The 72,089-nt window shown below is 45.9% G+C and overlaps 2 protein-coding genes across 2 annotated transcripts in view; both read left to right on the forward strand.

Moving 5' to 3' along the window:
• The first annotated feature begins 2,322 nt into the window (after positions 1–2,322).
• On the forward strand, positions 2,323–42,407 carry TBPL2 (TATA-box binding protein like 2). The gene is made up of 7 exons (XM_068252133.1): positions 2,323–2,529; positions 25,164–25,549; positions 26,847–26,934; positions 27,016–27,107; positions 38,107–38,274; positions 39,303–39,397; positions 42,267–42,407. The coding sequence occupies exons 1-7, from the start codon at positions 2,479–2,481 to the stop codon at positions 42,344–42,346; spliced, it is 960 nt and encodes a 319-aa protein (XP_068108234.1). The 5' UTR covers positions 2,323–2,478; the 3' UTR covers positions 42,347–42,407.
• Positions 42,408–54,469: 12,062 nt separating this feature from the next.
• Positions 54,470–72,089, forward strand: part of ATG14 (autophagy related 14) — a 35,102-nt gene continuing 17,482 nt past the window's right edge. The window contains 3 exon segments of the mRNA XM_068254959.1: positions 54,470–54,723; positions 68,349–68,411; positions 70,400–70,442. Of these exon segments, the coding sequence (XP_068111060.1) occupies positions 54,470–54,723; positions 68,349–68,411; positions 70,400–70,442 (360 nt within the window).

Consider the following 72,089-nt stretch of genomic DNA (forward strand, 5'->3'; position numbering starts at 1 on the left):
ATCGGATTTTTATTGAAAAAAGGGGATAATCGTTCATTTTTCTTGATTGAAAAAAAAAAAAAAGATTATTTTCGACTTTCATTTGATTCAATTGTTTTGGTCGAATAAACGGGAAAATTGAATGTTTTTTATTGTACTGTGTATGGGAACCATAAGATGCAGCATGCTATGCGTTCCATCGTGTGCATTTACAGTGGCAGTGAAGCATACTTTCAATGTACTGTATGCCTCACTGTAGTTAGAAGCCTCTGGATCAGGGGTAGGGAACCTATGGCTCGGGAGCCAGATGTGGCTCTTTTGATGGCTGCATCTGGCTCACAGACAAATCAGTAGGGGTTGATGCACTAAGCTACACTGATCAAGCAGCGCAGCTTAGTGTGGCAGTACAAGTAAAATTTTCGAAGTAGGTACGCTACTGCTGTAGCATGCACTACTAACTTACTCGCCCCCCCCAAAAAAAAAATCCAAAACGAACAGCTGCTCCAATGGTCTCACTCTGGATCCTGTCAGGTCCAGTGACTTTGTAGGATGAGATCCCTGCACTTTGACAGGGCAGCCTATTGGGCCAAAGTGCCGGGATCTCGTCCTACAATGTGAATCAACCCCTAAGTCAGTTAGCTAATTGTACAAGCTGTTAGTCTGTATTTCTCCTCTCCGGCTCTCAGGGAAATTGCTGATGTTGCTGAAACCCAAGAGAAGCTGAAGATGTGTGACACTTCCGCTGCCCAGAGGATCAATTGTATACACATCACCATGGCAACAGGAACATGAGCCCACTGATGCGCATGCGCACTGTCCCAGTTTGAAACATATTGTCCCAGCTAAAAAGGTTCCTGACCCCTGCTCTGAATGGTCCAAGGTAGTGCATGTACTCAATTTTTTTCCTTGTGGCCAAAACACAATTCTGAATTGCACAGGGGAACAGAAAACGCAGTAGCCCCATAGCCAATCTTTATGCGATTTTTCACATTGCGCTAAAAAACGCACACAATGGCCTCCATTCCATTCACAATAAAATGTACAGTAGAGATTTGTAACGAAAACATACCGATACCGGTAATTACCTTGCGTAAAATTTTGTTTTCTTTCGAAAAATTCCAGCAAATACACTCAAAGGTAGAATAGATGTAATTGGATGTGTCGTGAAAAAATGTGCCAGGTACTTGCAGACGATAAAAATCGGTACTTAGGGCCTTTTTCCAATTGCTGCAATCCACTTCAAAAGGTGCATAGCAGCTGTTTTTCTGATCGCTAGAGCACCACGGTGTGCGCCGTTTTTTACCGCAACGCGTTGGACCTTAAAATTTTACAACTGCTTGCTGCTGCCTGGTAACTGCTCACTGTTGCCTGGTGACTGCTTGCTGAGCACACAGTTCAACTGCCTGTGGAAAAGAGGCCTAACGCTCACTTGAGCGTTTTGCCGGCGATTTCGGCAAAACGCTCAAACACTAGTGCTTTTGAAAGCGCTAATGTAATAAAACTCTATGGGCCTGTTATTACTTCGGCGATTTGCAGTAATCGCGGCAAATCACCAAAAAAACGTGAAATGCAAACGCAGGGCCTGCACCAGTTTTAGGCGATTTCCCGGCGATCGCGTTTCAGTGCTATAGAAGCACTAAATGCGATCGCTGAGAAATCGCTGCACTGTCCAGTGTTTTTTCCACGTAAAATCGCGGAAAAATCATTCCTGCAAAAGGCCACCTGCGTTTTGCACTTCTAAGTGTGAATAGGCCCTTAGGGCCAGTGCACACCACAAACCGACAGCAGATCTGCAAAACGCTACAGGTGTTTGAAGCAGATTTTCAGAGCGATTCTAGGCATGGTAGAGAGATTTTCTAAACATGCCTAGCGGTTTCTGGAGTGTTTTTGAGTAGCAGATTTCATATATTGTTACAGTAAAGCTGTCACTGCACAGCTTCTGTAACAAAAACGTTTGGAAAAACCGCTCCGATCTAGCGTTTTTCAGAGTGGTTTTCCATTTTCCTATACTTTAACATTGAGGCAGAAATGCCTCAAAAAACTGAAAAATACTGCAGCCCCGAATTTGCGTTTGTAGAAAAAACAAACCGCTGTGGTGTGCACCAGCCCATTGAAATACATTACCCAAGCGGTTTTCAAACCTTTAGCATTTTTAAAAACGCTCCAGAACCGCTCTGGTGTGCACCAGCCCTTATTCCCCTGCTGCGAAGCAGGAAAACCTCCTAAAGTTGAATTCCAGTTCATCTCTGCCTCTGACTGCTGTGCACACAGTTCCCATAGAGACCTCCCTCAGCTGTGTCCATTAGCCAGAATCTGCAGCACAAGTGTTGCCTAATGACTACACCTGAGCTGTGGCTGAACCTTATGAGGCTGCCCTGTGCCTGCCTGCTGGAGCTGTGCAGACCATTAAGTCATGGGTCTAGGCTTTGAAGTGAGGAACTCTGGGAGTTTTATTCAGTGTGAGAGAGCACTTGCTTGGGTTAGAAGAAGTCTCTCAAAATGGATGAAGAATCATCTCTGGAGCGGTACTTAGATCAATGTGAAGCGCAGGTAATAGATTTGCAGTATATTGTATTGGCTTCCATTGGCCAAGCCTCAGTAAAGCAGAAAACATCAAATGTTACTGAACATTTAGTGAAATGTCAATATTAAGGCAGCCACACACTATGCAATCTGACTGTACAATCAATCACCAATCTTACCACTTTCATGTAGTATAAGAGACTACCTGAAAAAGGAATATCTAAGTCACAGTAAATCTATTGGTGTTAGTGCATGGCTATTAGTAAGACCGTACACAAACTTTACAGTCAGATTGCAGAGTGTGTGGCTACCACTAGAAAGCGCAAAATGCTATTGCAATCGCTAGCGATTTGTGATAGCATTTGCAAAAACTTGGTAGTGATTTCCCTGCTCTTATACAATTTATTATAATGGAAACGCTCCCAAAATGCTGCCTGTCCTGTGATTGCGATTTGCTTAATCATAATCGCTCTAGTGGATTCTGTCCCATCCATTTACATTAGCAGAGCGTTTAGGGAAATCGCTAGAGTTTGAAAGCGCTCCCTAAACGCTCTAGTGGGTTCCTGGCCTGAGGCTGTCACTGCATGTACTGTACAAGTGAAATTACTGACTTGTGAGGTAAATACCTAAATAAATGTCAATTCACAAACCTTAGAGCATGCAGTAAAACAAGTGAGATGTTCAGTATTTATCTCCAGCGTGGAGCTGTCAGTCAGGCCTAGTGCACACCGAGCGGTTTTTGAGGCGATCCGCCAGCCGCATCCGCCTGTAAAAACGCTTGGCTAATGTATTGCAATGGGCTGGTGCACACCGGCGGTTTGAGGTTTTTGCTGAGCCGCAAACGTGCCTCCTACTGCACGTTTGCGGTTTTCTGAAGCGTTTCGTCCTCAATGTAAAGTATAGGAAAAACGCAAACCGCTCTGAAAAACGTTACTTCAGATTGGTTTGCCAGGCGTTTTTTGTTACAGAAGCTGTTCAGTAACAGCTTTTACTGTAACAATATGTGTAATCTGCTACACAAAAACGCTCCCAAAACCGCTAGGTATGTTTAGAAAACCTCTCTAAACATGCCTAGAATCACTCTGAAATCAGCTCCCAAAACTGCTAGCGTATTGCGGATCTGCTAGCGGTTTTGGTGTGCACTGGGCATCACTAACAAAAGGCCATGTGGAAGGTTATAGAAGGGGAGAAAACAGAGCAGAGATAAGTGAACTTATTTAGGAATTTAATAATACAATTTTCCCAATGTTATGTAGTAATTAAAAGTTATTCATATACTAATTTTTGAGCTGATTCAAATGTTATGCTTATGTTATGCAGCTTGGACTTGCACTTGCCAGTATAATAAAAAAAAAAAAAAAAAAAAAAAAAAATCTGTATCAACGCTTTCATCCATTTTCCCTGCACTGCAATAATCCATCAAATACCGACAGTGGTGTAGCTGAAGAGCTTGGGGACCCCACTGTGTGTTTTATATGGGACCCCAAGCATTGATATAATAAAACTCCAAAACCTACCAAGGGCAGATTCAGTGTCGGAAGTGTAATCGGAGTAAAGAAACAGTCAGGGCTCATTCACACTAAGGGCGTTATTGCCCTTTTTTCAAGTGCAGGCGATTGTCAAAATTGCCCTAAAAACGCTTGTGCAATGATTCCCTATGAGAATGTTAACAGCTGAGCTTTTTTTTTTTTTTTTTTTTTTTTTCTGTAAATTGCTGAACTTTTACCACAACTTAATTAATTCAGAAATGTAGCCTGGTACACACTTACAATTATAATTGGCTAATCATGGACCCCTTTTTTTTTTTTCTCTCTCTCTCTCCTTCCCCCTCCTCCATGTAGTATGGGGGCTTCCTCCATGTAGTATGGGGGCCAACCGATATTGAATACTATGAGCGGATTGTGTAGGTAATCCTTATACTACGTGGAGGTGGTAAAATTGGTCAGTGATTGGCCAATCATAATTGAAAATGTGTACCAGGTTGCAGGCTGGCCATACACTGGTCGATACAGTCAACAGACCTCCAGATTATGATGGGGAGAGATCTGCCGGCTCAAATTCCTGCACACAAATTTTCTGTTGATTTCAGCTCCTAGTCCGATCGTTTGGGAATAGTTTGCATCATCGATATCTAGCAGATTTGAGCAAATAACAAAATTGGCTGGATATCGATAAAAAAAAAAATTAGTGTATGGCCTGATTAAAGTGTACCTGAGATGATTTGAAGAATTTATACTTACCTGGGGCTTCCTCCAGCCCTATGGACTCAGTGGGCTCCCTTGCTGTCCTCCTGGGTGGCTCCATTCATCTTCCCCTGGTACAAAGCCGCGCATGCGGAGTACAGCCCAACTGGTGTGACTGCAGCCTTTGTATCGGGGAAACCTAAAAGAAGGAACACCGAAAAGCCCAATATAACGTAGTAAGTACTGGCAATCAATGTACTTGCAGTACACTAATCGGGGTCACCTCATAGGCAACCACTGTAAGGCCCCATTCACACTTAAAAGCGCAAAACCGGTTTGCGGGACTGATTCCCCCCCCCCCCCCCCCAATTTCACGCGGAAAAATCACTGGACACTGCAGCGATTTTTCCACGATGGCGTTTAGCGCTTCTATAGCACTGAAACGCGATCGCCAGGAAATTGCCTGAAAATGGTGCAGGCTATGCATTTGGCGATTTGCGTTAATCGCCGGCGATTAACGCAAATCGCCCAAGTGAGAACGGGCCCATAGGGTTTTAGTACACTAGCGCTTTAAAAAGCGCTAGCGTTTCAGCGTTTAGCCGAAATCGCCGGCAAAACGCTTTAGTGTGAATGGGGCCTAAATGCAGGTGGGGAGATTAGACCTGTCCCCGCTCGGGATAAAGAAGTCTCTTTCCATATATCAGAAAAAGGGGGTAAAACCCCCCCACCAAGGGTGGCCTCAGACAATGTTCAACGCAAACAGAGGTGCCAAAAGAATAAAAATAGCTAGAATAGTTAAAAATAGGAGGTAATGGTGGACTTACCCCCTCCAAGTTGAAACAAAATGCTGTCGATTTTTTTTTTTTTTTTTTTTTTCTTTTTTTTTTTTTTTTTTTTTTTTTTTTTGAAAAATCAAAGAAATTTTATTTACAGACTCCAAAATTTCGTGCAACGCGCTTCACAGGCAATATAGACAGAGCATATAACAGATGCAGGTTAAATTAGACCAAGCGTATCTGTGTAAGTAGGTAAATAAAATTATTCTGGCCCCTCTGTTTGTGTTGAACTTTGTATCAGGAAAGACTTAAAGAGAAACCATAACCAAGAATTGACCTTTATCCCAATCAGTAGCTGATACCCCCTTTTACATGAGAAATCTATTCTTTTTCACAATAGGATCATCCGGAGGCTCTGTATGGCTGATCTTGTGATGAAACCCCTCCCACAGTGAGATGTCAGAACTATGGTCCTGACAGTTTCCTGTCTGTGAGCCTCTTTGCATTGTGGGAAATAACGGCTGCTTACAGCTGTTTCCAACTGCAAAGTATCTCCTTCCAGTGACATCACCTGCCAGCAGTAAAAAATGTCACCATGTGATAAATGTCAGATTGTACATCAGGGAGAGGAAAGATTTTACAATGGGCAAACACTGACTAAACCATTTATATATAATTATTGCAAAAATGAAGCACTTTTTTAATACATTATTTTCACTCTTTAAAGGGAACCAGAGAGGAACGGGCTGAAAAAAATAGAACAAGATTTTATACATACCTGGGGCTTCTTCCAGCCCCATAAGCCTGGATCGCTCCCACGCCGCCATCCTCCGCTTCCTGGTTCGGTGGTACTGGGTCCCGTCACTACGGCAGATGCAGGCAATTGTCCGCATCACAGGGGCTCCCTCCATACTCGTACGCATGAGGCTGCGCAGTAGGCAGCCTCATGCGTATGTGTATGGAGGGAGCCCCGTGTGATGCAGACATTTGGCCGCGTCTGCCGGCCACTCGCGGCAATGACGGGACCCGGTACCGGCGGATCCAGGCAGCAGAGGACGGCGGCGTGGGAGCGATCCGTGCGTATGGGGCTGGAGGAAGCCCCAGGTATGTGGTTCCCTTTAAGACGAACGGATCTGCCCGGAAGGAGGGAGCCCCAGGTAAGTATCAGTTTGATTTAAATCATCTCAGATTTCCTTTAAGGCTACGTTCAGCGGTGTGTTGCAGGGCAACTTTATGGGGAAGTTTTAACGCAGAAAGTCACACTGCAATAGTACGTTTATTCAACATTCAGGCCTAGTGCACACCAGAGCAGTTTGGCTGCATTTTGCGATCCACTTGCGGCTGCGGATACGATTGGGTAATGTATTTCAATGGGCTGGTGCACACCAAAGCGGGAGGCATTTTGCAGAAACGCATACTCCCGGGGTGAGGCATTTTTTGGATTGCGGAGGCGTTTCTGCCTCAATGTTAAGTATAGGAAAAACGCAATTACTCTGAAAAACGCCTGTTCAGAGCGGTTTTGCCGGCGTTTTTGTTACAGAAGCTGTTCAGTAACCGCTTTACTGTAACAATATATGAAATCTACTACACCAAAACCGCTACACAAAACCGCAAAATGCTGAAACGCTACAGAAAAAGAAGAAAAAGCGTTTCAAAATCTGCTAGCATTTTGCGGATCTACTAGCGGTTTTTGGTGTGCACCAGGCCTGAGAGTGCATGCAGTGCATTGACATAGTGTGTGCATCAACATACACAGTAAAGTATACATTTCATTGACTGGATGCAATCTAAAGGTGGCATAATGTCTGGTTGTTCCATTAAGTTTCTGTTTTTACAGGGAAAGCAACACCGCTTCTATTTTGAACTTAACCTAAAACCTGGTACACACATACAATTATCATTGGCATATTTTACCACTTCAATCAGGCCTGAATTTACATCACAGGAGCCTACAGGCACAGACGCCCTGGCACCCTAGACTCCTCCCTCCATGAACCGGCAAACACCCACCAAACTGCACCGCAAGTGTACTGGCTGGCCCAGCTGTCAATTCTCCCTTTATTAGGTAGCTACAGGCGTCTCTTAAGGCCACATACACACATCAGACCATAGTCCTTTGAAAATGAAAGATCACAGACCACTTTTACCCCCTTCCATGTAGTATGAGAGCCACACCTACACAGTCTATTCTATGGAGCTGAACTCCCCATCAGACAGAAATCTTTGCAAGATGCTGCACACAAAGATGCTGTACACATTCAAAAGATCAGTAACTGCAAAAGATCTGTTCCTGCAAAAGCTCCGTTCCTGCAAAATGCATTCATAGTCTGAGATCTGCATATCCTCATATACACACCTTGTTTAACTGACATTCATCTGCAGATCAGATCCACCAGGATGGATCTTCAGATCTGCAGATGATTGTCTGATCTGCAGATGAATGTCAGTTAAACAAGGTGTGTATGAGGATCTGCAGATATCATAGACTATGAATGCAATTTGCAGGAACGGATCTTTGGCAGGAACAGATCTTTTGCAGTTACTGATCTTTTGTGTCTGTACAGCATCTGTGTGTGCAGCATCTTGCAAAGATTTTTTTCTGATGGGGAGTTCAGCTCCATAGAAAAGACTGTGAAGGTATGGCTCTCATACTACATGGAAGGGGGTAAAATTGGTCTGTGATCTTTCATTTTCAAAAGACTACGGTCTGATGTGTGTGTATGTGGCCTTAGCATTAGGTAGCCAGAGGTAACCTCTCATTTACACCATTATCAGGACTCTGCATAGGGAAGGAGGGCGGAGCAGTGCTTTTCGGCGCTGCTAGATTTGGGCACAGCCAATGCCACAAAAGGAATCACAACTGAGAGGCGCTCGGTGAGTAACGTCGGCGCCGTCAGAAGACTGAGCCGAGGTTGCTTCAAAAACACAATTCAGCCTCCTGCAATCACTGGAAGCAGAATTATATCATTCCCCCACTATCCATGGCGGCCTGGAGGGGGAATAGTATTTAACACGGCCTGGACTTGTGCAGCAGGATCAGCCATATACCGGCTGTATCCTGCGCCCAAGTCTACCGGTGCTGATTTCAAATGTATGCAAGGAGGGAGGCACGAGGGATGTGAGCCGCCTTTCCATCATCAGGCGCCTGTAGGAACGTGCCTGCAGTGCCTTATGGTAAATCCGGCCCTGACTTCCATGTAGTATGAGGCTGCATTTCCACTTGTGCGGTGGGATTTGTTGCGGGAAAAATTCGCATGCGGATGCGAATTTCGCATGCGGGTCTATGCAAATTTTCATGCGAGTTCGCATGGATGACGATGTATGCGAATTTAACCATGGCAGTGCTGGTGTGTTTTTTTTTTTTTTTTTTTTTTTCCCCCCCCCATTGTTTCTATGCGAATTCGCATGCGAATTGGCATGAAAATCCGCATTCCCAAACTGCATGCAAATTTCCTATTAAATACATTGTATGCGAATTCTGATGGCTCTGCCATGCAAAGTTTTTCTGCACAGAAAAACGCAAAGGAATCCTGACAAGTGGAAATGGGCCCTAAGAGATTACCTACACAATCTGTCCTTAATTTTTAAAATGTGTTGGTCCTCATACCACATGGAATTGGTAAAATTGGCTGATTGACCAGTCAAAATTGCGTGTGTGTACTAGGCTTTATACTAGGTTCACAGTAGTCATTGCATTCCCTATCCAAAACCTAAAAGTTGTAGAGGGTGCTGTCATTGGGGAACTGTTGAAACACAAGCCAATCACGTTAGCGGAATTTCCCTATAAGGTTTCCTGTTGGTTCGCCTCAAGTACATCAGGGTCGAATTCGACTGGTCCCTTTTTTATGCTGCCTCTTTTTCCACCGGAAGTTGATAGGCAGTGAAATGCCTCTAAAACTCTCACAACTGCTTGCTGATGCCTGATTACTGGTCGCTGCTACCTGGCCACTGCTTGCTGAGCACACAGTTCAACTGCCCATGGAAGAGAGGCCTAAATCAAATTTTACCGTGGTAGGATTCGAATGGTCCATTTTTCCAAGCTGCATAGATTTGCATTGAAAATGTGCATAATCCTGCATCAGCTTGGCAGGATTTATATCTCTTGGTCAGCATAGAGGCCTCATTTTTGCTACAATATGTGTTAGCAGGCAAAGATGACATGCTGCGTGCGGTTTTTGCTTATTATCTTCATTGTGTTATGCGGTTTTTAGTGCGCTTTAGGCCGCTTTTCCACTGCGCATAGACAGGTATGTGACCACCGCTGCGCAAACTGCATCCGGGGGGGGCGGGGGCACACACGGTAGGCAGCTTCAGAGAGCCGGAGGGAGGGAGGAATGATGCAGCCCCCACTCCCCGCATTGCGCGGCTGGAGAATCGATTTTTTTATTTTTTTCAGTCACATCTGAGGCTGCCTAGCCCGGGACTTCAGGGGGTAGCAGCGGGATAGCGGGAGGGGCCCCCCAACCCGGACAGTTCCGCCGAAAACTGGACGGTTGGGGGGCATGTTAGAGGTTTTTGAAGCCGTTTTCAGAGCGATTCTAGGAATGTTTTCTAAACATGCCTAGCGTTTTTGGAGCGTTTTTGTGTCTCAGATTACAAATATTGTTACAGTAAAGCTGTGACTGAACAGCATCTGTAACAAATATGCCTGGAATACAGCTCTGATCTAGCGTTTTTCAGAGCAGTTTTCCACTTTCCTATACTTTAACATTGAGGCAGAAATGCCTCAAATCTAAAAAAAATGCCGCAGCCCCTGAGTTTGCGGTTTGTGGAAAAAACTAACCGCTCTGGTGTGCACCATCCCATTCACTAAACTAACCGCTCTGGTGTGCACCATCCCATTCACTAAACTAACCGCTCTGGTGTGCACCATCCCATTCACTAAACTAACCGCTCTGGTGTGCACCATCCCATTCACTAAACTAACCGCTCTGGTGTGCACCATCCCATTCACTAAACTAACCGCTCTGGTGTGCACCATCCCATTCACTAAACTAACCGCTCTGGTGTGCACCATCCCATTCACTAAACTAACCGCTCTGGTGTGCACCATCCCATTCACTAAACTAACCGCTCTGGTGTGCACCATCCCATTCACTAAACTAACCGCTCTGGTGTGCACCATCCCATTCACTAAACTAACCGCTCTGGTGTGCACCATCCCATTCACTAAACTAACCGCTCTGGTGTGCACCATCCCATTCACTAAACTAACCGCTCTGGTGTGCACCATCCCATTCACTAAATTAACCGCTCTGGTGTGCACCATCCCATTCACTAAACTAACCGCTCTGGTGTGCACCATCCCATTCACTAAACTAACCGCTCTGGTGTGCACCATCCCATTCACTAAACTAACCGCTCTGGTGTGCACCATCCCATTCACTAAACTAACCGCTCTGGTGTGCACCATCCCATTCACTAAACTAACCGCTCTGGTGTGCACCATCCCATTCACTAAACTAACCGCTCTGGTGTGCACCATCCCATTCACTAAACTAACCGCTCTGGTGTGCACCATCCCATTCACTAAACTAACCGCTCTGGTGTGCACCATCCCATTCACTAAACTAACCGCTCTGGTGTGCACCATCCCATTCACTAAACTAACCGCTCTGGTGTGCACCATCCCATTCACTAAACTAACCGCTCTGGTGTGCACCATCCCATTCACTAAACTAACCGCTCTGGTGTGCACCATCCCATTCACTAAACTAACCGCTCTGGTGTGCACCATCCCATTCACTAAACTAACCGCTCTGGTGTGCACCATCCCATTCACTAAACTAACCGCTCTGGTGTGCACCATCCCATTCACTAAACTAACCGCTCTGGTGTGCACCATCCCATTCACTAAACTAACCGCTCTGGTGTGCACCATCCCATTCACTAAACTAACCGCTCTGGTGTGCACCATCCCATTCACTAAACTAACCGCTCTGGTGTGCACCATCCCATTCACTAAACTAACCGCTCTGGTGTGCACCATCCCATTCACTAAACTAACCGCTCTGGTGTGCACCATCCCATTCACTAAACTAACCGCTCTGGTGTGCACCATCCCATTCACTAAACTAACCGCTCTGGTGTGCACCATCCCATTCACTAAACTAACCGCTCTGGTGTGCACCATCCCATTCACTATCATTAGCCACGCAGTTTTCCCCCTGAAAGCGTTTTTAAAAAACACTTCAGAACCGCTCTGGTGTGCACCAGCCTTTCGACTGTCCTTGGAAAAGAGGCCTAAATGTGAACGCTAAATGGATAACATTGAAAATACATTTAGGCCTCTTTTCCACAGACAGTTGTACTGTGTGCTCAGCGAGCAGCAGGACGCAGTTAACAGGCAGCAGAAAGCGGTTGTGAAAGTTTGAGTGGGTTTTCACTCACTATCAACTGCTCGTGGAAAAGGGCCCTTAGGCCTATTTTCCACGGACAGTTGATAAGCGGTGAAATGCCTCTCAAACCCTCGCTGCTGCCTGGTAACTATTTGCTGAGCACACAGCTCAACTGTCCGTGGAAAAGAGGCCTTAATGCGCACAGCTCTCTGCGCCAAGGTGACTTGGTGGTAACGCTGTAATAAAACTGCGTTGGGGGGAACCTGTGCACGTGCAAATTGCATAGCATATCTACAATTTCAAAAAGTGGTAAATAAAAAAAATCCTAGTGGGAATGGGCTGTAATGTGATTATTAACTCTGCACAATGCTGCTCTGCAACCGAGATCAATGCAATGGCCATGCAGTATAATGGACAGCACGGTGGCATAGTGGTTACAGCGCTCTTGCAGTAATGAGTCACCGGTTCAAATCCCAGCCAGGACACTATCTGCACGGAGTGTATATTCTCCCTGTGTCTGTGTGGGTTTCCTCCGGGCATGCAGGTTCAGGTTTCCCCCACATCCCCAAAACATACAGATAAGTAGTTAACTGGCTTCCCCCTAAATTAGCCCTAGATTATGATCCATACACCACACAATATGGACATGACTATGGTAGGGATCAGATTGTGAGCGCCTCTGAGGGACAGTTCAGTGACTTTACACTCTGTACAGCAGTGCGGAAGATGTTGGTCCTACATAAATACTAAGTAATAATTATGCATAGCGGCAGGCATTTGATGAGAACAAGTAACGTGATTGCAGGACTCTTAAAATGAACCTCCAGACTAAAAATCTACTCAGCAGCACTGAAAAGGCTTGGTGTGTCTAACAGTTTCACAGCATCAGAACTTTGTTTCTCTTATACAAGCCTCATTTTTAGCTGCACAGAAGAAAACTGCCCGGGCATTTTTCCCCTGATGCTGTGCAAAGCATGATGGGATTTCTGATGTTCTGCTGTTTTGGTGCAATTTTTTTTTCTTACATTTTTGAATTTGACATTTGAAGCCTAGCGTGTGCAGCTGGGAAGGGTGATCAAGACACAGGACAGTTGGAACTGTCTCCTGCTCCCTGTCACCTCCTTTCAACCAAAAAGTTGGCTGCCCTCATGACAAAGATGGCAGCCCCCATGAATCACAAACAATTGCCTGTTCTTTTAAAACAGGGTGGGTAAGAGATTATATTACCTATCTATTCTAATTAACATAACTAATTGATGACAGTTTAGGCTGAAGTTCTCCTTTAACCACTTTAACCCCGGCGGTACGAATTTCTCCGTCCCTTTTTTCCCTCCTAAAAAACCAGGGACGGAGAAATCCGTACCTTCTGCGCTCCCGCCGCTGTCCGCGCTACCGCCGCTCGTGCGCGCGCACCCGCCGCTCGTGCACGCCGCCGCCCGCTTGCCCGGAGATCAATGAACGGGAAAATCCATTCCCGTTCGTTGATCTAATCCCCCGCAATGATCTGCTGCTTCTTTCAGAAACAGCGCGATCATTGTGATTCTCCCAGCCTCCTACTGCTTCCTGTAAGCGTCCTTCCGGTCGCTTACAGGTCGCATGTAAACATACTCACTGTGGCCATCTTGTGTCCAAATAGTAAACTACACCCTAATGCATTTTACACATACAAATAAATTGTTTTACATAATAAATGAACTCATTACCTCCCACACTCCCCAAATTTTTTTTTTTTTTGTAATTTTTTTTTTTAAAAAAAAATATACAACAAAAAAAAAAACAAATAGTTACCTTAGGGACTGAACTTTTTAAATATTTATGTCAAGAGGGTATAACACTGTTACTTTATAAACTACGGGCTTGTAATTAGGGATGGACGCAAAACTGAAAAAAAATGCACCTTTATTTCCAAATAAAATATTGGGGCCAAACATTGTGGTAGGGACATAATTTAAACGGTTTTATAATCGGGAATAATGGGCAAATTTCATGGATTTTAATTACAGTAGCATGCATTATTTAAAAACTATAATGGCCGAAAACTGAAAATAATAATTTTTTTTCCCACATTTTTTCCTATTTTCCCCATTAAAACACATTTAGAATAAAATAATTCTTGGCATAATGTCCCACCTAAAGAAAGCCTAATTGGTGGCGGAAAAAACAAGATATAGTTCATTTCATTGCTATGAGTAATAATAAAGTTATAGACGAATGAATGGACGGAGCGCTGAAAGGTGAAAATTGCTCTGGTGGTCGGGGTAAAACCCCTCAGTGGTGAAGTGGTTAAGATGCGCACACACCTTTGACCATACCTCCCAACATTCTAATGCTTCATACACACTTGAGATAAAAGTCTTTGAAAAATGCAAGATCACAGACCAATTTTACCCCCTTCCATGTAGTATGAGAGCCACACCCACACAGTCTATTCTATGGAGCTGCACTCCCCATCAGATAAAATCTTTGCAAGATGCTGCACACAAAGATGCCCGTACACACTCAAAAGATCATTATCTGCAAAAGATCTGTTCCTGCAAAAAATCCATTCCTGCAAAATGCATTCATAGTCTATGAGATCTGCAGATCCTCATACACACCTGGTTTAACAGACAATCATCTGCAGATCAGATCCACCAGGATGGATTTTCAGATCTGCAGATTGCCAGATATGCATATGAAGTCTGTTAAACTAGGTGTGTATGAGGATCTGCAGATCTCATAGACTATGAATGCATTTTGCAGGAATGGATTTTTTGCAGGAACAGATCTTTTGCAGATAATGATCTTTTGAGTGTGTACGGGCATCTTTGTGTGCAGCATCTTGCAAAGATTTTATCTGATGGGGAGTGCAGCTCCATAGAATAGACTGTGTAGGTAGACAAGACAAATAAGACAAGACAAATAACATTTATATTGCGCTTTTCTCCTTGCGGACTCAAAGCGCCAGAGCAGAGCAGCAGCCACTAGGGCGCGCTCTATTGGCAGTAGCAGTGTAAGGGAGACTTGCAAGCGCAGGACAGCGGGACAGCCCCCCAAAATCGGGACCGTCCCGACAAAATTGGGGCAGTTGGGGCCCCTGCCTTTGACTGATGTCGCCCTTCGGTGATAAGAATCCGATCCCTTGGGTGACATCACTGGGCTATTGTCAGGATTCCCTGCCTCTGCAGTGATCAGCAAGCACTGAAGCTGATCCAATTTGCATATGCATGTGTCAGGACTCTGTTAGGCCTCTTTTCAATGGACTGTTGATCTGTGTGCTCAGCAGTTAATAAGCAGCAGTGAGCAGTTATTAGGCAGCAGCAAACCGTTTCCAGGCAGCAGAAAGCAGTTGTGCGAGTTTGAGGCGCATTTCACTGCCTATCAACAGTCCGTGGAGTATAGGCCTTACTGCAGCAATGAGCTGGCAGTGACATTGATACAATTTGCATATGCATGGGAGTGTTCCATCACCTGCAGGGTAATTGCTCCATTAGTGGAAGCATTTAGCATCCTGAGTAGGGATGGTCGGAAATGTCAATTTCAGATTCTGCAGAAATTCCAATTTCCGTCAATGCCGATTACCGATTTTCACGGATTTCGAGTAGTGGGTTTTTGGTCATTTTTTGCATTCTCTGATTGGCTAAATACTTCCAAGTTGACCCTGCATTCTCTGATTGGTCCAATGGTTCAGAGTTCTGTGATTGGGCAAAAATTACCGAGTTGTGGTAATGCAGTATTTCTACAGAAAACCGATTTCCGAGTTCCGATGGGAAATTTCAATTCCGTGAAATCCGAATGAGCATCCCTAATCCTGAGTTCCCAGCAGGCTTTGCTGTTGCATTGTATTGTCTAGCCTAGCTTTAGTGCAGCTGGACCTCCGCTTCCCTGTTCGCTGACTCTTGTCTGGTGTTCATGTCCTGAGTTCCTGTTCTGAATATGTGGATTCCAAGCCTGTGTTCCTGTTGATGTCCTGAGCTCTTGGAGTTCACGCCTGTATGCCTGTTCCTGCTCTGAGTATCTGGACTTCACGCCTGAATACCTGTTCATGTCCTGAGTATCTGGATTCCTTGCCTGTATGCATGTTCCTAGTTATACCTGTTCCTGGGTAACCTGCATATCTGCTCCTGGACTTGTATCCGTTTGCCAGTCACTGGGTAATATTCCTGCTTAGTGATCTTGAACTTGTGTTGCAACCTGTTCCTGCATTATGTTTTGGAAACCCTGCTTTGAACATTGCATGTACCTTTCACTGTAAATAAACATCACTTGCATCAAATCCTGGACGTCTGCATATATTTGGGAGTTACCAACTGCACAGAGCACGGCCGAGCCTGACCGCTATACATTTGTTTTATCTTCAGCCAAGCAGTCTTATAGCAGACCTGAATTATTTGTTGCAGCTGATACAAATCCTACAATACATCTGCAGTGTGTCTACTTCCTGATTCATGGAAGCAGACATATTGTAAAACATTCTGTGCTTTCAAAATGGTTTATCTGCCATAGGCAGTCAAGTGACACGGGAGAGATCAAATTACATCTTGTGATTATGCACAAATAAGGGAGAATTAGACAGACTAAACCCTCTATACAGGTGCATTTCTCTCGGTTTCTACCCTGTGCAAGAGTTCAGATCCACTTTAAAAATGCACCAACCCATTGCATAGCATGGACAGTGGATTGGAATGCCAAAGCATGCCGAACGTTCTATGCCATCAGGAAAGAACTGTACCATCTCAAACCACCAGTAAAGGTCTGGCTGAAAATACTTGACAGTGTCATCACCCCAATCCTACTGTATGGAAGTGAAGTATGGGGCCCCACCACCTACCCAGACCAATCAAAATGGGAATCCAGCCCAACAGAAATATTCCATCTTGAGTTCTGTAAACACCTTCTCCATGTCCATTGGAGTACCTCAAACAATGCCTGCCGAGCTGGGGAGATTCCCATTACTGCTTGAGATACAGAAGAGTGTTGTCCTTCTGGGCCCACCTACAGAGCAGCAGCCCTGACTCACGCCACTACAAAGCCATGCTGCGCAATGAAGACCAAGAAAAGCCGTGTGCACTGAAAGTAGTGGTCAGCTCTATACTCCCTCCAACCCCAGTCTCCCAGGTCATAACGAGTCCAGATAAAACACACCACAGCTAAGAGAAAAGAAGACTATGTGGAAAAAATGGAGGCGTGAAATAAGTCACAAAATCTAACCATATACCAGCAGGGGCGTCGCTAGCCCTATTTTGGGGGGGCACGTGCCCCAATCTGTCCTGGGGTGCCACGGATCTCTTCGCGCCGCCACCCCCTGTCAGCGGCTCCCTCCAGCCGCCGCCGCGTCACTCAGACCTCAGGATCAGGCAGCGAGCCGGAGACCAATCGTGCGGGCGCTAGGACCCAGCGCCCGCACTGATATGCGGAAGTTACATCACTTCCGCATATCGAGCGGGTGCGTCTGGCGCCCGCTGGTACAGGTCGGGTCGCCGCTGATCCTGAGGTCTGACTACACTGCCAGGTGAGGGGGAGCGGCGGCGGCTAGAGGGGGGGCCTCCCTGGCACTCACTCACTGCCTAAAGGGGCTCCCTGGCACTCACTCACTGCCTAAAGGGGCTCCCTGGCACTCACTCACTGCCTAAAGGGGCTCCATGGCACTCACTACCTAACTTAGGGGGCTACCATATTAAGGGGGCATTCTGCCTATTTATGTGAAATGCTGTCTATTTATGTGCCTCATGACTGCTGAATTTGTCTTAATGGGGGCCTCATGATTTGTTGGAGGCCTCATGATTGCTGAATTTGTCTTGTTGGGGGCCTCATGATTTGTTGGGGGCCTCATGATTGCTGAATTTGTCTTGTTGGGGGCCTCATGATTGCTGAATTTGTCTTGTCGGGGGTCACATGATTGCTAACTGCGAGACTATGGGAAAAGCTGAATCCTTATCATATGAGACAATAGCATTAAACCTACTTTTTTAGCTTTTTAAAACAGAAAATAAAACTGGGAGGTCCTTAAAAATTGAATACATTTTTCAGGAGTAGGATGGATGAAATTGTTTATCTTCACAGTTTATTTTCAACTTGGATTTTCCATAATGTTCATGTATGAGTTAAAACATTTGTACAGTATTTAGTTTAAATTGCTGTTGCCACTTTGCGATAAGTGACTTTTGGGTTGCAGTTTGGGCACTCGGCCTCCAAAAGGTTCGCCACCACTGTCATAATCTAATGTCCCACCATTGCTAGGTTCATGTATATTTGTCTCCACCCGTTACCACACCTATATTCTGGTCCATGGCCCACCTATTTTTCGGTGCAGCGCGATAAGCACGCCGCCTAACGTGATCCTCATATTTTTGGCACGCTAGCTGCAGTGTGCTGAATTCTGCTGCCTACAGTATGTACAGTATACGCTGTTCTCTAGTGCCTGCACTGTGTGCTGATTTACCTCCAGTGTGTACAGTGTAAGGTGTTACTCTGTGCCTTTACTGATTGTAAACCAGCTGTATTGTATGCTGATCCCTGCTACTTTCAGTATGTACAGTATTAGCTGTAAAGCCTGGTACACATATACAATTTTGATTAGCCAATTTTAGCTCTGTTCATAAAATTCATTCTGTTGGCCCACTTACTGCACGGGGTGGTAAAATTGGGGGTCAGTGATTGACCAATCAAAATTGTATGTGCGTATACATCTTTGATCTATGCCTATACTGATTGTAAATTATCTAAATAAAGGACGGGGCTCCATCCAATATTTCGATGGGCAGGCCCGTTATCTGTAGCTTACACCGCTGCTAAGTTCATGTACATTTGGCCCCACCCATGGCCACGCCCACTCACCTCATGGCCATGCCCATTTTTTTGCCGCTGCGCGCGCCGCATATACCTCCCCACCTGGTGCCCACAGGTGCCCCTGATCTCCAAGGACCCTAGAAACGCCCCTGTATACCAGTCTCTACAAAGAGAATATAAAAGGCCACATACCTGTAAAAGCTCCAAAACTCTCAAGAGAGGAAAATCCTGAGTGTCTTTGAGTGTAGGTTTCATTTTACATGTCTCTGCTGCCACCTAGTGTCCTAAAGTAAATTCTTAGTCTCCTGTATTTGAGAACTACGCAACCAAGAGCAAATAAAAAGGGTGCCAAAGGCGCCCTGGCCACTGGTGACAACAGTACCTCCATAAGCAGCAACGTTAGCTGCAGTGGCAGCGCCAGGGGGGGTGCTTTGGGGTGCTGAAGCACCCCCTAAAATTCTCCAAGCATCCCCCAGCAGGAACTGACTTTCGGCGTCTAATAGACGCTGTGTCAGTTCACCAGCAGCAGCAGCCCGCAGCTCATAGCGCAGCAGCTCACAGCGCAGCTGCGGCAGAGCAGGGCTACGGTAAAATGGCATCCGAAGCCCTGCTCTGGAGACTGAGTCTGCAGTGCAAGGCTTCGGGCGCCATTTTCCAGTAGCCCTGCTCTCAGTGCGGAAGTTTCAGTTGCTGGCTGCAGAGGATCGTGGGAGCTGCGCGCCGGACAGAGGCTGGGACAGGAAGTCTGCTGTAGGTGAATAAATGTGTTTTTATTTATATTAGCAGGTGTATTTGCTGGTCAAATCTGCCGACATGATTGCACGTATTTGCTGGTCAAATCTGCCGACATGAGACCAGGGTTCGAATCTCGGCTCTGCCTGTTCAGTAAGCCAGCACTAATTCAGTAGGAGACCTTTGGCAAGTCTCCCTTAAACTGCTACTGCCAATAGAGCGCGCCCTAGTGGCTGCTGCTCTGCTCTGGCGCTTTGAGTCCGCAAGGAGAAAAGCGCAATATAAATGTTATTTGTCTTGTCTGTCTTGTCTATTTTCTGGGTCGAATCTGCTCACATATGTGTATTTTATTGAGAAAACCTACACAATTATATCAATTTTCTGGGGAAAGAGACACCAAAACTTGGGCCCACTGTCTTTGCGTTGCACTTTTAAAGGGAACCCGAGGTGAGAATAATATTGAGGCTGACATATTTATCTCCTTTTAAGCAATACCAGTTGCCTGGCTGCTGTGCTGGTCCTCTGCCTCTAATTCTTTCAACCATAGACCCTGAACAAGCATACAGCAGGTCAGGGGTTTATGACAATATTATGATAATATAGCTGCATGCTTGTTTCTGCTGTAATTCAGTTCACTACTGCAGCCAAATAGATCAGCAGGGCTGTCAGGCAACTAGTATTGTTTAAAAGGAAATAAATATGGCAGCCTCCATATCACTCTCACTTCGGGTTCACGTTAAATTAGTTAGCTCCGCCCTCATCCGGTCATGGTCATGCCCATTTCTTTGCTGCGGCGCACAGAAATTGGTCCAGCACCTGTATAGCACCAATCCCCACCCAAAAAACAAATCCTGGAACCGCCACTGGTTAGCTGTGATTAGCGGCAGCGCACTAGGACCCTATTCGGTTCTAGAAGTGGCGAGTTTGCTGTTACTTATTGCAGGGGTGGCACTTGGGACAGCAGTTGTCTAGAGGTTTCCCAGTGGTCACCTCAACTAGACTAGCTCCTAAAGTTGCAGATGCAGTAGCTGAAGCGAGTGCAGTGCCTGAAGCCTGGTATGTGGAGACTCCCCTATTTCTTAAAGAGATCATGAACTGAAAATAAACAGTCAACATAACCATACACAGGTCATACTTGCCTCCCATGTAGTCTGCTCATCAATCTTTCTTCTCTCCTGCGTCTTGTTTGTCCACTGTGATTGATGGAATTCTCTGTCCTCCAATTTTAAAATGTCTATTACCCTATAACCGCTTCCTGGTCAGCACACTGTTAAACTGTTACATCGCCCACTTGAGACATAGGGAAACATGGACATTACCTTGCACATTCAGTTGTAACTGACAGCAGCTGTTATATAACTGACAGCAACTGGTATATTTCAGTTCTGACAAAATCTTGTCAGAACTGGAAGGGATTATCCTATACAATAAAATGCAAGTGTCACTGTGTCATCAACTGAATGGTTGTGTCCCTGGCTTTTTTGTACTGAGCATGTGTGCAGCCAGGGCAATTGGGAAACAGGACCGGATTTGACAGTTTGCTGTGAATGGTTCAGAGGTTTTTATAGCATTGTGGGAAATAACAGCTTTTTCCAACTGCCAAGCGAGCAGTTCCCTGTGTGCATATACTTAAAGAGAACCTGTACTAAGTAAAATTTATTTAAAATAAACACATGAGGTAACTTCAAATGAACATTACATAGTTACCTCACCGCCAGTTCCTCTCAGAGGCTCACCATTTTCTTCTGACAATATTTTGTCCGAACTAAAATATAGCAGTTGCTGTCAGTTATAGCTGAGAGGAGAACTGATGTGTCCATGTTTCCCTATGGCTCAAGTGGCGATGTTACAGTTTAACTGTGTGCTGACCAGAAAGCTGTTATGGAGTAATGGCCATTTTCAAAATGGAGGACAGAGAATTTAATTGATCACAGTGGATGAATAGGATGCAGGAGAGGAGAAAGAGATTGATAAGTAGAGTACACGGGAGGTAAGTATGCCTTGTGCATGTTTATTTTGGCTTTTAATTTCAGTTCAGGTTTTCTTTAAGACAGTGGTGGGGAACGAGCAAGCAAGACGCGTATGCGCATGCATTGCGGGGGGTAGCGCTGTGACCTAGCGCCCGTTTTTTTTTTTTAAACAGGCAGGCCTTTTTATTAGTTGTTGTAAGAAGAAAATGGTAAACTTCTGAGGAACTAATGGCGAGGTAAGTATGTAATAGTCATTTGCAGCTACATCATGTGTTTATTTTAAATTTTTACTCAGTTCAGGTTCCCTTTAAAAATTGGTAGTTGTCACCAAATTGCCACAAGCAGGAAGTGGATGTGGGTCACCTTAACTAGACTAGCTCCTATAATACATGAGAAAACTGGGTCCTGAAATCTTTTTTTTTTTTTTTTTTTTTTTTTTTATATATCCTTATCCTTTTTTATCCTTCTTATTCAGGGGTTTAACAATAGCAGTTTTGGTTGGAAGGGTGGGGGGGGGGGGGGTCAGCCGAGGTTTCCCTGCACCACCCAAAATATAGCAGAGCAGCTGTAGCGGAGCTTCCTACTTTACCTCATTCTGGAGGCGGGACAGGTTCTCCTCATTCCTCTTCAGTGCAGCCTATGCGGCTTCCGATGCCTGTCACGTGAAATGCAGTGTTCAGAGCAACAAGGTAATATCCTGCACAGAGGCATAAGGAAGATCTGTCCCGCCGTCTGAATGAGGTAAAGTATGAACCTCTGCTGCAGCTGCTCTGCAAAGTCTTGGGGGGAGGGGGAGCATTCTGCAAAGGAAGAAGGGGGGTAATGAGGTGGTGGTTGTTGCTAAAGGTTTTTCTGGGGTCTCTGGGATATGCAAGCTCCGCCCCTGCGTGTATTGGCCTCCCACTAGATCAGGCATGGGCAAACTCGGCTCTCCAGCTGTTACGGAACTACAAGTCCCACAATGCATTGCTGGAGTCAGCTACAGTCATGACTCATGAAGGCAAATGCATTGTGGGACTTATAGTTCTGTAACAGCTGGAGGGCCGAGTTTGCCCATGCCTGCACTAGATACTGATTAGTAACTCTAAAACAGGGGTGTCAAACTCCAATACAAAGTGGGCTGAAATTGAACAGTGGGATCTAGTCACGGACCAACCTCAATGTCTACTGACCACCTTCCTCCCTTATAAAATTCCCTAGTGTCTAATGGCGCCCTCCAACCCCTATACAGTTCCCCAGTGTCTAGTGGCCCTCCTACCTTCCCTATACAGTTTCCTGGTGTCTAGGGGTCTTCTCTCCCTCCCCTATACACTTCCCTAATGTTTTATGCTTTCCCCCCTACTTCATATGGCTTCCCTGGTGTTCTAGGGCTTTGCCTCCAATATAGCGTCTCTGGTGGTCTAGAGTGGTCCAAATATAATGCAAAGTGGGGAAACCACTTGAGGTCCAAATTTAATGTCTCTGAGGGCCAGATTTTTTCCGCGGTCTGCAGTTTGATGTGTGCTCTAAAGCTATGAAATGGAAAGTCTCTACTCAAATTAACTTTATGGACGGATCTATTCTTCAAAAGGCAAACATTAGGTGTCCAAATGCATGTTTGTTATGGCTTGCTAAAAAAAATTGCAAATGCAAGGAGGTGCAGCCTAACCGGCTCCTGATACGTCTTTTATGGACCTTTATGTGCTTTCACCTGCAGTACAGCTCTCTTCCTCTCCACTTAGGGGGCAGCTGGTGGACTCTCTTTATTGGATAAGACCATAGGAGCCCCACAGAAGGACAACCAATAGATCCTAATACCTGCATTACAGTATGAGGCATGTGTTGTTTATGTGAGGAGGCAAACCTGTGGTTTCCTTCAACTTGGAATTCTTTGCATCTCCTTTGACCATAGTGGTCTCCAGTCTTTGTGAATAAGTTTGTGAATCTGAAGAATGCGGCTCCAAAGTTAACACATAGTGTACCTGAGGCGAACCTCGGATACAAAACGACATGTAGAGGGAAGACTCTGGATCCTGTAGACACTACCCATGTCACCCTCTGGTCACCTGTTGCCGCGGGTGGACATCCCCCAAGAAAACCAGCAAGGACTTGTTGGCAGGACTCGGGAAAATCAAGGCCGCGCTCCTCTTTCTGTACGGCCGCACTGCACAGTGGGCTGATCGTGCACGTGCATAGGTGCTGCATGGCCACGCTCGTGCTAGAACGGGAGTGCTGATGTTAAAGGGACTCCGAGCACCTCTCATGGGTATGCCTTTTAAAGGAGACCTGTAGTGAGAAGTATATGAAGGCTGCCATATTTATTTCCTTTTAAGTAATACCAGTTGCCTGGCAGCACTGCTGAGCTATTTGCCTGCAGTAGTGTGAATTGCATCAGAAACAAGCATGCAACTAATCTGTCAGATATGACAATGTCAGAAACACTTAATCTGCTGCATGTTTGTTCAGGGTCTAGGGCTAAAGGTATCAGAGGCAGAGGTTCAGCAGGGCAGCCAGGCAACTGGTATTGCTTAAAAGGAAATAAATATGGCAGCCTCCATATACCTCTCACTACAGTTCTCCCTTAAGCCAGACTACTTCCAACAAAGTCATGCTATGACTCCTCTGGAGAAACCTCTTGCAATGGCCATGCGTGTCACTTCCTCTTCCTGCTTCATTCAGTGATGCACTTCTCTAACAGAGAAGACGGGTGACCCAGAAGTTATAACATAGCCAAGATGGCAGCCGCAATTTTTAAATTGAAATCCAACAAAAACTATTTGGTGTAGAGGCGATTCGGGCATCAAATGAGAGGAGAGCACAAGCTACAGAAAGGTATGCATCTTTAAGTACTTTGCAGTACTGATTGGAGTCTCTTTAAAGGCCTGATTGTGGTGCTCATCCAGGCAAGAGGGGAAGGAGTGAAGAGGACCCAGGAAACTCCCATAGGATCCAGAGGCTTCCCTCTTCTCAGGTAAGTATGTGTTTCTAAACCAGAGCTTCAGCCCGGGTTCTCTTTAAACGTTACAATAATCATATTATTGCTTTGAGCATTTGCGTATGTCAATCTGAAATCAAGCACATGAGTTTGTGGTACATGCAGGAGTTGCAAGCTACCGTTGAAGTTCTTTAGCTCTTTATTTTCTCTTAAACTGTCCTGCCCAACTTCATGGACGTGGTGAGCTAAGTGTGGGTTTTTGTCCGGGTGGTTTTTTTTTTGTTTTGTTTTTTTTTTGTTTTTTTTACATAGTGAAGGGCCAACTATAAAGGTGCCCATTAACCGTACAAAATTTTCCTCAGATATGATTGTTCAACCAGATTTGCAGGAACTTTAAGTAAACCAGATATGATGAAATAGGCAGCTATTAGACTTAACTGGGGCTTAATCCAGCCCCACGCCGGCTGTGAGTTCATCGCCGTTCTCTTGGGCCCCTCCTTTCCTCCGCTATGTCCCCTGGTATATAGCTCCATATTACATATTTAGGAATAACCCCTTTCTCCAAGAAAAACCTAATTAGGCAGAGTACTGCCACAAAAAAAAAAATAAAGAAAAATTTGTAATTGGGCGACAATAAAAAAAAAAAAAAAGATTGGAAATCTGAGATGGTTGAAAGAAGTGATAGAGACGTGGTAGATGAGCCGTAACGATAATGTGCTCTAGTGGGCTGAGTGGCCTGTAGGCCGATAGTTGGACAGTATTGTTCTAGAACAGTGATGGCTAACCTTAGCACTCCAGCTGTGGTGGAACTACAAGTCCCATGAGGCATTGCAATACTGACAGCTGTAAGCATAACTGGGGGAGGCAGAAGCCTGATGGGATTTGTAGTTTTGTCACAGCTGGAGTGCCAAGGTTAGCCATCACTATTCTAGAACATGTTGTAATTCCTCTTGCATTTTTTTTTATTCCCCTAATTCCAGGAGGTCCTTGACTCTGCTCCTCAACTGTACCCTCCAATTACTTCATATGGTGACCTAAATCTACAACCAATCTCTGGAACCTCGTATCCAGCTGATCTTGAGCACGCCAAAGACCTCGCTGCAGATTTGGACCTCAGCTTTCTGCCCGACGACCTAAATCCTGATGATGAAGACAAGAATGATCCTTCAGCTACTCAATATTCTCAGCTTCAGGACAGTGGCATTTGTATGGATACTTCTGACTTGTCACAGCCATTCACCCCATGTGAAAGCAGAAACTCCACCCAGGATGTTGCCAATCTCTGCCCCATGCCCATCACTCCCATGACACCAATGACTCCAATGACCCCTGTGTCCGAGTCTTCAGGAATTGTCCCCCAGCTACAGTGAGTACTTCAGCACAAGTGGTCTTATTTTTGGAGAAGGGGAAATGAATCAGTGATGCAATGATCTGTAGGATCCTAGTGAGGATGGGCCACACTGGTAACACATTGTGGAATGTTATGTTCCTATTTTTAAGTTGTTTTTTGTTGTTGTTTTTTTCTTAAGTAACGTTGGTCAAATGGATGACACACTAGAGTATACAGATATTCAGGTCTAGTGTATCTACTTGCCAATGATTGGGGGGTTGTTCTGCCAGAATGAGGAAAAGCTTAAAGCAAACCTAAACTGAAAATTAAATGTCAAGATAAACATGTCATACTTGCCTCATGTAGTCTACTAATACAATCTTTATCCTCTCATGCGTCCTGTTTGTCTACTGTGATTGGTGGAATTCTCCGTCCTCCATTTTGAAAATGGCTATTACCCCATAACAGCTTCCTGGTCAGCACACTGTTAAACTGTAATATCGCCCTTTTGAGACATAGGGAAACATCGACATTACCTTGCCTGTCAGTTGTTTTTTCAGTTATAACTGAAAGCAATTGATACATTTCAGTTCTGAAAAAATCTTGTCAGGAATGGAGGGAATTGTTGTAAGAAGAAAATGGTGAGCTTCTGAGAGGACCTGACTGCGAGGTAAGTATGTAATATTCATTTGCCGGTACATAATGTTTGTTTTAAACTAGTAGACCTAAGCCTGTTACAATAATGGGCTCTCCGCTTTCCTCACAAGCCCCCTCCTGCCTGTCACCACCGCCGCATGTCAGCGCGCATGCCCAGACCGCGTGTGCACACGCCCACCTCCCTGGCACTGTCCTCCTGCTCTAACTGCCGCCTGCGTGGTGCGAAAAACCACGGACACAGGGACACTCAGGAGGAGGACGCAGGAAAACTCAGGAGGAGGAAGCAGGGACACGGGGGTTTTATTGTATAGGATCATTTTACTTAGTTCAGGTTCACTTTATATTTTTGAATGATTGCTTGCACCGAAGAGACAATTTGAACCTTGGGTGATTTAGACCAGTGTTCAGGAGAACTTGCAGTGCTGGTGTGACTGCCCCAACTGCAATCAATTATAAACAAAAGGATGGGTCTCCCTAATATATTTTTGCTTTAATTTCCTGTTGAAATGCAATTGCTTTTTATAATTTTAAAAACAAAAAAATTATCTTGGCCCCACATTACTCATTTTGACCAGAGTAATGCATGTAGCAAATGTGGACAGGTGTTGTTAAGATATGTCAGGTATGCATCACTTCAAATTTTTTTTTTTTTTTTTTTTTTTTTTTCCCCCTTCAGGAATATTGTATCCACAGTAAACTTGGCTTGCAAGCTAGATTTAAAGAAAATTGCTCTGCATGCCCGAAATGCTGAGTACAACCCAAAGGTACATTGCATAATAAAGTTTATAGGGGCATACATAACATAAGTCCTAAGTAACAAATGCTATGGTTCTTCTCTATTCCAGAGATTTGCAGCTGTTATAATGAGAATCCGAGAGCCTCGAACAACAGCACTTATATTCAGTTCTGGGAAGATGGTTTGCACTGGGGCAAAGAGGTATTTGTGGTGTATTTTATTTATGGTTGTTTGGTTCAAACTGTGCTGGAGCAGTGCCACATCCCTGTGGTACTGAGTGATGTGCTGTACTGTGGAGCAGTGCCACATCCCTGTGGTACAGATGTGCTGTACTGTGGAGCAGTGCCGCATGCCTGTGGTACAGATGTGCCGTACTGTGGAGCAGTGCCGCATGCCTGTGGTACAGATGTGCCGTACTGTGGAGCAGTGCCGCATCCCTGTGGTACAGATGTGCCGTACTGTGGAGCAGTGCCGCATCCCTGTGGTACAGGTGTGCCGTACTGTGGAGCAGTGCCGCATGCCTGTGGTGGTACAGGTGTGCCGTACTGTGGAGCAGTGCCGCATGCCTGTGGTGGTACAGGTGTGCCGTACTGTGGAGCAGTGCCGCATGCCTGTGGTGGTACAGGTGTGCCGTACTGTGGAGCAGTGCCGCATGCCTGTGGTGGTACAGGTGTGCCGTACTGTGGAGCAGTGCCGCATGCCTGTGGTGGTACAGGTGTGCCGTACTGTGGAGCAGTGCCGCATGCCTGTGGTGGTACAGGTGTGCCGTACTGTGGAGCAGTGCCGCATGCCTGTGGTGGTACAGGTGTGCCGTACTGTGGAGCAGTGCCGCATGCCTGTGGTGGTACAGGTGTGCCGTACTGTGGAGCAGTGCCGCATGCCTGTGGTGGTACAGGTGTGCCGTACTGTGGAGCAGTGCCGCATGCCTGTGGTGGTACAGGTGTGCCGTACTGTGGAGCAGTGCCGCATGCCTGTGGTGGTACAGGTGTGCCGTACTGTGGAGCAGTGCCGCATGCCTGTGGTGGTACAGGTGTGCCGTACTGTGGAGCAGTGCCGCATGCCTGTGGTGGTACAGGTGTGCCGTACTGTGGAGCAGTGCCGCATGCCTGTGGTGGTACAGGTGTGCCGTACTGTGGAGCAGTGCCGCATGCCTGTGGTGGTACAGGTGTGCCGTACTGTGGAGCAGTGCCGCATGCCTGTGGTGGTACAGGTGTGCCGTACTGTGGAGCAGTGCCGCATGCCTGTGGTGGTACAGGTGTGCCGTACTGTGGAGCAGTGCCGCATGCCTGTGGTGGTACAGGTGTGCCGTACTGTGGAGCAGTGCCGCATGCCTGTGGTGGTACAGGTGTGCCGTACTGTGGAGCAGTGCCGCATGCCTGTGGTGGTACAGGTGTGCCGTACTGTGGAGCAGTGCCGCATGCCTGTGGTGGTACAGGTGTGCCGTACTGTGGAGCAGTGCCGCATGCCTGTGGTGGTACAGGTGTGCCGTACTGTGGAGCAGTGCCGCATGCCTGTGGTGGTACAGGTGTGCCGTACTGTGGAGCAGTGCCGCATGCCTGTGGTGGTACAGGTGTGCCGTACTGTGGAGCAGTGCCGCATGCCTGTGGTGGTACAGGTGTGCCGTATTGTGGAGCAGTGGGCCCTTTTTTTTTTTGGTTACATGACTCCAGCATTAAAATTTTGTCCAGTGGCAGAGCAGGATCATCCACCATGCAATCAAGGCAGGTGCCTGGGGCCTAGTGGGTGTCAAGGGGGCCCACCGGGCACCTTCTCTGACCTCTCTCCACTTCACCTTACCAAAAAAGACCACAAGGGTGGCCCAACTTTGCTACCTTGGGCCTAGAGCCCCATTACATCTTAATCCATCTCTGTCCAGTGGACCGAGTATTAACTGAGCCAGTCTAAGGCAGGGATCACACTTTGATTTGTAGCTGGTTTGCTGCAATGCAAAATCACATGTGAAAAGAAAGTAATGCTTTCCTATGGGCCTGCTGCATTTTCCAGAAACATCTGGGATCGTGAGTAGCACAAAAAGAAAGGATATACAACCTGCAATTTTAACCACTTCCACACCATGACATTTTATGCTGATCTGTGCAGCGTGGGCTCTCCAGCCCACAGCACAGATCAGCTAGCAGCCAGGGCGATCAGACTTCCCCCCTTTTTTCCCCACTAGGAGGATGTCCTGCTGGGGGGGTCTGATCGCCGCCGGCTGCTTGCGCTTGCGGGGGGGGGGCTCTTCAAAGCCCCCCTCCGCAGCGCTTCCTGGCCTCCTTCCCCTTCCCTCCCTCTCCCTCCCCCTGTGAGCGGCGCAGGACGGAAATCCGTCCTGCGCCTGATGGGATAAGCTTTAGCCTATCAGATGCCGGTGATCCCCGGCCAATCAGAGGCCGGGGATCGCCGATCTCCTCTACGGCGCTGCTGCGCAGCAGCGCCGTATACATGTAAACACCGGGGAAGATCTTCCCCGTGTGTTTACATTTACCCTGCGAGCCGCCGATCGGCTCGCAGGGTGTTCACGGAGACAGCCTCCGTGAGCTGACATGGAACGGCCGCTCATACGAGCGGCCGTTTCCATGGTATACACTTCTGGATTCAGGGGCGTGTATATACGTACCGAGAATCCGGAAGTGGTTATAATAATAATAATAATAATAATAATAATAAATATAAATAGGGGCTGCAATGTTTTGTCATTTTTATAACCGTATAGCTTATGTGATTTGTTCTAACTTATCCCAGGTAAAGTCAACTTCAACTGTCCACTATTTTTCCCCTGGATACACTGATACCATCAGCACAAATCTTTAGGCTAGGAACACACTAGGCAGTCCAGGAAAGGTAGCGTTTTGTTGCATATGCATTTGTGCGTTTTTAGTGCTTTTACGTTTTGTGGTTTTCTTGAATTTTGCGTACATTTGTGGTTCGCATATATAAATCCCATGCTATTTGTATGCGTTTTATGCAAATCACTAGGAAGTCAACAGGAAGTGGAAATGTATCATCAAACTTGTGTTTTTGATTTTTTTGTTTTTTTGTTTTTACGCATAAAAAAAAACAACAAAAAACAAACAAACCACACTGATACGTAATACAGTACCTCTGAGTCACCATTAACTTTCATTGGCCTCAATTCACTAAGATCATGCTGGAGATAATAAGGCAAGAGTAAACTTACCTCCACACAGTGAGAGAGTTATTTTATCTCTTCATTCCTTAAAGAGACACTGAAGCGAAAAAAAAAATTATATGATTTTGTATGTGTAGTACAGCTAAGAAATAAAACATTAAGATCAGATACATCAGTCTAATTGTTTCCAGTACAGGAAGAGTTAAGAAACTCCAGTTATCTCTATGCAAAAAATCCATTAAGCTCTACGACTTTTGAAGTCGTGGAGAGGGCTGTTTTCTGACTTTTATTATCTCAGCTGTTATTAACCTATTTACTTTTTCTCTGCCAGAGGAAAGGTCATTAGTTCAGCTCTGAAAGAATCATTTTGAATGCTGAGGGCTCGTTTCCACTATCGCGAATCCGCATGCGTCTAATGCATGCGGATTCGCACATGTAATGCAAGTGGATGGGCCTGTTTCCACTGTAGCGTTGTTGAGGTGCATTTTTTTCAGTGGTGAAAAAACACACAAAAGAGCCGCAGAATTCGCCTGCGAGTGGAATGCATGCGAATCGCCGCTAATGTATTTAATAGGAAATTCGCATGCTGTTTTGGTATGCGAATTTTCATGCGAATTCGCATGAAATCAATGGAAAAGCACACCGGCATTGCCATGGTCAAATTCGCAAACCTCGTCATCCATGCGAATTGTCATGCGAATTCGCACGAAAATTCGCATGCACGCGCATGCAAAATTCACATCTGCATGAGAATTTTGCCGCAGCGATTTCGCAACACAATAGTGGAAACGAGCCCTGAGTGTTGTGTAATCTGCACATATTATAGAATGATGCAATGTTAGGAAAAACACTATATACCTGAAAATAAAATATGAGAAGATTTTCTTTGCTGCTAATCTTCTAGTAATTATTCATAGTACACAACCAATTCACTACATCATAATTTTTTTTTTTCGCTTCAGTGTCTCTTTAAGTTACCTCTTCTGTAGTTATTTTTCGTCCAACCCTCCAGGACAGTGACATTGAGATTTGGGCTCCGCCCCCCAGAAACAGGAAACACCCAGCGTGAGCTCTATAAATCTGTTCCCAGGTATCCACACCTCAGTTGTGTGTTTCCTTCCCTGGGAACATGAGCTCTGTAAAGGGAGCTAGCTGGTCAGCAGCCTGGGAGTGCTGAGGCTGGTAATAGTTCCCTGAGGGAGCCTGCTTCACTACCCTGGAGGGTTGGAATATTGTTGCAGCAGAAAGCTCCTTACCTGCTTAAACAGGTTTTTCCCCTCTAGCAGCCACCTGAGCGGCTGTGCGTGCTAGAGGGAGGACAACGCGGAGCAGCCCTGACGGAGGTCCTGGACGCAGCGGTGGGGGAATATCGGCTCTGCACGGAGGAAGGATGGCTTTGCCCCCAGTCTAGCGGTACTTCCGCCGACGAGTGACTTCACTTCCGCATTTTGCGCGGCTGCAAAACAGCGTTGTGTGCGTTCCTTGTGGCACTTAGCGTTTGGCCTTTGCCGAGGATGGACGCACGAAAACTTCAGGATCAGGTAAGCCGGCGGAGATCTTGTGGGGAGCCGCGTTTGATCACGGTCTGACTGGTCGCCGCACTGGTCTGAGGTTTGATTATGCTGCTCAGATGTATTTAGTCAGCATATGAATGACAGTGGCTAGATCAAGGATATTTGCTGAAGCTGTCTTTTTGTGGTGGCACATTGTTGTTTAAAACCAGTTAAACATGGATAACTGCACTGATCTTAAGTTTAATTAATAGATCAGAAAAAGCATGTTAGACTACTTGGTGATTTGATTACTTAAATGGAGCAAGATGTTTGTTACCAGTTTAAGTATTGTAAAAGTCCTGATAGTTCAGAAAAGCATTTGTTCACATGTGACTGATTGGTTTTTGTGCAGCTCAATGTGTTTTGCATAAGTAATTGTTGCATAGCTACCTGAATGTTAACTACATGGTGCATTCATTGTGGGGAGTGAGCTGGTTACTGGGTCAGCTGCATATAATGTTGGATGTTTTCCTTCTAAGTTTGCAGGAGGGATTTATTGGTGCAGTATCACCAAATATATTAAGTTTAAAAAAAAAAAAAAAAAAAAAAAAAAAAAAAATTTTTTTTTTCCCTCCCTCTCTCCTGCAATACATTTTAGCAGCTGTATGCATCTACATTCTGTCTAGATGAGCTACACTTGAGTTGATATGCATCCTAAATTATCTGTCTGATTGCTGTACTTAAGCTTATTTTACAGATAATGATATTCATTTTTTTGGTAAACAGCTCACTATATACACAGAGTATATATGAATAAACATCACATCTGTTCAGGAGAGGATTTATGTGATTAATTACAGGCTTTAATGAATTATAGTAATTAATCTCATGGTATTATTCTCTTCATATGTTTTTCAGGAGACTTCGGACTTATCCGATAGCTCTAACAGGTCCAGGAGTTGCCTTGTCTGTAAGGTGGTTTTGCCAACTAGCTGGACAAAAGCATCTTGCCAAGGATGTATTACAAAGTTAATTAATGAAGAGAATACTGCCTCCTGCAAAGAGTTTATGACTACCATGAGGCATGAAATGGTAGAGACATTTAGAGCATTCAGGGAAAATCTGCCTACAGGGTCAGCTCCTGTGGTACCTCCTGTGGCAGTTATTCCCAAGGAGAATCCTAAGCCAAGAAAAGCTCTTGTAAAAACTACAAGACGTTTAATTTCTTCAGATGAAGAAGAAGAAGAAGAGGAAATACAGGATGTTCTTCCTGGAGGACAGGTTAACAGGGATTTATCACAGGATGATATGTCAGATCAAAGTGATACGGATGAGAAACTTATGTTTTCAAGATTCAGATTTCCGGTGGAAGAGACTGATGAATTAGTGCGGGCTATTCACACTACCTTGAATATTAATCAGACCACTCCGCTCCTGTGTCCATACATGATAAATTATATTCTGGTATGGATCCCACACCACATTTAAATTTTCCTGTACATCCCTCAACAAAAAACCTAATTAATACGCAATGGAAATACCCAGAGAAAAAACTTTTTATTTCCAGAGGGTTTAGAAAGCGATTCCCCTTTTCAGAAGAAGATGCAAAACTATGGGAAGGTTGTCCCAAGTTAGACGCAGCGTTCAGTCTAATGAATAGGGAGAATGAACTTGCTTTTGAGGATTTGGGTTTCCTTAAAGACCCAGCAGACAAGAAAATTGATTTGTCACTTAAAAAAGCTTATACAGCAGCAGTAACTAACTTTAAGCCTGCTGCAGCCACCACCTGTGTCTCTAGGACCACTTTATTATGGATAGAGAGGGTGGAAGAATTAGTTAAAACTGATGCTCCTAAAAAGGACATTTTAGAAGCTCTGAGTGTTAAGAAATCTAATAATTATGTTACTGATGCTTCAACAGAGTCACTAAGAGTTACAGCAAAGACAACAGCACTAGTTAATAATGCCCGCAGAAATCTGTGGCTCAAGACATGGGACGGTAGCCAATCATCCAAGTCTAAGGCATGTAATCTACCCTTTACGGGGGACCTGTTATTTGGCCCTCAGCTCCAAGAAGTCTTGGAGAAGACGGCAAGCAGGAAATTATCATTTCCGAAGAAAAAGAAATTCAAGCCGAATAGGCCCTTTTTTCGCCGCAATAACCAGGCGAGAGATAAAGGAGTCCAAAAAAGGACTTGGCCAATTAATAAGGAAGGGCCTAGGAGGACTCCGCTGCATAAGCCAGCAGAGCCCCAAAGCAAGCACCAGTGACGCCAGGCTGAAAGTAGGGGGCAGGTTATCTCGCTTTTATCCAGAGTGGAGAAAGATAACCTCGAATCAATTCATTTTAGACCTAATAAAAGACGGGTACAAGATAAGATTCATAAAAAAGCCCCCGGTGAGATTTGTAAAGATCTTAATGCCGAAAGACAGAGAAGCCAGGATGGCATTACAGGAATTACTAAGACATGATGGACAGAAATGTCATAAAAGAGGTACCACCTCAGGAAAGAAACCGAGGGTTCTATTCTCGAATTTTTCTGATCAAAAAGCCAACCGGAAAATTCAGAATGATTCTGAACTTAAAACCACTAAACCCCTTTATTGTATACGAAAAGTTCAGAATGGAAACTGTGTATACGATGAGGAACTTACTGAATGCAGACGTGTTTATGGTGAACATAGATCTGACAGACGCTTATTGGCACATCCCAATCAGAAGGGAGTCTCAAAAGTACCTAAGATTCAGTGTACAAGGAGACGGTGGAGTGCTGCATTATCAATTCTCGTGCCTTCCTTTCGGAATATCTTCAGCACCAAGAGTGTTTACGAAAGTAATGGCAGAGGTGGTAGGAAATCTTCATCTCCAGAACATTATAATAATCCCTTATCTGGACGACCTATTAGTTCTAGCAGACAATGCGGTACTGCTTCAAAGAGATCTGAAGAGGGTGTTAGGTCAGTTAGAAACCCTGGGTTGGTTAGTAAATTACCAAAAGTCACATCTGGATCCATCCCAGGTGATCAAATTTTTGGGGTTCATAATAAATTCACCCCTTCAAAGACTGTTCTTGCCAGAGGACAAGGTGACAAAAGTGCAGTCGACAATAGTCAGCCTTCTAGAGGCAGACGCCATCTCAGTACGGCAGTGCATGAGTATAGTGGGTCTTCTAACCTCAACAGCACCAGCAGTAGATTGGGCAATGGCTCACGTAAGAGTTCTCCAGAACTGGCTACTGGAAAACTGGAACAGAAATCAGGGCGATTTAGAAAGCGTGTTGTCAATACCAACCTGGGTAAAGGAATCACTGCCTTGGTGGATGGATATAAAAAATCTTCAGTTAGGAAGACTATGGCGGTCTCCTCCAACAAAGATTATAACAGACGCAAGTTTGATGGGTTGGGGAGCCCATGTGGACGGACTATACCTGCAAGGGTCATGGACAGACCCAGTAAGGGGAGAGTCATCCAACTTCAGAGAAATGAAGGCAGTTCATATGGCCCTATTACAAGCATCAGAGTGTCTAAAGGGGCATCATCTTCAGGTTCGTTCAGACAACATAACAGTAGTAGCCTATCTGAACAAACAAGGAGGGGCAAGGTCCAGAAAACTCCTAGAAGTGTCACTGAAGATCTTAGATTGGGCAGAGCTGAATCTGCTATCGTTAACAGCAGTCCATCTGAAAGGGACATTAAATCGAATGGCCGACCTTCTAAGCAGACAAAGACTGTCAAATTCCGAGCTGAGGCTCAACCCGGAAGTATTCAGAATGATAACGGCCAGATGGGGGTGGCCCGAAATAGACCTTTTTGCCAATCAGACGAACTCTCAGTGCAGAAGGTTTTTCTCTCTAGATCCGAAGGGAGCATGTGCAATAGATGCGTTGGCCCAAGATTGGATCTTCAGCAAAGCATATGCCTTTCCACCAATCCCCTTGATTCCTCTTGTATTACAGAAGTTGAAACTGTCCAGAATGACTCTGATATTAATAGCACCAGATTGGCCAAAACGATCATGGTACCCGTTGTTACTAAAAATGCTGAAAAAAGATCCTTTACTCCTCCCTCAGGAGGAATTACTTTTAGATCAAGAGGAACACAGATGGGTACATGTTCCAAATCTGCATCTAAAAGCATGGTTTCTGAAAGGGATGTTTTGAAGTCCAAGGGCTTGTCAGACAGAGTGATCAAGACGGTTCTGAATAGCAGAAAGAAAGTAACCAGATTGATCTATTCTAAGTATTGGAAGACTTTTTTAGACTGGAAAAAGAGAAATAGTTAAAGACAATAAATTACCGACAATTCTGGAGTTCCTGCAAGATGGAATTGAGAGGGGTTTGGCCTTAAGTACAATTAAGGTACAAATAGCAGCAATTTCTGTTTTCGTTGATAAGAAATTAGCCTTAGATCCCCTGGTGATCAGATTTATGAAATCGGTAGAAAGATCAAGGCCAATAGTTAAGAAATCATGTCCTAGGTGGGACCTATCTTTAGTTCTCAATGTACTTATGGAAGAGCCATTCGAACCTCTAGAAGAAATTTCGTTAAGGAATCTTACAATTAAAACCATATTCTTAGTAGCGATTACCTCTGCAAAAAGAGTAAGCGAATTAGAGGCACTAAGCAGTGATGAACAATTCTGTTCTATATTTGAAGACCGAGTGATATTGAAGACGGTAACTGATTTTTTTACCAAAAGTATCATCAGTGTCTAATAGGGGGCAAGAGATAATATTGCCTACCTTCTGCAATAAAGCAGTTCATCCAAAAGAGAAGCAGTGGCACAAGCTGGATGTAAGGAGGTGCTTACTAATATACTTAAAAAGAGTGAAGCAACTCAGGAAAACAGACAGGTTATTCGTTAATTTCACTGGAAATAAAGTGGGAGAAAAAATGACCAAAGCTTCGATAGCAAGATGGCTCAAGGTTTGTATTGAGGAAGCTTACAAATTGAGGCAGTTGGAGTCACCTAAAGAGATCACAGCACACTCTACTAGAGCTATGGCAACCTCCTGGGCCTATAGAGCTGGGGCATCGGCATCAGAGATCTGCCGGGCAGCAACATGGAGGAGTGTCAACACGTTCGTCAGACATTACCGTCTAGATCTGATGACAGCAGGAGAACAGTCCTTCGGGAGGAAAGTTCTACAGGCTGTGGTCCCGCCCTAAGGTGGGTGATTCCTTGTTTATCATCTCAATGTCACTGTCCTGGAGGGTTGGACGAAAAAACCAGGATTACGACCTGGTAATTCTATTTTTGACAACCCTCCAGGACAGTCCTTAGTTCCCACCCGTTAAGCATCATGTATTTTGATGTGGGTAAGAAGTATTAGGGTATCCAGTATGACTAGGTTCAGGTCTTGTGCACAACTGAGGTGTGGATACCTGGGAACAGATTTATAGAGCTCACGCTGGGTGTTTCCTGTTTCTGGGGGGCGGAGCCCAAATCTCAATGTCACTGTCCTGGAGGGTTGTCAAAAATAGAATTACCAGGTCGTAATCCTGGTTTTTCACACGCAGTTAATAAACAGCCTGTCTTTAACTCTGGAGTTATTTTAAGGATTGAAGAGTTTACTTTAGGTTTGCCTGAGGTAATGTTTCCTGAATACGACATGCCTCATCACCATGGTGATAACTCTAGAAACGTTATTAAAGACAGGAGATAAGCTTAGTGAATTGAGGCCATTATGTTCCATTTAGAACATGCAACAAGACATGCGTTTTTAAAAATGCACACTGCAAAACACAAACATCTGCATTTTTTTTTTTCATGCGGCCCATTGACCTGCATTATGTGTTTTCCGCAATGCTAGCGTCTCTGCCTAGTGTGTTCCTACCCTTAAAATTAATCTGAGGTGAGAGTTGGTTATATGGAGGCTGTCATATTTATTACCTTTTTAAGCAATACCAGTTGCCTGGCAGCACTGCTGATCCTCTGCCCCTAATACTTTCAGCCACAGACCCTGAACAAGCACGCAGCACATCAGGTGTTTTTGACACTATAATCATAACTGACTAGATTAGCTGTATGCTTGTTTCTGGCATGATTAAGACACTACTGCAGCCAAATAGATCAGCAGGGCTGCAAGACAACTGGTATTGTTTTAAAAGAAAATCAATATGGCAGCCTCCATATCATTCTCACCTTAGGTTCATTTTAAAGGGGAACTGAAGAGAGAGGTATATGGAGGCTGTCATGTTTATTTCCTTTTAATCAATACCAGTTGCCTGGCAGCCCTGCTGGTCTATTTCTCTGCAGTAGTATCTGATTAAAACCAGAAACAAGCATGCAGCTAGTCTTATCAGATCAGACTTATAAGTCTGAACCACTGAAACACCCGATCTGCTGCATGCTTGTTCAGGGGCTATGGCTAATAGTATTAGAGGCAGAGGATCAGCAGGGCTGCCAGGCAACTGGTATTGTCTAAAAGGAAATAAACATGACAGTCTCCATATACCTCTCTCTTCAGTTCCCCTTTAAGGTTCTTCCATGTTTTTGGCATAATGAAATACACATTTGGAGATGAATCCTATCATGCCCTGTGTAACCAGGTATTGCTGTGCCCATTTTCTGACAGTGAAGAGCAGTCTCGGCTGGCAGCCAGGAAGTACGCACGAGTGGTGCAGAAGCTGGGCTTCCCTGCCAAGTTTCTGGACTTCAAAATCCAGAATATGGTGGGCAGCTGTGATGTGAGGTTCCCAATACGGCTGGAAGGACTGGTCCTCACCCACCAGCAGTTCAGCAGGTAAATGTACCACAAAGGCTGATGCATTTTTTTTTTTTTTTTTTTTTTAAGTGCGTCAATTCAAAATGTGCCTGAAGCAAATTTTGTGAGAAATTTGTGATGCTCTCCTTACAGCAAAGCCTCTGGATAGTCCTGAGGCTCCCTCTGAGGAAGCGGGAGGTTTCAGCACTCTGCAGTGAAACTAGGCGGAACCGTAACAGTAATGTTATCCTGTGCGGGGCGCATAAGGGTGATTTGGGGTTCTGGCGATCACCAGACCCCATGTACATTTCCCTTCGAGTTGCTATGACCAGTGGTGGGCTTTTGAGTAGTTTACTACTCTAATTCGGAATTCAAATGAAGTCTAATGACTTCACGCGTGACCACAGGCAATAGGGAGTTAACTTACCCAGAAGTCTTTCGGCGACGTCTGCGTTCCATTACGTGTCATAGGCGTAATGAATTTCGGGTTCCATAACTCACTACCGGTCCTCCTCCTTCCGGCTTGAAAGAGGAAGCGTGATAGTGAGTCATGCAACGTGGCTTTAACCCAAGTAAAGAAAATGACTTTCACTGGGGATTCTACCAGCCCCCTGTACCCATCCTGTGCCCTCGCCGGACCCCCACGATCCTCTGTTCTCAACAACCCAAACCCCCTCCCCTACCCCCCCCCCCCCCCACCCCCCACCCCTGCGGCTTAGTTTCAGTTTCGCCGACACTGTCCCAGCGTGGCCCTGGCCGCGTGTATCCTTGCTCACGTTCCTGTCCGCAATAGCGCTCTGCACAGCTGGAATTGTACATATTTTATGTGTGAGCCAAGCCTGAGTGGTTTTGTAAATACAGAAAATACAGAAAAAAAACTTAAAATCCCACATGAGGGGACAGATTAGTCCAAAACCTGTCAGATCTTTCAGATTTTTAAGCTAAATCCTGCCCGATATTCCTATAGTGCGGAAGAACTGAGTAGCTCTGCAAAGCTACTTTCATGAGGTGGGTAGTCACAGTAATACTGTTTTGTAGTGACTGGTGGCGTGTTTAATATTTTCCAGTTATGAGCCGGAGTTATTTCCTGGCCTCATCTACAGGATGGTGAAACCGAGGATCGTGCTGCTCATCTTTGTGTCTGGGAAGGTGGTGCTCACCGGTGAGTCACTAAAACTATGGTACACCCAGCCAAATCTATGCATGGCCACAGAGACACTACATCCAGCTAAATCTATGCATTGCCACAAAGACGCTACATCCAGCCAAATCTATGCATGGCCACAAAGACGCTACATCCAGCCAAATCTATGCATGGCCACAGAGACACTACATCCAGCCAAATCTATGCATGGCCACAAAGACACTACACCCAGCCAAATCTATGCATGGCCACAAAGACACTACATCCAGCCAAATCTATGCATGGCCACAAAGACACTACACCCAGCCAAATCTATGCATGGCCACAAAGACACTACATCCAGCCAAATCTATGCATGGCCACAGAGACGCTACATCCAGCCAAATCTATGCATTGCCACAGACACTACATCCAGCCAAATCTATGCATGGCCACAGAGACGCTACATCCAGCCAAATCTATGCATGGCCACAAAGACACTACATCCAGCCAAATCTATGCATGGCCACAAAGACACTACACCCAGCCAAATCTATGCATGGCCACAAAGGCACTACATCCAGCCAAATCTATGCAAGGCCACAGAGACACTACATCCAGCCATATCTATGCATGGCCACAGAGACACTACATCCAGCTAAATCTATGCATTGCCACAAAGACGCTACATCCAGCCAAATCTATGCATGGCCACAAAGACACTACACCCAGCCAAATCTATGCATGGCCACAAAGACACTACATCCAGCCAAATCTATGCAAGGCCACAGAGACACTACATCCAGCCATATCTATGCATGGCCACAGAGACACTACATCCAGCCAAATCTATGCATGGCCACAGAGACGCTACATTCAGCCAAATCTATGCATGGCCACAGAGACACTACATTCAGCCAACACTATGCATGGCCACAGAGACACTACATCCAGCCAAATCTATGCAAGGCCACAGAGACACTACATCCAGCCATATCTATGCATGGCCACAGAGACACTACATCCAGCCAAATCTATGCATGGCCACAGAGACGCTACATTCAGCCAAATCTATGCATGGCCACAGAGACACTACATTCAGCCAACACTATGCATGGCCACAGAGACACTACATTCAGCCAAATCTATGCATGGCCACAGAGACGCTACATTCAGCCAACACTATGCATGGCCACAGAGACACTACATCCAGCCAAATCTATGCATGGCCACAGAGACGCTACATTCAGCCAACACTATGTACAGTTGTGCTCATACGTTTACATACACTGGCAGTTTGATTTACCTTTTTTACATAGAATATAAATAACCCAAACTTTTCTTTCACTGGTTAGTGGTTGGCTAAAAACCTTTGTCAAACAACTGATTTACTCTTTTTAAATCCTAATCGCTACACAAACTACCTAAACTACCCTGATCAAAAGTTTAAATACCCCAGTTCCTAATACCATGTATTGCCCCCTTTATCATCAATGACTGAAGTGTTTTGTGATAGTTGTGGCTGACGCTCTTTATCGTCTCAGACAGTAAAGCTGCCCATTATTCCTGAGAAAAAGCTTCCAGTTTTCATAAATTCTTGGACTCTTTTGCATGAACTGCACTTTTGAGGTCTCAAAGTGGCTCAATGCTATTGAGGTCAGGAGATTGAGATGGCCACTCCAGAACCTTAACTTTATTTTGCTGTTGCCAATAACTGGTCGACATGGCCTCATGTTTTAGAATGTCATGTTGGAATGTCAAAGTACGTCCAATGCTCAACTTCCTGGCTGATGACTGCAAATTTTCCTTCAGTATATTCTGATAAACTTACTGCATTCATATTGCCATCAATTTTGACCAAATGTCATGTGCTTTTGTAGCTCTCACATCCCCAAAACATCAGCGAAACACCACCATGTTTCACAGTAGGACTGGTGTACCTTCATCATCTGCCTTTTTGACTCCTCTCCAAATGTAGCATTTACCAAAAAGTTCAAATTTGGTCTTATGACTTTAAATAACTTTGTGCCACAAGGCTTGAGGCTTGTCTCTGAGTGGTTTGTCATATTTTAAGTGGGATACTTTTTGGCATTTGTATTGTAATGGCTGTCTTCTGGCAACTTGACCATGCAGCCCATCTTTCTTCAAGTGCCTCCTTATTGTGGTTATTAATATTCTTGTGGGGCTATTACTATTACATTGGTTGTGATGAGGGGAGTTCCGCCGGGATAGCCTGCTGCAAGCAGTGCAATGCTTGCGTTTATAGTTGCAGTGAGACATACTTTCATTGTACTGTATACCTTATGCTACGTACACACATGCGACTACGATCGTTCGTTGTTAACGACGAACGATCTTTTAATTGACGAAAGAACGACCGGAGTAAAGTTAGTTCTAAAAAGTGTGTAACGATCACATCGTTAGAACGAACGTTACACCACGTAAAAGCACTTAATGCGCCTGTGCATAAAATTGTAAAGTTCCCTGGAGAAAAAGTGAAATGCGCATGTCCAGCCTGGTACAAACGATCGTTTCCAACGATGTACTACTTTTGCAAACGATCGTCGTTGGTTAAAATCCGCCGAGACAGAACTTTCTTTTGTAGCGATTTGGCTCGTTCGTCGTTAGACTTAATAGTCGGTGGTTCGTTTTTTGTAACGATCGTCGTTGGTAAAGATCGGGGAACGATCGTTACAAACGACTATAGTCGCATGTGTGTACGCACCTTTACTCTATCATCGCAACATACCGGTGAAGTAAGTGTTGTGCTATGGTGCGTTTGCATAGAATCTCATCACAACATAATAAGCATAGTGTGGGATGAGCCTATTGCGAGACTGGTACCCTTTGTGCTTATTCAGATTTGTGTAATGATCTATTAATTTATAATTTTGTTTTGTTTTTATAGGAGCAAAAGAACGTTCTGAAATTTATGAGGCATTTGAGAATATTTATCCTATTCTGAAAAGTTTCAAGAAGACAACATGAATACCTCAGTAATAGGGAGGGATTTTTTTTGTATGTTATTTTAAGTGTAAAGTTGTAAAATAAAAATGTGGTTTTGTTACGATTTTTGTGGACTAATATTTTGCTTCAATACCACTACAGTAAAGTGTTTTATGAATAAAACAGCAGACTTGGTCTACATATGAGTGTGCGGACCTTCTGGATTTATCATTGACTGTTACTCAGGTCCAGCACCTCCACAGTGGTGTGCGGTTCCTCCTCGGATTCCTCACTGTAAAGGTGGGTACACACATCAGTGTTTGGAAAATGAAAGATCACAGACCAATTTTACCCCCTTTCATGTAGTATGAGCGCCATACTCTACACAGTCTATTCTATGGAGCTGAACTCCCCATCAGATAAAAATCTTTGCAAGATGCTGCACACATTCAAAAGATCATTATCTGCAAAAGATCTGTTCCTGCAAGGGAATCGTTCCTGCAAAATGCATTTATAATCTATATCTGCAGATCTCATACACACCTTGTTTAACACATTCATCTGCAGATCATACAATTATCTGCAGATCCAAAGATCCATCCTGGTGGATCTGATCTGCAGATGATTGTCCGTTAAACAAGGTGTGTATGAAATCTGCAGATATCATAGACTATGAATGCATTTTGCAGGAACTGATCTTTTGCAGGAACTGATCTTTTGCAGGAACTGATCTTTTGCAGGAACTGATCTTTTGCAGGAACTGATCTGTTGCATGTGTACAGCATCTTGCAACGGTTTTTATCTGATGGGGGGAGTTCAGCTCAATAGAATAGACTGTGTAGGTATGGCTCTCACACTACATGAAATGGGGTAAAATTGGTCTGTGATCCTTCATTTTCCAAAGACTTTTATCTGACGTGTGTACCCACGTTTAGGGTCAAAAATTCAGGTATGCAAATGAGATTCTATCTAGCCAGACCTAATTGGACTATAGCAGAGTTTGACAGCTGGTAGTCCTCATGGCCCACCAACAATACATGTTTTCCAGGAAACCACATTTGCTCACAGCGGAGTAATCGGTGTCTCAGCAGAGCTGATTAAGGTGATAACTAAAGCGAAAAAAAATCCATATGATGAATTGTTTGTGTATTACAAATAATTAATGGAACATTAGACGCAAAGAAATCTCATATTTTTATTTTCCATTCTATAACTGTAATGTCTAGCAGATCTCCTGGTTTTTCCATAGCCACTCTACCCCAATCTAGTGCCGTAGCTCTGAGCTCGGCCCACGGTCTTCACCTATAGACGAGCCCCCGCTTGAACAGGACAGTGAATGTCTCCTGACTTCGGTTGCCCCAGGTCTTAACGTGCAAGATATATTGGCTGAGGCCAAGAAAACCAGAGTACCACCAGAGAAAGCAAGAATATGCAGCTTGGTGATATTAGGTAATAGAGCAGAATGCTCTTGTGGAGGAGATTACACAGATCACACCAGGGGGTATGAACAAAGTAGCAAGATTTCTCAGTGACCACAGCTCTGAGCTTCTGATAACCGCCACAATAAACTAGACACAATAGTTGCTCAGTGCGACCGCAGCACTGAGCATCTGATGCCCACCACACTGAGTAACAACGACAGACAGAATGCTTGTCAATCTAATTGCTGCCCCAGAGATGGCAAACATCCACACTGGCACAGACAAGACAAACTAGTAGGAGCTTAACTAATAGCAACCGCAGCCTATAGTTACGTCCACAGGAACAGGACCAGCAGGAACAGACAGGACTGTTGGCCAAGCAAAATGCAAGCAGATAAATCAAAACTGCTCGGTTGCAGCTCCACTGCAACTGACAGGACATGCTACAGGAGGGATCCTTACAATGGCTTTTTTTTTTTTTTTTTTTCAAACATTGCATAATCCTGTAATTTGCAGTTTACAAACCACACTCTGTATTTTAAACTATGAAACAGGCAGAGCTAATGACCCTTTGAACTTCCCCGCAATAAAATCTTATCTGAGGCCCAGTGCACACCAAAATCGCTAGCAGATCTTCAAAACGCTAGAGGTTTTTGGAGCAGATTTTAGAGTGATTCTAGGCATGTTTAGAGACTTTTACTATACCTGCCTAGCGTTTTTTGGAGCGTTTTGTGTAGCAGATCACAAATCTTGTTAAAGTAAAAGCTGTTACTGAACAGCTTCTGTAACAAAAACGCCTGGAAAACCGCTCTGATCTAGCGTTTTCCAGAGCGGTTTAAGCTTTTTCTATACTTTACATTGAGGCAGAGACGCTTCTGCAAACCGCAAAAGTGCTGCAGGACCCACGTTTGCGGTTTGCTAAAAACCTAAAACCGCCGGTGTGCACCAGCCCATTGAGGTACATTAGCCAAGCGTTTTCACAGGCGGAAGCGGTTTGGAAAACGCTACAAAAACTGCTGTGTGCACCAGGCCTTAAATTGTATTTCAGTGTTTCTTTGATTTATAAGTGCTTCAGAAAACAGCATTGTCTTCAACCCAAGTTGTTGGAGAGCTCAGAGAAGCTCTTTTGCATAGATAACTGCAGTTTCTTAACTCTTCCTATAGTGGAAAACCATGAGACTCTTTTTTTTTTTTTTTTTTTCTTTGCTACTAATGTTCTATTTCTTAGCTGCACTGCATATACCATTCATTATCTCATAAGTTTATTTTCGCTTCAGATTCCCTTTAACTACCTCTGCGGATTTTCACAAAAATACATTGTTGGTGGGCATTGAGGACAGGGTTGGGGAAACTGGACTATAGTTCAGCTCACTTCTAACTAATTAGAAGTCCTAACTCTTAGGCCCTGTAAGTTATAACCTATTAAATGAATCCACTGCAGTCCACCATGTTTTAACTAGGCAAGCCTCTGGTCCCAGGAGGATGAAAATAATGCCTCAGTCTTGCATTCTGTTGCCACACAATTGACTGGCAAACTATTGCCCCTTCACTTTGTAATTTCTGGTTCTCAGCAGTTTTTGCAAGGGCCGGTGCACACCAAGAGCGCTTTTAAAAACGCTAGCACTTTGAAAAGTGCTTAACAAATGTATTTGAATGGGATGGATCACACCAGGGCGATATATTATTATTATTTTTTTTCCGCAAGGCAATTCAGCCTCTTTGTTAAGCATAGGGAAAAAAATTGCTCTGAAAAGTGCTAGAACAGAGCGATTTTCCAAGCGTTTTGTTACAGAAGCTGTTCAGTTCCAGCTCTACTGTTACAAAAAATAAACGCTACTCCAAAACGCAAATCACTAGGCATGATTAGAAAATCGCTAGGCACACTCCTAGAATCGCTCTGAAAAATCACTTTAAGGGCCCGTTCACACCTATAATCGCAAAACGCCGGCTATTACTGCCGGTGTTTTGCAGGAGTGATTTTCCCGCGATTAACGCGGAAAATTCACTGGACACTGCGGTGTTTTGGGAGCGATCGCGATTAGCGTGCTTTGCATGCTAATTATGATCGCTAAACCCTAACCGGAAATTGCCGGGCAAAACGCTACATGCAACGCGTTTGTGGTTAGAGATGTAGCGAACGGTTCCAGGCGAACTTTGGTGGTTCGCGGTAGCCTGCACCAGGTGAACTTTTGCGAAAGTTCGATTTGCCCCATAATGCACTATGAGGATCAACTTTGACCCTCTGCATCACAGTCAGCAGGCACATTGTAGCCATTCAGGCTACACTAAGCCCTGGAGCCCCCTCCCCCCCCCCCCCCCCCCCCTTATATAATGCAGCCTCCGGCGGCCATTACAGTCACTCGTCTGCCTGCTATTAGACAGAGTAGGGCGAGCTGCTGCAGATTGTTCTCCTAGGGACAGATTAGTTATGTTCTTGGCTGCTTAGCTTGCTCCTGGCTGATTATTATTGCTTTTATAGCGCCCCTCAACAGCTCTTTTCAGAGCTAATCCTGTACTTCTTTTTTTTTTTTTTTTTTTCTGTGTCAAACTGACACTTGTTGCATGCACAGCCTTGCTAATTCATAGTGTGTGTGCCACTGCCAGCAGCCCAGCACATTCAGTGTGTGTGTGTGTGTGTGTCAGGGAGCTGCACATTGTACTACCCAGTACTGCATATACCCAGTACCTGTTGTATTTACTTAACCCACCTCATCACTGCATATACCTAGCTTTGTGTTGAGTGAACCCAGCTCACTGCATTTAACTACTTGTTGTGTTCAGTGAACCCAGCTCACTGCATCTAACTACCTTTACTGTTCAGTGAACCCACCTCACTGCATCTAACAACCTGTTGTGTTGAGAGAACCTACCTCACTGCATCTAACTACCTTTACTGTTGAGTGAACCCAGCTCACTGCATATACTTAGCATCCCCCCGAGATGGACAAACCAGGTAGAGGAAGAGGTAGAGGCAGACCCAGAGGAAGGCCACCAGGCACCGGCAGGTCTGTGCGAGGTGGTGTTGCTGTGATTTCGTGCGGACCTGGCCCAAAATACAGTGCTCAGAAGAAGGCACGTGCCATCACTTCCCAAAATTGTGAGGACGTGCTTGAGTATTTAACACAGAACACCTCATCTCCCGCAGCCACCAGCGCTAGTACAAGCACCACATCTGCTGCATTTGACACTTCGCAGGAATGATTTGGTGGTGGTGAAATCACTGATTCACAGCCACTACTACAACAAGAAGAAGGCGCAGGTACACCACCTCATACGTCTGAGTTAGGTTGCGATAGTATGGACGTAACGTGTGAGGAGGGGGATGATGAACCACCTGAAGTTGGTGCAGTTGTGGAGTTGTCTGATGAAAGCGAAGCTGGGCAGGAGGATTATGATGACGATTATATGGATGCCACGTATGTTCCCAGTAGAGGAGATGACCAGGGGGACAGTTCAGAGGGGGGGGGGGGGGGTCAGAGAGGAGTAGAAGGAGACCACTCCATGATAGAAGCAGAGGGAGCTTGTCCTCAAACAGCTGGGGGCTGTGTCCGGCGCCATGTATCGCCAGCTATGGACAGCCAGCCAGCATGCCCTTCAACGTCAGCTGCTGATGCCACCGTAGCGCCATCACCCCAGGGGGGCTCAGCGGTTTGGATATTTTTTAACAGGTGTGTCTCAGATTGGAGCAAAGTCATCTGTTCTCTCTGCCAGCAAAAATTGAGCCGTGGAAAGGCCAACTCTCACGTAGGGACAAGTGCCTTACGAAGGCACCTGGAGAAAAGACTTAAACAGCTATGGCAAGAGCACCTGAGGAAAAGCAGCACCCAAAAGACAAGCCACCCTTCTTTTCCTCTTACTCCTTCAGGTGCATCATCTTCATCCGCTTTCTCTTGCACCTTCACAGCCACCCTCCTCCACACCGCCTCTTCCCTTGAGCGGTTCTTTCTCCTCTGCCCACAGCCAGTACCCAGCTGTCCGTAAAGGAAGTATTTGAGTGGAAGCAAATGTCTGCCAAGCACCCTCTTGCCCGGCATCTGACAGCTGGCGTGGCGGAACTATTAGCTCGCCAGCTATTACCATACAAGCTGGTGGAGTCAGAGGCTTTCCGTAAGTTTGTGGCCATTGGTACACCGCAGTGGAAGATACCAGGCCGCAATTATTTTTCACAAAAGGCCATACCCAAACTGTATCGTGCAGTTGAGAGGAAAGTGGTGTCATCTATTGCGAAGAGCGTTGGGTCAAGGGTCCACCTGACCACGGATGCCTGGTCTGCCAAGCACGGGCAGGGCTGCTACATTACGTACACAGCCCATTGGGTCAACCTTGTGACCGATGGCAGCAAGCAGGGAGTACGTGGCTGCGCAGCGGACCGACCTGTCACACCTCCACGGCTTGCAGGCAGGCCTCCAACCACCTCCTCTCCGCCTGCTACATCCTCTTCGCTGTCGTCATCATCCTCCTCCTCCTTGGCTGGTGCCGCGATCTCCTCTCCAGCTACACAGCCCCCGCACCCCAAGGCCTATGCTGCATGCCAGATACGATGGTGTCACGCAGTGTTAGACCTGTCTTGCCTCAAAGCGGAGAGTCACACTGGAGCAGCTCTCCTGGCTGCTCTTAACAAACAGGTGGAGCAATGGCTGACCCCGCACAAGCTTGAGATCGGCAGCTTGGTGTGTGAAAACGGCAGCAATCTCATTTCCGCGTTGAATTTGGGAAAGCTGACACATGTACCCTGCATGGCACATGTGCTGAATCTGGTCGTGCAAAGATTTGTGTCCAAGTACCCAGGCTTAGAGGACGTCCTGAAGCAGGCCAGGAAGTTATGTGGGCATTTCAGGCGGTCTTACACGGCCATGGCACGCTTTGCGGACATTCAGCGTAAGAAACAACTTGCCGGTGAGACGCCTGATTTGCGATAGCCCGACTCGCTGGAATTCCACCCTGCAGATGTTCTCTCGCCTGCTAGACCAGGAGAAAGCCGTCACCCAGTACCTGTATCATTACAGTACAAGGACACAATCTGGTAAGATGGGGATGTTGTGGCCCAACAACTGGACACTGATGCGAAATGCATGCAGGGTCATGGAGCCCTTTGAGGAGGTGACCAAACTGGTGAGTCGCGCTGAGGGCACCATCAGCGACTTGATCCCCTACGCTTACTTCCTGGAGCGTGCCGTGCATAGAGTGGTGGATACAGCTGTGGAGGAGCGTGAACGAGAACAGTTACGGCAGCAGGAGTCGTGGGAGCGATTTACATCCTAACCAGATGTTTCCACAACACCTGCGGCAGCACAGAGGGAGGAGGAAGAAGAGGAGTCGTGTGGGGAAGGAGAGGAGTCAGACTCTGATGATGAGGAAGGTGTTTCTGTGGAGGAGGAAGAGGCGGCGGAAGAAGAACAACCGCGGCAGCAGTCACAGAGGGCTTCTGCTGCTCCACGTTCCCGTGGTATTGTTCGTGGCTGGGGGGAGGAAGAGGAGTTGCGTCCCGTCACTGAGGGAGAGCAAGAGGAGATGGAGAGTACGTCTGCATCCAGGTTTGTGCAGATGGCCTCTTTCATGTTGTCCAGCCTGTTGAGGGACCTCTGTATCAAAAAACTCAAGGCGAATGACCTGTACTGGTTGGCCACGCTACTAGACCCTCGGTACAGGCACAAAGTGGCAGACCTGTTACCAACTCAACACAAGGCGGAAAGGATGCAGCACTTGTAGAACAAGCTGTCTGATGCTTTACAATGCATTTAAGGGTGATGTGGCTGCACAACTCAATCAAGGTACCACTGGCAGTAATCCTCCTCCTCCTCCCAAGTCCACGCAGGCAAGGACAGGACGCTCCAGCGATCTCAGGGTGATGTCGGACATGCAAACATTCTTTAGTCCAACTCCTCGCCATAGTCCTTCCGGATCCACCCTCCACCAATGCCTGGACCGGCAGGTAGCCGACTGCCTGGCCTTGAGTGTGGATGTAGACCCTGCGAACAGCGACGATGAACCCTTTGGACTACTGGTTGCGCAGGCTTGACCTGTGGCCAGAGCTGTCCCAATTTGCCATACAACTTCTCTCTTGCCCTGCCGCAAGCGTCCTGTCAGAAAGGACCTTCAGTGCAGCTGGAGGCATTGTCACTGAGAAGAGAAGTCGCCTAAGTCACAACAGTGTTCAGTACCTGACCTTTATCAAAATGAATGAGGAATGGATCACGGAGGGCTACTGCATGACCGAAGACTAAAGGTTGGTACACACGTCAGATAAAAGTCTTTGGAAAATGAAAGATCACAGACCAATTTTACCCCCTTCCATGTAGTATGAGAGCCATACTCTACACAGTCTATTCTATGGAGCTGAACTCCCCATCAGATAAAAATCTTTTCAAGATACTGCACACAAAGATGCTTTACACATGCAACAGATCAGTATATGCAAAAGATCAGTTCCTGCAAAAGATCCGTTCCTGCAAAATGCATTCAAAGTCTATGATATCTGCAGATCTCATACACACCTTGTTTAACGGACAATTATCTGCAGATCAGATCCACCAGGTTGGATCTTCAGATCTGCAGATAATTGTCTGATCTGCAGATGATGGTCCATTAAACAAGGTGTGTATGAGATCTGCAGATATCATAGGCTTTGAATGCATTTTGCAGGAACGGATCTTTTGCAGGAACGGATCTTTTGCAGGAACGGATCTTTTGCAGGAACGGATCTTTTGCAGGAACGGATCTTTTGCAGATACTGATCTGTTGCATGTGTACAGCATCTGTGTGTGCAGGATCTTGCAAAGATTTTTATCTGATGGGGAGTTCAGCTCCATAGAATAGACTGTGTACAGTATGGCTCTCATACTACATGGAAGGGGGTAAAATTGGTCTGTGATCTTTCATTTTCCAAAGACTTTTATCTGACGTGTGTACCCACCTTAAGTCAGTCCCCACACAAAGCATCTCTGCCTGCAGACCACTTGCCTTCTCCGCCACCACCAACAGGGTCCAGGACTCCTGAATTTTTAAGGCCGCTGCTAGCAGCGGCCGCTACACTAATTTTTCTGGTGCGTACATGTCTGCCTAATTTTTCTGTCTGCACTGCGGGCGGCTGCAACAAAAAAACGGCATGTACATGTGCCCATCCCCCTTCGTGATCATTACCTTGCCGCGGTGAAGGGGCTTGCGTATCACAATGAAGCAATGACCGCCGGCTATTTGAGTGTCTCGGGTGGGGGTGGGACACAAAAGATAAGGTCGTTGCTTCATTGTGGTCAGACCAAATTTGATCAACTGGACAGTCACTGTTCTATCATTGAGCTACCACAGCCCGGCGACCATATGGGCTTGAAAACGGCCACGGCCTACACTCTCTCGCCACGGTGCGCACCAGTCCAGCATGGCCGTCACTACGCAAACAGCTGTTTACGGTGCGTTACACAGTGAGTTTGGTGTGTCAGTGTGAAACAGAACCCTAATTACACTCCCTGATTGATGTATACACATGCAAGATGTTTTAAAGCACTTTAGGCCTGCAATTAAGCATTCAATGTGATTTCTGCCCTTAAAACGCTGCTTTGCGTCACATCCAGATTTTTCCCCGGGACTTTGGGCATGTATCCCACTCCGCCATGCCCCCCTCCAGGTGTTAGACCCCTTGAAACATCTTTTCCATCACTTTTGTGGCCAGCATAATTTTTTCTATTTTTCAAAGTTCGCATCCCCATTGAAGTCTATTGCGGTTCGCGAACCGAACCTTCCGCGAAGGTTCGCGAACCGAAAATCGGAGGTTCGCGACATCACTAGTGGTTAATGCTAACCGCAAACGCGGCAGTGAGAACACTACCATTTGTTACATGTAGCAGCGGTTTTTACAAAACTGCTAGCGTTTTGAATTGAGTGGGAATTGCACGATTCCCGCTCAAGTGTGAATGGGCCCTACAAAGCGCTAAGCGTGTGTGATTACGCTAGCGCTTTTTGGTCTGCACCGCCCCCTAACTAATGTAAACCACCTCAACTTATTCAGAGAATTAGGCCTCTTTCACACAAGCAGTTGATAGGCAGTGAAATGCCTCTCAAACTCCTAGAACTGCTCACTGCTGCCTGGTAACTGCTAGCTTAGCACACAGTTCAACTGTCAGTGTGAAATAGGCCCCAAACATACCTGAGGTGAACTGTAGCACTGCAACCAAACCTATACACTTGCAGGGGCACGAGAACTGTGACTACAATTTCCTGCCTTATCTTAATATTTTTCTTTTTTTTCATTCTCATTTTCAGTTTTTTTCTAACCAACTGGTTGGAGATATCAATGCAGATTTAGCAATAGTCTTGGGGCATCATTTTATAAGCCCTGTCCAAGAAACAAAACAATCTGTCATTATGGCAGACATCCCCTGATCTAGTGACTTATTAGTCAACTATTGGTTGGACATATACCCAAATGATGCTTGCCTGAGTGGTATGTGAGTTTGGGCTGAATGACTGGACAGGTATTCAAATGGGCGTATGAAGGAAATCGCCACCGGGAGACTTGGGCGCAGGATACAGCCGATCTATGGCTTATCCTGCTGCTGCACAAGTCCCGGCGGCGTTGATTACTATTCCCCCTCCAGGTCGCTGTGGATGGTGGGGAATCTTCCAGCACCTCAATGTCATTCCACTCTGTTCCATTCAGCAGCTGTCCCCTCCTAAAGCTGCACGTGCAGCCCCGAGCCTCTTCAATCGCACAGTTCGCACTCCAGTAGCTAGGAGTGTTCTCAACATGCACAGTTTGTAAAATGTGTACAATTGCACATGCACAAACTCTCCCGGCTATGCGAGTGTGATCGAGGAGGCGTGAGGCCATGGCTGTGCCTGGGTAGTTAACGGCTCAGTTGGCCAGCTGCTGAACAGAACAGAGTGGAAGGATGGCAAGGAACCAGAAAACCAACAGGGGGCTGAAAGAAGCATAAATTAAAAATAAATAAGGCATCTTGGAAATATGGTGCTGGGGATTGCTGCCAGTAGAATATCATTATAATTAATATCATTATGCTTGATTATGATAGGAAAATATTGGTAATGTTTAGATATTTTTTACTATGAATTAATCTAACCCTACCCACACAGAACTCTCCTTCCACCGATCACTAACCCTAAGATCACCCCATGCCCCCCCCCCCGTGCATAAACTTCCCCCTACCTAAACCTTAAAACCCCCCAATATGCGGTAAGCAAGGTAAATTTCAGCAACCGGAGGCACCTAATTAGCGGCAGTAAGGGCGCGATTCTACTTGAGCGGCGTGCGTCTGCGAGACGCGAGCCGGCTCTTCTGGGTCTGCGAGGAAAGCAGACGAATCACATCAGCCGTGCCATGCACGGCTATGGGATCCGCAGCCTCCCGTGCCGATTCGTATGGAAAAGCCAGCCGAAACGCTAGCGGTAGCGATTCAGCCAGCGTTACCATTGCACCCTATGGCAGAGTTTCCCCGCGCTATTCGCCTGCGGGGAAACTCTGCAGATTCGCGGCTGTTTCCGCTCAAGTAGAAACGCGCAATAAAAGTAAATTTCAGCGCCCAATAGCATCGCAGGTGCCAGGGGCTTGTAGAAATGCTATCGGGTTCTGAAATTTCACTGCCGGTAATAAGGTGCCTTTATAAAAGCCCTGATTTGCAGCAAAGAAGGTCATTTTGGGTGGCGGAACTGCGGCTTTTACAATTCGCGCCTATTGTGGTACTGTTTTTCTTGTAAGGTCTCATTTCCACTTCGCCGCACATAACTCCCCACGGGGGAGGGGGGTGTTTTTGATCCCATTCACTATACTGAATGGGATTGCGGGCACAATTGCCCCAAAATGCATGCACTCATGCACTGCGATTCAGCGCATGTATGGAAACTGCAGTCTATGCACTGTCTGATGTCCCTGCGATTGCGTTTCCATAAGCGCGGCGGATTGCATTTTGTGGTCCGTTAGCTAACGGAATCAGATCGCAAAACGCTGGGTAGTGGAAAAGGGCCCTAAGGGCTCCTGTGTCCTTTTTTTTTTTTTTTTTCAGGTTTTGCTGAAAGAAGCCCCAAGTAACTTAAAGAGACACTGTAACATCAAAAAGTTCCCTGGGGGGTACTCACCTTGGGAGGGGGAAGCCTCAGGGTCCCAATGAGGCTTCCCACGCCGTCCTCTGTCCCACGGGGGTCTTGCTGCAGCCCTTCAAAGCCGGCCCGACAGCCTGTTCAATATTTACCTTTCCAGGCTCCAGCAGGGGCGCTGTTTTTGCGGCTTTCAGCTCCGAATTAGACGGAAATACCCGATCTCAGTCGGGTCCGCTCTACTGCGCAGGTGCTGGAGACTTGCGCCTGCGCAGTAGAGCAGACCCGACGGCGATTGGGTATTTCCGCCTGTTTCGGAGCAGAGAGCCGCCACAGCACCTGCGCAGGAGTCGGGAAGGTAAATATTTACATCGCCGCTGTTCGGAGGGCTGCAGCGAGACCCCCGAGGGATGGAGGATGGCGTGGGATGGGAAGCATCATTGGGACCCTGAGGCTTCCCCCTACCGAGGTGAGTACTCCCTAGGGGAACTTTTTGATGTTACAGGTTTTCTTTAAATTGGGCAAGTTATTTTCACTTTTTACCCTTTAAAAAAAAGTGTAATTTCCCTCCATAGCCCATTCAGTGACACAGCAGCAGCCACAATGATGATCTCAAGCAAGCACCAGACTTCTTCACTACAGTCTGCAGCACAGCCACGTCATGTGACCAGCCGCTGCAGCACCGCCCCCTTCTCCCAGCATGCCTCCGCTTGAAAACAAAGTCCCACGTGACAGCCGGTGAGAGGGAGCTGTCATGGCGTCTCCCTGTGGGAAGGGAGCCCGGAGCGGGCAGGAGGGTGCCCGGCGGGGGGCGGAGCTGGTGGAGGACGCGGAGGGGCTGTACGTGGCGGTGGAGCGCTGCCCGCTGTGTAACACCACCCGCCGCCGCCTCACCTGCGCCCGCTGCGTCCAGAGCGGAGACTTCGTCTTCTTCGACGGCCGGGACACCGAGAGGTGAGCGGGGGCGGGGCTTATGCTATGTGGGGGGAGGGGAGGTGTGTAGGAACCCTCACTGGGCTTGCTGGCTCTTGTGGTTCACCGGTAGATGATGTAAGCAGTAGTCCCCGCCCCCTGGCCAGTGTTTACTCCTGAGGTCTCCCACACAGTCTGCCCCATCCCCCCTTCCAATATAGAGAAATACCCAGATATTGTATTTTATAGCTACACAGTGTACAATTTACACTTCTGATCCCATTTCCAATCAGGAAAATATTGGTTCTGGGGAAGAAAAAAAAACATATACAACCTACTGACTGCAAGTGACTGATTTCAAGCTCAAAATCGATTGCTTTCTTGATTAAAAGAAAGCTGATCGGACATGCTGTAAAATATCAATCAAAACTGGCTATCGTTGCGTGCGCATGTCCTTTTAATTCATTTTCGATTGAGACCCGTTTGGAAAAATGATCGGAAATCTCATCAGAATTTGAAAAATGTCCTATTTGTGTATGCTAGGTTTCTTCTATAGCCGATCAATAATCAGATCTGAATATCGATCTAATCACTCGCAGTATTCCTGGATTTATGCTAGGTACATACTATGAGGTTTTCTGGCAGATTTAGGGCCCATTTCCAGTTGCGCGGTTTCCGTGCCGAATCCACAGAGTTTTCCCGCAGGCAAATTGTGCAGGGAAAATCTGATCGATTTCCCATTGAAGTGAATGGAAAAGTATCAGGAATCAATTGGAAATCAGATTGGACATGTTGGAAATAATCGATCTGACAGTAAATCTGCCCGAAAATCTCACTGTGTACCAAGCATTAGGAAAGCTAGTATTTCAATTAGTCTGAGTCTTCCACACCAGCCCTTTGGATGTGGACTGAATGGACTTGGACGTGAGAGGTATATGGAGGCTGTCATATTTATTTCCTTTCGAACAATACCAGTTGACTGGTTTTCCTTCTGATTATCTGCCTTTAAAGAGAACCCGAGGTGTGTTTAAAGAATGTTATCTGCATACAGAGGCTAGATCTGCCTATACAGCCCAGCCTCTATCGCTATCCCAAACCCCCATAAGGTCCCCCTGCACTCTGCAATCCCTCATAAATCACAGCTGTGCTGTGAGGCTGTGTTTACATCTGTAGTGTCAGTCTCAGCTGCTCCCCCGCCTCCTGCATAGCTCCGGTCCCTGCCCCCGTCCCTTCCCTCCAATCAGCAGGGAGGGAAGGGAAGCAGGCGGGGACTGGAGTTCTGCAGGAGGCGGGGAGAGCAGCAGACTGACACTATAGAGATAAACACAGCCAGCTCTGACAAGCTGTTTGTCAGCAGAGTGGCTGTGATTTATGAGGGATTGCAGAGTGCAGGGGGACCTTAGGGGGGTTTGGGATAGCAACAGAGGCTGGGCTGTATAGGCAGATCCAGCCTCTGTATGCAGATAATAATCTTCAAACCCACCTCGGGTTCTCTTTAATGCTTGATACACACCATGCAATTTTCCCATCAGATTGATGGGTAAAATCGCTAATTTCTGAGAAGTCCGATCAGGTTTCTGATTGATTTTTATTCGATATAGAAGAAAGCTTACTGTACATGGCGATAGTCTACCTTTGGGGACCCAGCAGGAAACTTAAAGGGAACCTTAACTGAGAGTGATATGGATGTTTCAGTTGCCTGGCAGTCCAGCTGATCTCTGTTGCTGAATCACACCCTGAAACAAGCATGCAGCTAATCCAGTCTGACTTCAGTCAGAGCACCTGATCTGCATGCTTGTTCAGGGGCTGTGGCTAAAAGTATTAGAGACACAGGATCAGCAGGCGATTCAGGCAACTGGTATTATTTTAAAAGAAAAAATCCATATCCTTCTCAGTTTAGGTTCCCTTTAATAGGGAACAGTTCTCCAATCACAGCACCCTCTACAGCACAAAGCATTGTGATTGACTGAATAGTGTGGGTGTAGTTTACTACAACCTATCTGAAACCTAAAAGTTTGAGAGGGCCCACCCAATCATGTTTGTGGAATTTCCTGCCCCTAAATTAGACTGTGATTGGGTGGACAGCCCCATCTTGCACTTTTATGTTTCAGGTAGGTTGTAGTAAACTATGCCCTCACTATTTGGCCAATCACAACGCGTCATGCTGTGTAGAGGGAGCTGTGCATTGCTGCATAACATGGGTCCACCTGTGTTTCACAGTAGAAATGGTGCCATAGGCTGCATTTCCACTGGGGTGCCAAGTCCGTTTCCAAAATGGATGTAGCACATGTGCGGATGCAAATTGGCATCCGAGTGCCGAAATATGCAGCATACATAGGTTTTTGTTTGTTTTTTCGGGTGGGCGGGTTCCACCGCACACAATTCGGATGCGGCCTATGGATTTTAACCAGCTGCGTTTCTGCATTTAAAAATCGCATGCAGAAAACGCTTGCGATCCGGTTCTAGTGGAAATGGTCCATAAGGCCTTCCAGCACGGATCAGCTAATTTCAGCGCAGCGCTGTGTCTATCATTTTGGCACCACCATAGGCCGTAATGACACTTACGGCTATAGCGGAGCTCAGCCACTAATCTGGGCGGCAGCCACTGCCGGAGCTCAAATTAGAATACAAGGTAATTCAGCCTCCAGCAATAGCCAGTGCATGAATTACACGTGTACCTCTCCCAGACTCCCCCACCGACTTGCGACAGCTCGCAGCGGGAATAGTAACCTGGGCCCGAGTTTCAGCCGGAGCAAGGTGAGCCATCTTTCGGCTTTGCCCTGCTTCCAAATTTGGCCACGGCCATTTGAAATGTATGCCTTCCAGCATGTTAGATTGATTGCTGTCACACTGCCACTCTTGTAGTCTTGCTCCATTACAGCTACCAAATTAATTTCCATACAACTATATAGCAATTAGATTTTTATTATTGTGTCCTTTTAATGGCACGGTGCATCATCTGTGTCACACAGCGGTATGCGAGCAATTACAGACGTTACGCAAGTCCTCACACCTGGCTACGTGCTCTAATGGTTGTTAGTTGTAATTGTCTTATAATGATTACGGAGGTTGGTGCAGGCTTTGCGACTCGTGTTGTATTTGGATGACGTAGTCAGGCATCCTCCTGGTTAAATCCTTTAATTGATATTGACATTGTATTGATCTTATGTGTAAAATAAATATTGTGCAGGGAGAAGTCACATGTAAGTATGTGCACATTCTTTATTCTTGGAACAAAGCCTTATGCTGGATACACACCATGCGTTTCCGCGTTCGATGCAGCCGTCGATACGCGTCGATTCGATTATTTCCGACATGTCCGATTCAAGCTTCGATGGATCGTTATGTCGATTTGCCATACTTTACATGGCATTCGACCTAAAAATCATCGAAATTCGTTCAGAAATAATCGAATCGACGCGTATCGACTGCCGCGTGCGACGCGGAAACTCATGGTGTGTATCCAGCATTAAGCTGGCCATACACTGGCCCGATTTGCGCCCGTTTCGACAGCAGATTCGATCACTGGGATCGAATCTGCTGCCAATCGTTCACGCTACACGCCGAATTTTGATCCATTCCGTCCGATCCCGTAGATCGCGCCGTGCGGAAAATAACCGTCGATCGCCCGTGGGTAAAGAGCGCATCGCTAGCGGCGTTCGAGTGCCCGACGACTGACGCAATAGAGCTGCAATACATTACCTGCTCCGCCGGCACGACTCCCGGGTCTCCGCTCTTCTTCTCCGTCTCCGCTCTGGTCTCCGGCATGCTTCCCTTCTTCCTGTCCCGGCAGGAAGTTTAAACAGTAGAGGGCGCTCTACTGTTTAAACTTCCCCCAGACAGGAAGAAGTAAAGCATGCCGGACCTGGAGACCAGAGCGGAGACGGAGAAGAAGAGCGGAGACACGGGAGTCGCGCCGGCGGAGCAGGTAATGTATGCGGGATGGGGGGAGCGGCGGCAGCACCACCACAACAGATTGTGATCGGTTTCAGGCTGAAATCGGTTCACGATCTGTTTGCAGTAAAGGCAGCCATACGATCCCTCTCTGATCAGATTCGATCAGAGAGGGATCTATCTGTTGGTCGAATCTGATGGCAAATCGACCAGTGTATGGCCACCTTAAGTAGTAGCGTCATGTTTCTACACACAGGCAGTCGCCCCCCCCCCCCCCACCTTTCGGGACCTTACTGTGTTAAAACGGACCTGAACTCAGAACTTCCTCACTGTTCTAAAAGATGAGCAACAGCATAATAACCTTTAAAGAAAAATATTTCTTTGTTACAGCTGATAGATCCTGCAATAAATCTGCACCGTGTTTATTTCCTGCTTTCATGGAAGCAGACCGTATTAACATCCTGTGTTTACAAATTAGCTGCTCTGCCAAGGCATCCAGCTGACACATATGAGAGATCAAATTACACTTGTGATTAGTCACAGATGAGGGGGTAGTTAGACCGGCTAAACACTCTTAGGGCTCGTTTCCACTATCGCGAATCCGCATGCGTCCAACGCAATTGGCCTGTTTCCACTGTAGCGTTGTTGAGGTGCGTTTTTCCACTGTTTCCAACGCAATTGGCCTGTTTCCACTGTAGCGTTGTTGAGGTGCGTTTTTTTTCAGCGGTGAAAAAACGCACAAAAGAGCCGCAGAATTCGCCTGCGAGTGGAATGCATGCGAAGCGCATGCTATGTATTTAATAGGGAAATCGCATGCGTTTTCCCCATGCGTTTTTTGCCGCAAATTCGCATGCGAATTTGCATAGGTACCAATGTAAATTCACACAGGCAGTGACATGGTTAAAATCGCATATACCTTCACCTACGCGAATTCGCAGCAAAAAACGCACGGGGAATCGCATTCGCATGCGATTTCATCAGCAGTGGAATCCAGGCGATTCCGCACCGCAATAGTGGAAACGAGCCCTCAAGTACATACAGGGTGCATTTCTCTGTTTACCTTTTTTTCCTGTGCAAGAGTTTAGGTCCACTTTAAGTGATGTCATCCATCACAGCAACAGAGGCTATGCACACACAGATTCTTGCTCAATGTTTCCAAATGATCGAATCGATTCTGCTGAATGATTATCAATAGATTCCAGCATGGAATGCATTAAAAAAAATTGCTCTAACTACAGAATCGAACAGTGCATTTCTGGGGGCTGATTGACCAATCTTCCACCCAGTTCGATCAATTCCTCAATGGATTTTAGGCCAAAGTCTATAGGTGGCCACACACCATACAATAAAATGATCCAATTATATGGCAATTCAACTGAAACAATCAGTTGTCCCAAAAAATCTGGGAGATTGGGAGTGTTAATATATATTTTTTTTTTTTTTTTTTCTTCTGATAAATCTTTTGTGCAGTTTACTCCCACTTTTTTCCCTTTGTGAGGTGAAGCACAGATTTCAGTCACATGTGGTGATGTGGTGTCACATAGAGGTAGGCCTTGTTCACATTGCATTCCGTTCGCGTGTTCGTCCACGTTGGGCTTTTTTTGACGCATATTTATTTTTTCTGATTCTCGGTGCTTGGGTGGGCAATTCGTTTTTGTGCTTAGTGGGTTTCTAAGCATTTTTTCCCGAGCGGGTTTATAATTCACTCCCTGAAGCAAGTCAGGAAGTGAACTCTTTGACCCGGAAAAAAATACAATGTACAATGTATTGCCTTATTGTGCGTTTTCCAATTTTCCTATACCTTCCACTGAGGCGGAATCGCCCCGAAAATGGTCCACGCACCGCTTTACTAGTTGCGCAGCACACGACCAGCACTGATATGAACCTTCTCATAGACATTCATTGGCTACGCGGTCGGGGAGCGTTTTTTAAAAACTGCACGCGGCCCAAAAAAAGCCAAAAACGCCTGCAGTGTGAACAAGCCCCCAGTGAGTATATTTCATGCAGGTTTCCTGAGGCCCCAAAAGAGAAAGAAATTGAGCCAGTTACTGTCAGGAGTTGAACAACCAACTGATGATGTAATTTGCTCAATAAGAAGTATGTTTTTTCCAGAGTAAAATGAGCCATAAATTACTTTTCTCCTATGTTGCTGTCACTTACAGTAGGCAGTAGAAATCGGACAGAACCGACAGATTTTGGACTAGTCCACCTCTTCATGGGGGATTCTCAGCAAATTATGTTTGCACATATTTTAATTTTTTTTTTTGCCATAGTACCCATTTAAGGTCTTATTCACATGGAGCTATTTAAATGCCTGGTCAACAGCGTTAAGGCCTTGTTCACATTATCACACGCTGTACAATCGCAACGCGTACGATTGCACACCATCTGTGTTTGTCTGCGTTGCTGATCACTTTCACTGTAGTGAATGGATCAGCCACACGTTTTGTTAACCGCACTGGTCCGGAACGCATGCAGTGTGAACATTACAGTGCAGTCTATGCACTTCTGATGTTCCTGCGTGTCTGCCTCCTACACGCATTGCCGAAATACGGATGGCAAAGCGTGTAATGTGAACGAGGCCTAAAGGACAACTGAAGGGAGAGGGATATGGAGGCTGCCATACTTATTTTCATTTAAAGTATACCAGTTGCCTGGCTGCCCTGCTGATCTTTTTGGCTGCAGTAGTGTCTGAAGCATACGCCTGAAACAAGCATGCAGCTAATCCAGTCAGAGCACCTGATCTGCATGCTTGTTCAAAGTCTGTGGCTTAAAGTATTAGAGGCAGCTGATCGCACGTTAAAACAACATTTAATGCAGAATAACTCACTGCAATGAAAAATCAATGCCCTGTTCACAGTGCACACGTTGCGTTGGTGTCTAACGCTGCACGTTAAATGAAAGTGCTGCATGCTGTGCGTTATACACGTTATTAGCTGCGTTGGACTGTTTGCACATGCTTAGTAATGACTAGGAAGCATACTTTTAACTGCCTGTATGCTCTACTCTACTGTATGCGACGATAACAGGGCATTAAGTTGCGGTGCAACTTTTTTGGGGCGTTGCATTGTAAGTTTGTGTTGCGACTTTAACGTCGCATCAAAACGCAACGTCTCACTGTGAAAGAGGCCTAAAAGGAAATAAATATAGCGGCCTTGATATCCCTCTCAGGTCAGTTGTCCTTTGGCAGATCACGTTCCAGTTGGTGGGGCTTCTGCTCGTCCGTCCCGCTTTCTTCTCTGTAGGACAGAACGTTCTTTCTGACAGAGAACAGAGATGCATTTAGTCACGTATAATGAATAGGCTGGCACTGCACAGCATTGTGGCCAGCAGATACGGGCAGGCAGCGTGCAGCACTTGGTAATGCTCTGTAAGTGAACAGATCCTCTGGTATTTCCATTGGTTGGCAGCAGTGTGAATAGTATGGCTTCTCTCACAACATGCATTGCAGTGTGTTTTTCCGCAGGAGGCAGAGGCTTGCTGTTCTGTCTCGATTCCCGCTTTATGTGTGAGGAACTCTCTGGAAAACCCAGTCTGTATAGCAATATGTCTCCACACTGATTCAGGATTCTCCACGGGCAGTTTTACTCGATGAAAAAAGACTCCAAGGAGAATCCAAAGTATCTTTTCTTAAATGCAAAGCATACAGGGATGTTTTTAGAGCTTTTCCATAAGTAAGAAGACTAATGCTGGTTTCACACTATAAACTGGCGTCTGCGGTGTGTTGCGCTGCTGCACTGCCAAAAACAGGCCTTCAGGGAACACAGCGTTAGTACACAGTGTTCCCTGTTTGGCCATGCGTGCGATCGGCTGCGGGAGCGCACATGGCCTTCTGGACGTAGCTTCTATGTCCAGAAGGCTTAAATGGTTAAGTAGTAAAAATCTGACATTACTGAAAGATTTTGGACTAGCCCATCTTCTCATAAGGGAGTTCTCGGGGTTTTCTTTATTACTAAAAGCACTTAGTGAATGGCAGTTGCTCCATCCAACTGCCAAAAAAGTGTGCAGGGAGGCTGGCCAGCATCCTTGTATAAATCTTTCTCAGGGAGTGTCTTTATAAAGAATAAAGGCTATGCTGAGAATCCCCTATGGGGAGATGGACTAGCCCAAAACCTGTCGGTAATGTCAGATTTCTAAAACTTACTGTAAGTGACAGCAACATAGGAGAAAATAAATGTATGGCTCATTTTACTCTGGAAGAAATGTACTTCATATTTGTATGTGTTTTAAATTTTAAGATTTTCGCAACAGTTCCTCTTTAACAGAGGAGTAGGAAGCAGAGGGCGGAACTCTCTGGGAATTGCTACTTCTGTACAAGACTGTTATTCCATTTCTCTGAAACAGTTTATACAAAACAATAATGTTAATATGATGGGAAGCAGGCGTGCGATGTGCAGATCCGATCTCCCCATAATTCCTGGGAGATGTTTATCTGTCAGACTCTCGCCTTACGCCAGCAGACAGGATGTGGTTTGTGTAGTCACGGAGATATCGGCTCACAGATCCTCATTCCATTGTGCTTTCCGGGAGCCACACACATTGCCTCTGCCTCGGCCAGCGTGACAGCGCCTGCTACACCAAACGTGCAGCGTCTGTGTGGCCTGGAGCAGCGAGCGGTGTGTGTGACCGAGCACGTGACCTCATCACTGCTAATCGCAGGTGATTCATTATGCAGCATTCCTCTGTGTGTTATTCTATAGCGCTTCTGCTTTCCAGGATCCTGACAGTGACAAGCCTGTGACAGCTGCTGATTCCTGCGAGCTATAACTGCGGAGAGTCATAAATATAGCACTGATGAGATGGAAAATGTGAGCCAGTTGCTTGTCATATTGTGCTTCAGCAGGTGTAATTATAGCAGGGAAACGTTAGGAGTAAACACAGGATCACACGGAGGGGGCATGCAAAATTGGCACTGTGGAAATTTGGGCACAGGAAATATCTATTAGTAGAGTATTGGTAAAAATTACCAATATTTTTATCTAACCCTATTCTCACACGAGCCCTTGCTTTACTAATGCCTAACCGTAACCAACCTACCACCCACCAATACCTAACCCTAACCAATCTTCACCCTCCCCCCCCCCCCCCCCCCCACCAATGCCTAACCCACCCACCCTCTCACCAATGCCTAACCAACCTCCACACCAATGCCTAACCCTAACCAGCCTGACACCCCCGCCCAAGCCTAACCCTAACTCCCACACCCTCCCACCAATGCCTAGCCCTAACCAAGCCCCCCCCCCCCCCCAGCCTAACCCTAACCCTCCCACCAATGCCTAACCAACCTTCACCTCCCCCACCAATGACTAACCCCAACCAACCCCCACCTCCCCCACCAGTGCCTAATCCTAACCAACTTCTGCCCCTCCTCCCACCAATGACTAACCCTAACCAATGTCCGCCCCCCACCAATGTCTAACCCCAACCAACCCCCACCTCCCCCACCAGTGCCTAATCCTAACCAACCTCTGCCCCTCCTCCCACCGGTGACTAACCCTAACCAACCTCCGCCCCCACCAATGCCTAACCCTAACCAACCCCCCCCCCCCACTAATTCTTGACCCTAACCAACCCCCCCCCCACCAATGCCTAACCCTAAGCTCCTGCTCTTATTAATTTATGGCAAATGCACGAAAAATGCTGCAGGCACTACTTTTGCAATTGGGTTTAAATGGATCGCCCTGCACTGTAAAGACAACACAGTTAATATGTTAATGCGTTTTAAATATAGAAGCACATGAAGTGTGGAAGGGCTCTTATACTTAGGGGCCATTTGTTTTTGATAGTGGTTTTAATTGAGCCTAGCTTTGGTTTTATGTTGTATGTATGGCCACCTTAACTATTCTCTCACCTCCTGTTTGCATTGCAAATGCAGCTTATTATGAAGCACTGAGAAGAGGCTGCAGCCCAGCTGTCCTACTCCTGAAGTCCTGTTATTTCTCATCAGACACCTGCTGGAACATTCTGTGCAGGCTTTGTAGTCTACCTCGGATGATAAGGGGAGACAGTTGGCATCCAGTCACTGTGCAAGAGCCAGTAACATAGCACTATAGCACAGGGCATATGTCAAGTCACCCCCAAAGCTTTGTATTATGCTGGGAATACACGGCTCGATTTTGAGCCATTAAGATGGCACAATAAATCATTTCCGACATGTCCGATCTCTCGCCTGATTGTTTCGCCGCTCTATTCCGGATTGAAGTGAATGGAAAAAAGATAAGAAAAACGAGCCGAAGATAAGACTGCGGAATCGAGCGGCGAAACGATTAACCACTTGCCGACGGCTACACGCCGGTAGGCTTGGCCGCGGCGGCAGCCCCAGGACCGCCTAACGCCGATTGGCGGAAAGTCCTGGGGCTTGCATTTGCAGGAGATCGCACGCAGGATGCACGCGCATCCCCTGCTTGGTGGGCGGAGCGGAGCTCCGCCTTCAGTCTCCGAGCGGCGATTGCCGCTCTGGAGACTGTAACGGTGAAACCTGCGCTTAATTGTATTGTACAGCGCTGCGATCTGCAGCAGCGCTGTACTGGGGACAGCCGTGTGACACGGCTGTCCCCCTGGAGGACGAGAGAGCGATCGGCTCTCATAGGCTGAAGCCTATGACAGCCGATCGCCGTTATTGGCTGCCTGGGGGGTGGGAGGGATGGAGGGAATAAAATATTTAAAAAAATACACGAATTTAATAAAAAAAAAAAAAAATAACATAAATATTTATATTTAAAAAAAAACACTGCAGGAGCGATCAGACCCCACCAATAGAGAGCTCTGTTGGTGGGGACAAAAGGGGGGGGGGGGGGAATCATTTGTGTGCTGTGTTGTGCGGTCCTGCAGCTTGGCCTTAAAGCTGCAGTGGCCAATTTTGAACAAAATGACCTGGTCACTAGGGGGGTTTAAGCCCACGGTCCTCAAGAGGTTAAGCGGCAAAATCGACCCATGTATTCCCAGCATAAGAATCCAAATCAAGCAAGTCCAGTAAAGCCTCTCTTTTTTTTCATGTATATCATACTAAAGTCTCGTATGAACAGATCTTACAGTTAACATAGCCTTGAACCTTGGCTGTGTGTTTTTGTTTCTATTTACTTTTCAGGAGAGCCATGGCTGCATTCTATTGCAGTTCAACCTCAAACTTTGCATAGAAGAAGCAATGAGTTTTTAAAGGTGCCCATACATCAGAAGATGTATGGGCAGATCGACAAAGAGACAGCTCTCTCTCTCTGATTGAATCTGATCGGAGAGAGATCTGTTACCTTCCCGTACGCTGCAGGCCAATTTCCAGTCAATGTCAGCATGAAATCTCTGGGGAATCAGCCTTGTGACCTCGCCCCCAACGTCATGCACACGTTACACCGGCAATCACATGGGTCGCCTGTATCCGGGGGAGGCGGGGACAGCGCCATGGGTTTCGTCGCTCGTCCCGATATCGCACGCTGTAAGCCCGGTGCACCCGATTGCGCAAGTAGTCCCTACATCTTGCTGCATGTCCGATCAATGGTTGCATCGTTGATCAGGCATGCTCTTGGCGACACCGATTTTCATCCCATTTACAATAATCGAATTGGATGATCGATCGGCTGCCAAGTCACCTGATGTACGGCCACCTTAACATTTGTGGGGGAAAGTTATAAAGAGTTAACACAGGAAGGTTCAGGGGGCTACTTCATAGCCCCGTGTTCATATGTAAGCCTCCATCTTCTGTGTCCCTTGCTACAGATATGCCTTGGTAATTCATATGTCCCCCACCTCGCAATGCATAGTGGGAGATGTAGTTCCCATTGATATTGGTACACCAGGTTCAGAGTTAGGCTACTACTCTAAATAGCGGCGGAGGTCTGTCAGCAGTGCCATTGGTTCGGCTGCAGAGGAGTACAGTTACCGGCGGAGGCAGCGCTTGGGCAAGTATCTGCTACTATATAGCTGAATCCCACATTAGCTCTAATTTAGTGTTGGGCATAGGTAGAACAGTTTAACCCATTGGCAACTTCAATAGAGTTATGTCGTTTGAGATAAGTGCGCTGCTTTTGTCCTCAGTCCACAGAACTCCTTGTGCTGTAAATTCTTTGGATGCTTTGATCTCTCTCTGCTTTTAGAAAATATAAAAACTGAAAGCAGACGTCCTCTGTTATTGTCTCACACTGCCCTCTAGTGACAAGTGGCCATAAATACACATTACAGGCGTACTAATTGGAAGCAGGGAAACGTAACAAATAAGAAATTAAAAAAAATGTGCTAAAATAAATTGGCCTGGAGCACTTGCAAGCCTCCAAATAAATTGGCTGCTAAGGGGTTAATATGAGTCAGTGGGGAGGGTTAATGTGAGAGCTTATGGAAGGTAAGAGTAGAATATCGGTAACATTACCGATATTCTACTATCGGTATTTCCGATACCGCCCAAATTTCCGGATGCATTTTTGCATGAACAAGCCTATATAGCGTCTATAACAGAAAGATGTCCAGTGGCACCTTCATTTATCTTTATAGCATGCCCTGGGTTCCGGGGTGTCAAACTCCATCACGTAAGGGGCCAAACTCTAAAATATAGTCTAAGTTGCAAGACAAATTGTAAATGAAGATTTAACAGTTATTGAACAGTCTCAAATAAAGCGTCATAACTATATTGACCTTGGGGGGGGGGGGGGGGGCTTGATCCCTGCTTTTCCTCCTTCTGCAGAGTAGCACAGTGGAGCGGCTACTCCCCCCTCTGCAGAGTAGCTTAGTGGAGCAGTGTAATATTCACCTGCTCCGGTGCTGTTTCAGGTCTCCTCTAATCTTCCTGACAGCCACACGCGCTATCCTGCATACATCTGAATGCATGTCACATGAACAAGAGCTGGAGGTGTGGAAGTTTCAGAGCGTGCAGCTGCCAGGAAGAACAGACAGGACTCAGCACTGGAGCAGGTATTACACTGCTCCACTGCACTACTACATGGGGAGATGGTGCCAGAGGGAAAGGTGTGTAGGTGTGTGTGTGTGTTTTATCAGCCACAGGGGAATTTGGATCATGCTAAATTCATGGAGGGGATCCTGTGGGTTGTTGCTGCACCCAGGCTCAAACTGACAAGACTTACACCAGAAACCCTGTCATCCTCTGGATGGTATAGCAGTGTACTGTTTTTCTTTTAGGCCTTGTTCACATTCCGTTCGCGTTGGGCGGTTTTTTGCGATTTCTGTGTGGGCGTTTTTGGTAAGCGTTTTTGTAAACGGTTTTGCAGAGCGATTCTGTTTTTTCAGGAAGTGAACTCTTCGACCCGGAAAAAAATAAGTACAATGTACTTATTTGTAAAAACGTGAACCCAATCACTGCACAAAGTGATTTTTTTTGTGAGCGTTTTGCGTTTTTCTTATACCTTCCATTGTAGCAAAATCGCACAGAAAATGGTCCATGCATCGCTTTTCTGATCAGAAAGCGCATGGAACGCCCCAATCTAAACCAGCGCATAGGAAAGAATTGCGTAAGCGGTTTCAGGGCGTTTTTGAAAAATCGCCAGTGCTTACGAAAATGATAAAGCGTCTCTAGTGTGAAGGAGTCCTCACTGCTTACAATGATGCACATGTGAAGCTCTGGAGGGCCACATAAAATGGCGAGGGCCGCATTCTGCCCGCGGGCCTTGTGTCTGTCACCTGTCCTCTGGATGAATGAGAACCTTCACGTTGTGTGGTGCAGTATGCAGTATAGTCCATGCATGCCTGGAGGTCTGAGGGAAGAATGTGCACAAACACAGATACTGATCAGCACTGAACTCTCTTTTGATCCTTCTTTCTTTTCCATTTTTCAGTTTTGCAGACAAGAAGGAGAGATTAAACCGCTTAAGAGAAACACAGCTGGACTTTCAGAAACAGTAAGTGGCACTTGACAAATTACTCTGTACTGTGTTTGTTGGCGGCGGACATTCCAGCGTGGCTGGAGGGCTTTGTGATTAGATACATTGAGAAGTAGAATCTGGACATTAGCTGGAAGCACCATGGGACTGTCCAATGTAGAGCCTTTCATCTGGAAAGGCCATTGTTCTGGGCTCTTTCCTCACTGGGGGTGCCCAGATCCATGGTGGCCCTTCAGGTTATTGCTTATGGGCTGATTGCGCTGCAGATTGTCTTAAAGGAAACCTGAAGGGAGAGGGATATGGATGTTCCCATATTTCTTTCCTTTTAAACAGTACCAGTTGCCTTCAGTCCTGCTGATCTCTTTGGCTGCAGTAGCGTCTGACTCACACACCAGAAACTTCTGACCCACCCCCTGAGCATCTTGTCCTTCTCACCCTACCCACTGGTAGCCACTCCCACATGCATCGCTTGTCATTCCTCCTCCCTGCACCATAGTAACGGACACATTTGTACAAAGCTGAACCCCAAACTGTCAGCAGGGAATAAAGCTCCAAACCCAGCAGGCAACAATCTTCACTAATAAGAATAAGGCTTAAAGGGAACCTGAAGTGAGAGGTATATGGAGGCTGCCATATTTATTCCCCTATAAACAATACCAGTTGCCTGACAGTCCTGCTGATCTCTTTGGCTTCAGTAGCGTCTGACTCACACACCAGAAACAAGCATGAGACTAATCTAGTCAGACTTGAGTCAGAAACATCTGATTTGCTGCCTGCGTGTTCTGGGTCTGGGTCTAAAAATGGATGCAGAGGAGCAGCAGAACTGCCAGACAATGTGCATTGTTTAAACAGTTATAAATATGGCAGTCTCCATATCGCTTTCTAACTTCAGGTTACCTTTTAAAGGACAACTGAAGAGAGAGGTATATGGAGGCTGCCATGTTTATTTCCTTTTAAGCAACACCAATTGCCTGGCAGCCCAGCTGATCCTCTGCCTCTAATACTTTTATATGAACCTCATTGCATTGTGGGAAATAACAGCTGTTTACAGCTGGGTCCAACTGCCAAATAGCAAGCAGCATCTCCTTCCAGTGACATCACCTGCCAGCAGTAAAAATGTCGCCATGTGATAAATGTCATAATGTAAATCAGGGAGATGAAGGATTTTACAGTGGGAAAACACTGACTAAATTTATACATAATTATTGTAAAAATGCAGAACTTTATTACATTATTTTCACTGGAGTTCCTCTTTAAATACGAACAAAAACAGTCGAATAAAAGAAAAGATGGTCTGAAGGTGTCCATACACTTACCAATGTTTCCTCATCGATATCCAGCTGATTCCACCTCTCTGAGCGAATGTGCTAGAAATCAATGCAGTGGGAGCTCCGGATGCTAGATATCGATTGATCGGCAGGTTGAGAGCAGCAGCAGATCGATGCCCCATAGCGTTGCACTGGACTGATCAGTGCAACGCTGCTTTTTCCAAAGATTTTTTTTTTATAGATTTCCTACTGAAATCTATAATCTACTGAAATCTATTAAAAATCTGGTCCTAATGTGTGGCACAGATCAGATAGATCCCTGTCAAATTTGATCTGACAGGGATCTATCTGATGATCGAATCTGGTGGCCATATTAGGATTTTTACTGATTTCCATAACACCCAAAGGATAATATATCTCATTCACGTATATCCGTTTCCCACCTGTGTGGATAATAATTATGCAAGTAAACAATACTGGTGCGTGTAAACATTTCTGCTGCATGTAAACAATTCTGCTGCATGTAAACAATAGGAACTTCTCTGTTCAGGATTGGTCAAAGTGATGAGTGACATCAAAACCCATTAGAGAAACCAATTCATATGTGTAATTTTATTGGAAACCACTAGGTGTTAGAATCTATACAATTGTCAATTGTCTTCTGTTTTGTTTGTATTACTTTGAGTGTATTTATATATGTGTGTTTGTTTCTCTTTTTTTTTTTTTTTTTTTCTTTAGAGTTGCAACGGTCATAGAAGGGAAGCTGGTGACCGATAAGCTGGTAAGTTGTGCAGCACCTAACTTTTATGCTTTATTTAACCTCTCTGGCGGTACGGTTCCTTCCTGATTTTAGGGTCTAAAAGCGGTACATTTTGTCATGTGCTTTTTAGACCCTAAAAGCAAGAAAATATCATACCACGAGAGAGCTTGGAGCAGCCCCTGCACTTACCCACCTCCTTGGGACTGCTGCAGTTCTCATAGTGAGGTTTCCAGCTGTCGTCATGGCGACAGTTGGCGATCTCACAAGGGGGATGCAGAGCCTCCGTGGACAGGAAGAGGAATGGCCACCAGTGTCTGGATTGCCCGGGAGGTGAGTGAAATGGTCCACTGTGTGCAATGCTCCGCATGGACCTCCCAGCGGCTACCACGAGTGTAGCTCGGGGTTACCGCTCTGAGCTGCGGTTTTCCAACCCGAGTGTAGCACGTGGTTACCACTAAGGAGGTTAAAGCACTGCTGTAGAGTCGGTACAAAAATCATCCGACTATGGCCCATATGCAATTCACGTTTACTCCTAGGTGATATTTATACACCTTGTCATAAATTGCCTTTTAGACCACCAGCAAGAAAGAAAATACTCAAAATAATTTTAATCGTACATTTTAACCAAATTTAAGGTACTTTTTCAATTGTAAAATGCTGAAAAGTTCATTTTAAGGAGAAGATGAAAATGATCTCCTAGGAGATAACTCAGGAGAAAAAGTGAATTACATATGGGCCTGTGACTTCTCAGTGTATGAAACCTCTGATTCCAGGAACCCAACACAGCTCTGACTCCATAGCCCTGATTAAAAGAAAGCTTTAAAAAAAAATCTTTCCATACAATCCCCTGAAGAGACCTACAAAAGAATAGTTACATTGTGGCCTATGGAGAGGGAAGGCTCTGAATATATAGAACCTTCCCGGTCTTCTGTCAGTGTATTCATTCCCCTCGCTGTACCCTTCTCAAATTCTCTGCCTCCTAGAGTCCTTGCAGGTCGTGTTGGCATTTGAATTCAGCACCACATGGTTCAGAACCCGAACACGTGTATTCTGCACCGTACAGCAGGACAAGGTGCATTTCCTTTAAAGAGACTCTGAAGCGAACAAAAATTGCTATTTTTACCTGGTAGTTCGCTTCAGTAGTGTCAGTAGATGTTAACCGCCGCTTCCCCGCCGCAAAATGAGGGGTTTAGACCCCCCAAATCCCGGGGCAAACAAACTTTCTTGGTCGTGGATTTTGCTGCCCGGGAGGCAGAGCTTTCTGCGGAAGCTCTGCCTCTCCTGACTTCAATCGCTGTGCGGATCTCCGCCTCTCCCTGCCCCTCTCTGTGAAGGAAGAGTGAGAGGGGACAGGAGGGGCGGCGAACCGCGGTGATTGACATCAGTAGAGGCAGAGCTGCAGCTGAAAGCTCTGCCTCTTTCAGGAAGCACCGGCTGTTCTGCCCCCCGGGGATTTGGGTGTCTAAAGCGCTCGTTTTGCGGCAGGGATGCGGCGGTTTACATCTACTGAGAGTACGGAAGCAAACTAGAAGGTAAAAATAGCAATTTTTGTTTGCGTCAGTCTCTTTTTAAAGGTGGCCATACATGTTACAATTTTTCATTTTTTTTTTTCGATTAGATAATTTAGAGCTTGTCAGAGCTGCAGCAATGATTTTTGCCCGTCATGTG

Source organism: Hyperolius riggenbachi, chromosome 9, assembly GCF_040937935.1.
Source record: "Hyperolius riggenbachi isolate aHypRig1 chromosome 9, aHypRig1.pri, whole genome shotgun sequence".
NCBI lineage: Eukaryota > Metazoa > Chordata > Amphibia > Anura > Hyperoliidae > Hyperolius > Hyperolius riggenbachi.

Bases quoted from the DNA above. Each gene is read 5' to 3' on its own strand.
- TBPL2 (XM_068252133.1), top strand. From the start codon at position 2,479: ATGGATGAAGAATCATCTCTGGAGCGGTACTTAGATCAATGTGAAGCG. The intron at 2,530-25,163 runs GTAATAGATTTG...CCCTAATTCCAG, and splicing joins TAGATCAATGTGAAGCGCAG to GAGGTCCTTGACTCTGCTCC. The intron at 39,398-42,266 runs GTGAGTCACTAA...TTGTTTTTATAG, and splicing joins TGGGAAGGTGGTGCTCACCG to GAGCAAAAGAACGTTCTGAA.